The sequence below is a fragment of the Lethenteron reissneri genome, chromosome 48 (genome assembly GCF_015708825.2).
Source record: "Lethenteron reissneri isolate LAM-NWPU_2019-01 chromosome 48, ASM1570882v1, whole genome shotgun sequence".
Classification (NCBI taxonomy): Eukaryota; Metazoa; Chordata; class Hyperoartia; order Petromyzontiformes; family Petromyzontidae; genus Lethenteron; species Lethenteron reissneri.
The window spans coordinates 1,178,139-1,230,273 of record NC_083826.1 but is presented as its reverse complement, the minus strand read 5'-3'; the positions used below and the strand labels follow the sequence as shown (position 1 = coordinate 1,230,273).

The following is a 52,135-nucleotide window of genomic DNA, read 5'->3' as shown; positions in this document are numbered from 1 at the left end:
CCACGTGACCACGGGGAGAGAGCGAGAGACACGCAAACTGCAAATATACAGCAGCAGGATCAAACACACCCGGGGGGAAATCCACGCGACCACAGGGAGAGAGACACGTAAACTCCAGATATACAGCAGCAGGCGTCAGGGTCGGGATCAAACACACGACCTCCTGCATACCAGGCGAGGGAGTTAACATCAAAGAAGACATAAAACACCCAGGCAGGTGCTTTATTTATTGCGGGGCTGATGGTAAGGCCCCATTTAGTAGCATGCTCCAGGTTCAGCAGTCGAGTCTCCAACTAGTTCTCAGTGAGAAGCAATTAGCAGATCATCAACATACATGATTGGCCAGTATAGATGCATCTTTTGACAGCACCCGGGCATCGATCAACCTTCCATTGCATTTGTACCAGATGGAAATTCCCTCAGGACAGTGATGAAAGGCGTCCCAAGCTGTGCAGTCAAATAATATTTTAAAAAGCACATACATAAAGACACACACACACACAAAGACAAATATCCCCCGTATAGCCTTAACAGACTGTTGGGGCAAGTGCTGTTAGCGAGCACCTATTAAGGCCGGTAAGGCGCACGAAGGGGTGGGATAACTACCAATCACGCCCGACCGCCTTAGTCTCCCCAGTGCCGATGTTTACACACGGCACCAGCTACCCATTTGAGGCCGAGTCAGCTCAGAATTATGTCACATTCCACTCGCCACTGATGTTAGCCATGGCCAAGATTCAAACTCAGGTGGTTAAGTTCAAAGTTCAGAAAGCTTACCGCCGTACCAAGACTCCCTGCACACACACACGTGCACTTTACACACACACAGGCACTCGCTCACAAAATAACGAAGACAAAGATCCCCCGTATATTCTGTTAGCAATTCATTATTAAACTAAACTTTGTTTTATTTTACCGAGTAAGGCCCCACTGAGTTCTCTTTCAGAAGCGGCCTGGCCATCACAAACGAAGTGGCTTGTCACGTGGACATTCGTGGCAGTCAAAGACTCTAAACGCGTGACGTTGGTTCTAAACGTGGAGGGGAAAACCGCAGGATCCTGAGAAAAATCAACGCGCACACGGGGAGAGCGAGGCTTGCAAACTCCAAATATACAGCACACATCGTCAGGGTCGGGATCGAACCCACACACTCCTGTATGCCAGGCGAGGTAGTTAACATTTTGCCACGCGCACTCTTAACCTTTTGAGGCCAGCAAGCCAAAGGCTGCCTTTGTCTCCCAGTGCTGATATTTACACGGTCAAATTCTGGCAGGACTCATCTCCCATTTACAAGCCCTGAGCCATTGGTGAACTTTGACACGCTTGTGATTTTCCATTGGACAACCGCTGTTAACGCGGGCTGGTGACGTGGTGGGTCGCAGGAGCCCGATGTTTCTACCTCTGAGCACCACTCACGACGTCCGGTGTTACCCTTGGCCAGGAGTCCAACTCAGGTGGGCCAGGTGCGTGGTCGCGCACCGTGTCGTGGGACGGCTTCCCGAGAGCGCTGCAGCCCAAGGCGCGACGCCGACTCTCACCTGCAGCAGGCGATTGCCTGGCCACCGAATCTCTCACTTGGCGCTGCCCGAGGCTGGCGCGGCGCGAACGAGGGCACAGTGCCTGGCGCTGTATTTAACATCGGCGACAACAACAACAACAAGAAATGGAGACAAAGGCGGCCCTTAGTGGGTGCCTGGCGCCGCCACTCGGGAGTGGCTCCGTCTAGAGGTGCTCGCTAACGACGCTTGCTCCAGCGGTCGTCTGAAAGGGAGGCTCTGTGAGCGAGCGAGCGCGTTCCGTGTTGGCAGTAAGCAATGAGGTGTCTCACGTGACTCCGTGTGGACGTAGCCCCCCCCTGGCCCCCCAAGGCCCACAGGTGCCGCGTAATCCATTGTTTAGCCACGACACGAGTGGCCGTGTGGGTGAGAGAAGTAACACCCCCCGCCCCCCACCCCCCCACCCCCCGGCACCCCCCACCCCCCGCCCCCCCCCCCGCGGCGTAGCGTCACCGCACGAGGCACTGGGATGCTGCTGGATACTTCTTGATGCTACCCACGTGACCTGCGTACGCATCCCGCGCGCTATCGCCGATTGTGCTTTAGCATATTCCATTTATTACAACGCGATCTCTCCATCATGCGATGTTCTTCAGGAATGCAACTACCGCGTTAACTACCACGCTGTAGGGTAAAAAGAGTTACGTTGAACTTCTTTCGCGCCGTACGTAGCCGACCAGGGTGCGGGGCATGGACAACAAGCCAAACACAAAAAGCGGTTGTCAAGAAATGAGTTTTGAATCTCCAGCGGCTTCCTAATATCGGAAGGGAAGAGCGTTCCAGACGGCCGCAGAAACGGCGCATCTGAAAGCGCCGCGCGACGCGGCGAGCGCGAATTGGGAGCGGTGGCGCAGCGGTGGCGCAGTGGTGTTTGTGCGCCGCGCTAAGAACCCGCGCCAGCCCAGTTCGATTGCCGCTCACGGTCACCAGCCAACACCACCGCGCACAGCGAGAAGACGCCACCGCTCCTGCTCCGGTGAATCTCGTCACCGCTCGTCACGTCAAACATTCTCCCGCACGGAGGACAATCGCGAGAGAGTTGAACGGGAACTGTGAGCGGCGTGGATGTTTTTTTTCTTTGAAAGGCGACTTATGTAAGAGCTGGCCCGCTTTGCCAGCGACTTGCTTGGCCAGACGCGCGCGACCCTCTCGAGCGGCGGAGAGCTGCTCCAACACAACAACTCCGTGTGCGTGACGCCGACGGCTCACGCCAACTTCGTTGGAGCGCGCGCGTGTGTGAGTGTGTGAGTGTGCGTGTGTGAGTGTGCGTGTGTGAGTGTGTGTGTGAGTGTATGTGTGTGTGTATGTGTGAGTATGTGAGTGTGTGTGAGTGTGTGTGTATGTGTGTGAGTGTGTGAGTGCATGTGTGTGTGTGAGTGAGTGTGTGAGTGTGTGTGTGAGTGAGCGTGTGAGTGTGTGTGTGAGTGAGCGTGTGAGTGAGCGTGTGAGTGTGTGTGTGCGCGTGAGTGCATGTGTGTGTGAGTGAGTGTGTAAGTGAGCGTGTGAGTGCGTGTGTGAGTGCGTGAGTGAGTGTGTGAGTGAGTGTGTGAGTGCGTGTGTGAGTGAGCGTGTGAGTGAGTGAGTGAGCGTGTGAGTGAGTGTGTGAGTGAGCGTGTGAGTGTGTGTGTGAGTGATTGAGTGTGTGAGCAAGAGTGGCAGTGGCGTGCAAGAAATTTGATGATTCTACTCTCTCACTCCCTGCAATCTCAACTGTGGGGGGAGCGGTGGCGTAGCGGTTAGCGCGTTGCACTACGAACCCGGCCACCCGAGTTCAATTCCCTCTCACGGCCAACACCGGCGACGATTCACTGAACCGGCCCCGGCTGTGTAAACATCGCTGCTTAGGGAGACAAAGACGTCCGCGCGTGCTGATGCAGCCACCCGGCCCTCTGTGTGCCGCCGCGGTCTTCAGAGGTGCTGCTCACTGACAGCGCTTCCCCCCAACAACCTGTGAAGGCTGTACGGGGGATCTTTGTCTTTGTACTTTGTTTTACTCCCCCCCCCCCTCTCTCCTCTCTCTCTCCACCCCTCCTCGAAGCTGAACTTCACCCCCCCCCCGCCCGCTCTTCCACGTGACGCACGCCGCTGATCAGCTGCCGTGCGGCGTCGTCACTGGGCACGCTGCGCCGACACGAGGCACACGCGCGGCTCAGCGGCGGCGCTCGCTGAGGCTGCGTGGAGCCGCTGCTGCTGGTGCTGCTGGTGATGCTGCATGGAGCTGCTGCTGCCGCTGCTGCCGCTGTCGGCGTCGTCTTGTTCATAACCCCAGTGAGCCGCTGGTGGTGGTGGTGGTGGTGCTGGTGGTGCTGGTGGTGCTCCTGGTGGTGCTGCTGCTGCTGGTAGTAGTGGTGCTGCTGGTGGTGCTGCTGCTGGTGGTGGTGGTGCTGGTGGTGCTGCTGGTGGTACTGGTGGTGGTGCTGGTGGTGGTGGTGGTGCTGGTGGTGCTGCTGCTGCTGGTAGTGGTGGTGGTGCTGCTGGTGGTGCTACTGGTGGTGGTGGTGGTGCTACTGGTGGTGGTGGTGGTGCTACTGGTGGTGGTGGTGCTGCTGGTGGTTGCTGGTGGTGCTACTGGTGGTGGTGGTGGTGCTACTTACTGCTGCAGCTGGTCCCATCCCGTAACTGGGGGATAACCCACCCACCCGTCTCTGTCGTAAGTTTGAAATGTTTACCAATTGTTTATTGTAGTATTATTATTAATGTCCCGCTTGTCACTGCGCGTCCGTGTGTTGTTGTTAGTCTGTTGTTGTTGTTAGTGTGTTGTTGTTAGTGTGATGTTGTTGTTAGTCTGTTGTTGTTAGTGTGTTTGACGGAGTAGGTAGGTTCCTCGCTAGCAGAATTTGCCCCAACAGCCTCTTAAGGGCTCTACGGGGTAGCTTTGTCTTTTGGCAGATTCCCCCCCCCCACTCACCCCTCCCACTCACCATCCCCCCCCCCACTCACCATCACTTTGTGTCTTTGTGTGTGCGTTCCAATGTGTCAGTTTACATATATGGTTGTGTCTTTGTGTGTGTGTGTTCTACATACACACAAAGACACCTCTCCCAATCGGTGGTGGGGCAGTTGTGGAGAGAGTGGAGAGTTTCCCATACCTGGGCAGTGTGCTCATGAACGGCTCCGGTTTAACAGCAGAGGTCTCACTCCGAATCAGTCGACCGGCAATATCTTTTCATCGGTTGCGTGACGCTGTGTGGAAGCTACCTGGTCTGTCGCTCCGCACGAAGCTTCAGGTCTTCTCGGCCACAGTCATTCCCTCCCTTCTCTACGCTTGCGAAACGTGAACCGGTCCTGGGGTCTCCCCTTGGTCGACTCGGCCATAAATAAGTACCTGGTGCGGTGTGTCAACGTCGGCGTTGACAGACACCACGGGTGACCCGGCACGGTGCTGGCCACCTACCCCCGTTGTGTGCCGCGCCGGGTTGAATTGGCGAGTGTGTGACGCTAACGGCACTTGCCCCCGCAGTCTGCTCAAGGCTACACGGTGGATCTTTGTCTATTTCTTTGGTCCTCGCCGAACGGATTCGTTGTGATGAGGTCGCGCTCGTTACGCACACGAAGTGCTCGCCGCAGATGAACCGCGACACGTCGCAGATCCCGTCAAGGAGCACGAACCATCATCACGCGAACTCTTCCTGCGGACATCCTCGCAAAAGGGGCTCTTTGGCTGCTGCCATCGCACAAAGACGGCGGTCACTGCATCGCGCGGCGCTTTCAGATGCGCTTGTGCGGCCGTCTGGAAAGCTCTTCCCTTCCGATATTAGGCAGCCACTGGAGCTGTGCATGTTTAAATCGTCATCATCTAGGTTGACAAACTCATTTCTTTAGATTCTTGTATTCAGTCTGTTGACCGTCCCCCGGACCTGCGATTAGCACGTACGGTGCGATAGAAGTTCAACGTACGTGCCGTGTGATGTGCCACATGGAGGCTTCATGAGGAACGTTTGTCCCTTTTGCTGCTGCTGCTGCTAGAATCCGGCATGGGGCTTCTCACCGGCTCCGGAGTCCTCCTCCTCCTCCTGGGCCTCCTGCTGCACGGGGCTCACGCCGACGGGCTCGGAGGACACAAACTGCCGGTCGGTGCCTCATCGCGACCACCATTCACCATAACGACGAAATGTGTTATCGTGTTCCACATTGACGGTGAGCGTCGATTCGTTCTTGGTGGCGCCCGCCCGTTCACTCCGCCTGGACGACTCTGGGCGCTGTCGCCCGCGACGGTCCACAGCGCCGCTCGTAGGGGCACCCCCAGTGGCAGCTGTCCCTGGGTGGCGCAGGGTGACCGAGAGCCTCGCCAGCAAAGTGGGGATTAGTCTGCCAGTAGGTGGGGGGATAGTTGCCGCGTGTCGTAATTTACAGTGTTATTTTTTTTCAAATTTGGTACATTTTTGGGATCTACAAGTCCACTTTGTGGAGCAGGCGCGTGTTTTATTAATAACCAGGGTTCTCCACCAGATTCAGAACGCGATCCTCTGCAACAGGCGGCGATCACACCACCACTGTGCCACGTCACTGCCGCTGATTATGATGATGACGACGAAGTTAGAAATGCCTCTGCTGTGTCTGCTCCCACGGGTTACTGCTGATGATGACGACATTGATGATGATGATGATGACGACGGTGATGGCGAAATGAAAATGTTGCTGCTGTTGCTGTTGATGATGATGATGGGTCACTTGAATGGATCTCAGAGGTAGCTCTGTGATATCAACTTCCCTGCTATTTACGGAAAATAACAAAAGTTCGTCTGTGCTGCTGCTAATTTTGATGACGGTGATTCTGATGACAGTGATCATTATTAATTATGGCACAATTTTGCAAATACAGCAGTGGTCCGGTTATCTGTGGTCCGGTTATCCGTTGTCCGGTTATCCGGTGTTGGCAAAGCATGGATCACTCTTCGGCTATTCGGCCGCTGCCCAATTCCAGTACGTACGCGTGTGTGTGCGTGTGTGTACGTTGAACTTGTTTTTCGCACCGTCCGTAGCCAAGCGCTCTAACCGGAGGTGCGTCCTCGTTCCGGCAGGAGGGAGACGACAGCTCTCCGTCGAGGACACAGCTGGAGGCGATGGCGCAGTGGTGGGGCGAGTGGAGCACGTGGGTGGGCTGCTCGCGCACCTGCGGAGGAGGCGTCATGTCCCAGGAGCGCCACTGCCTGCAGCAGCGACTTGGCGGAGGGTAAATAACTACAACTATCGAACGAAAACATGATTTTTTGACCACGTAAGGCCCAGATTGAGCTGTTCAGTTATTTTTTTAAGAAGCTACCTGGGCTAACACAAATGATAGCTCAACGAAGCGGCTTTTCATCACGTGGACATTGATGTTGTTTCTAAATGTGGTAGAGAGACACCGCAAACTCCAAATATACCTGCATCAAGGTCGGGATCGAACCCACGACTCCCTGTATAGCAGGCAAGGTAATACACATCTCGCCACCGTGGCGAGATGTGATGTGTATCCAGTAGTGCGAATGGAAATAAAACATTGCGGATGTTTTATTTTTAAACACCGCCAATGTTGGCAAGCTTGAGTAATTAGTTTGCACTTGCACAGAACACTGCCGTTGTATACGACCAGGCCATCGTGTGCCACTGCCCCAGCCAAATGTCCTCGGCTCTAAATAACCGACACACACACACTCGCCTGCTTTTTAAAAGTCGTGCAGAAAGTTCCATAAATGATTGCCGGTTGAGTCTTTGGTGGACCCAGTTCTGCCCAGCACAACAATAAACAACGCACTTACACGCACACGGGCAGGTCTTGCCAAAGCACACACTTGCTTATTGAGGCTGATAAATACACACAAGACAAAGATCCCCCGTGTAGACTTAGCAGGCTCTTGGGGCAAGTGCTGTTCTCAAGCAGCACCTATTAAGGCCGGTACGGCACGCGGAGAATCGGGGTGGGGGGGTAGTCAGCACCACGCCTGGCCGCCTTTGTCTCCCCAGTGCCGATGATTACACACAGCACCAGGTGCTCATTTGACGCCCAGGATCATTTCAGACAATCATCACGTGCGTGTTGGCCGTGAGTGGGAATCGAACTCCAGTTGCCGAGTTCGTAGCGCGGCACGTTAACCGCTACACTGCCGCTCCCACACAGCAATGAACACTCACGTACACACTTACACATTTACACACGTACACATTTACACACTTACACACACACACGTACACACTTACACACACACATGTACACACACACACGTACACACGTACACACACACTTACACACACACACGTACACACTTACACACACACAGTACACACACACACTTGCACACACACACGTACACAATTACACATTTACACATTTACACACGTACACATTTACACACTTACACACACGTACACACGTACACACTTACACACACACGTACACTTACACACACACACGTACACACACACGTACACACTTACACACTTACACGCACGCACGTACACACTTACACCCACACACACACACTTACACACACACACTTACACACTTACACACACACTTACACACACACGTACACACTTACACACACACACGTACACACTTACACACACACACGTACGTGCCTGAAGTATGGAAGAAAAATAACTTCTTGAGGGAATTCAACAGCCAATACTTAATGACCAGTTCCTGCATATTTGGTGGACAGACTAATAAAATAGCAAGGGCTCTAACTACATTTTATTTCAATGTTTGAATGTTACATTACAGTCTGTGAGCGGTACCGCGCGAGCACAACGCTTTAAAGGTGTCGGCTGGGCTAAGATAGAGATGCCTTCGTGTGCTTTGAGTCCTTTACTAGGACGGGCTGCTTATTTATACACGTGTGTGAGCAACATCGATTTTCGGAACGAGATTTTCAGACACCGATGCTGTGCGTTCGTACGTATTTCTCTCCCTCCTCCATCCTCTTGATGCACGTTTCTTGTCCTCCCCCCGCACCACCGATTCGCACGGTTGGCTCCGTAACGGCGCTAAAGAAGTGTATACGTACAGACAGACCTTGAACTTCTTTCGCACCGTACGTAGCCAACCGCGCTAATCGGAGGTGCGGGGGGAAGGACAACAAACTAAACACTGAAAGCAGTTCTAAAGAAATGAGATTTTAATCTAGATTTAAAAGTGCATGTGAGGTTCATGGAGGAATACAAAGGCAAAGTGGTGTTTTTCTTCGTCAGATTCATTGTTGATTCCATTCAAGGACCAGTGCAGAGTCTATTGAAACCTTCTTTGTAGAGAAGTTCTGTCGGGCTTGAATATCACTCCGCCAACTTACGTCTCGCACTTGCTTGTGATCAGCTTCACGCAGTGTATTTTATAATCATTGCATTCGTTTATTGCCATCATCAACACAAAAAAGACAAAAAATCCCCCGTACGGCGTTAACAGGCTGTGGGGGCAAGTGCTGCTAGCGAGCACCTATGAAGGCCGGCACGGCACACGAGGGGGTGGGTGGCCAGCACCACGCCCGACCGCCTTTGTCTCCCGAGTGGCGATGTTTACACACCACGCCGGGTACTCATTTGAGGCTGAGTCGACCTACGGTTGGCTCCGTAACGGCGCTAAAGAAGTGTATACGTACAGACAGACCTTGAACTTCTTTCGCACCGTACGTAGCCAACCGCGCTAATCGGAGGTGCGGGGGGAAGGACAACAAACTAAACACTGAAAGCAGTTCTAAAGAAATGAGATTTTAATCTAGATTTAAAAGTGCATGTGAGGTTCATGGAGGAATACAAAGGCAAAGTGGTGTTTTTCTTCGTCAGATTCATTGTTGATTCCATTCAAGGACCAGTGCAGAGTCTATTGAAACCTTCTTTGTAGAGAAGTTCTGTCGGGCTTGAATATCACTCCGCCAACTTACGTCTCGCACTTGCTTGTGATCAGCTTCACGCAGTGTATTTTATAATCATTGCATTCGTTTATTGCCATCATCAACACAAAAAAGACAAAAAATCCCCCGTACGGCGTTAACAGGCTGTGGGGGCAAGTGCTGCTAGCGAGCACCTATGAAGGCCGGCACGGCACACGAGGGGGTGGGTGGCCAGCACCACGCCCGACCGCCTTTGTCTCCCGAGTGGCGATGTTTACACACCACGCCGGGTACTCATTTGAGGCTGAGTCGACCTACGGGAGGCCCAGGACCGGTTCAGACAATCGTCACCGGTGTTGGCCGTGAGCGGGAATCGAACTCGGGTGGCCGGGCTCGTCGCGCAGCGTAGCGCTAACCACTGCGCCACCGCTCCGGGTGCTTCCTCCCACATATAAACACTCACTGATTGGCTGAGAACATCTCAATACGTAGAGGACCGTGGAGCTTGGTGGTGCCGGCTCACTGCCTGGCGACTGCCTTTCCTGCTTGTCCGTGGTTCCTCCTCGCACCTCCGAGTTGTTCTGCCTCTGGAGCGACGACTGCGCACTCGCAGTTGAAATGACTGCGGTCGTGGTGATGGGTGTTCGATTCCTGCCCATGGATAACGTCAGTGGCACGTGGCATCTGAACCCATCCTGCTCCTCAGTTGGGCTGAGTGCCTGGTGAACCCGCGACTGCCTGCTCTAAAGTACGTGAACACCGGCAACGGGGAGGGCCGGTGGTGTGCTCCTGGCCACACCGTTTCCCCACGTGCTCTATTGCTGAGCCTAATAGGTGCTCGCCAACTGCCCTTTGGGGTCGTCACCTTTCCGTGCTTGAGCCCCGGTACAGCCCAGAAAATTGGCGTCGGCGCGCCGGGCGGCAGGCATTTGGTTTCGTGCCGAGGTCTGGCCACCCCTGTGGCTCTGTTGAACTCCGCGGTCGTAAGCCGCTCGGCTTTGGCTCGGCAGGCAAAGTGCCGACCGCGAAACGCGTCTGGGTCTCGTCCCCTCGGGGTGGGAAAGGTGGCAGCCCTGACTGCGCTCGCTTCAACCGCGTAAATGAGGCTACGACATCGGGGATCTTTTTTTACCTTTTGCGCGCGCGCCGTGCGATTTTGGGCATTCCTCCTCGTGAAACGTGCACGCTCTCGGGCGCGCAATCCAGGGGACGCAATCGAGCGATCGAAGCCTCGCAATCAAAACTCTGCACTGAGATCACGAGGAGCGGCGGCGGCGGCGGCGAGGGGGGTTTCGTGTTTCATCGACATCGCGACTCGCATCTCCCCGACAAACAACCGCGGGCCGATGTTCGTGACAGTCAAAACATCGCCTTGTCAGATTTGGGCGTAGTCTACACATTGCCCCCGTGCGGTAACACAACGACGACTGCTGTGTGACGAACTCGGCCTCTTGGCGTGTCTGTAATAACGCGCTCCCCGTTCAAGGTCACCAGGCGGGGATGTGAAGCGTTACCTGTGTCCTTCACGATAGTAAGCACGACGTCGCGTGCATGGACGTTGAACTTCTGTTGCAACGTACGGAGCCAACTGCGCTAAACTAAAAAACGTAACTAAATTCTATTTCACCAGGTAAGGTCCACCGAACCATGTAGCTCTTTACCAGAAGCCACCTGGCCATCACAAATGGTAGCTTGATTAAGTGGTTTATCACGTGGTAACGAAGTGGCTTGTCACGTGGTAATGTATAGCGGCCAAATGCTCTAAACACGTGACGTTTGATTTAAAATTTGAAGGGAAAACCGGAGGATCCAAAGAAAAATCTACGTGGCCACGGGGAGAGAGGAGACACGCAAACTCCAAATATACAGCAGCAGCAGGCGACAGGGTCGGGATCGTAACTCACGACCTCCTGTAGACCAGGCGAAGGAGTTAACATCTCGAGTTAACCAGGCCAGGTTGCTGGGTCCAGAGCGCAGTGCGCTAACCACTGCACCACCGCTCCATGCAGTTGCGTCACTCTGTGCGCACCGACACAAAAAAACCGTGACGCTGCACGAAGATGTTTCGTTGTCATCCCCTCAATACGCATCGGGCGCAATGTCACGCGGTCAGCGCGCGTGACGTCACGCGGCCAACGCGCGTGCGTCTGCACGTGCTCACGACCAGCTCACTCGTCAGCCGCCGCAGTGAACGCGGCTGTGCGCTCACGGGGACGCGCGTCCCAACTGCGTGCGTACGCACCCACCAGCTCGAGTCGCTGTGCGTGCCGTGGGGTTACGGAAACCCCTGCAGCCCTGGGGGGGGGCGGGGGGCGGGGGGCGGGGGGCTTGGCTAACGAGACCCCAAACAAAGACAAAGATCCTCCCGTATGTAATACACGTGCCGATGGTGAACTTCTTTCGCACCTTACGTTGCCAACCGTGCTCATCGGAGTTGTGGGGAACGACACAAAGAAGCCTCAACAGACTGTTGGGGCGAGTGGGTTGGCCACCACTACGCCCGGCCGCCTTTGTCTCCCCAGTGGCGATGTTTACACACCGCACCAGGTACTCGTTTGAGGCTGAGTCGACCTAGGGGAGGCCCAGAAACCGGTTCAGATAATCGTCACTTAGTGTTGGTGGCCGTGAGCGGGTAATCGAACTCGGGCCGCCGGGTCACCGCAGGGCAGCGTAGCGCGCTAACCGTTGCGCCACCGCTCCCCCGCTCGGGACGCTCTTGAGCGGCACTTTCAGCGTCGCTGCCCTCCACGATATTCTTAGGTTTTTTCGGTAAAGTCACGTAGGTAAAAAATTAAATTAATAAAAGTAAAATAAAATAAAAATCACGACGTTTCGGAGGCAACACAAGCTTCCGTCTTCAGGTGGAACCGTCACAGCACGACAGCTGTATTACTTGATACAGCTATCGTGCTGTGACGGTTCCACCTGAAGACGGAAGCTTGTGTTGCCTCCGAATCGTCGTGATTTTTTATTTTATTTTTATTTTACTTTTATTAATTAAAAACATTTATCTACGTAACTTTACCGAAAAAAACCTACGAATATGAATCCTTGCAGTCACGAAAGCTTCAAATCTGGATTGTGAGTCCAATGTGCTCACCATCACAGCACAACAGCATAGCCCATAGGTTGACTCAGACTAAAATGATAACTTATTTCAATGGCGTCATGAGCATCAGCAGAATCATAGAATATATATTTATATACTGGAGGAATCCGATGAGCTGTAAAGCCCTTTTTCACAGATGTCCAGTGGGGGCAGGTCAGAACGTTACAACAACAAACAGTACAACAACACGATCGGAGTTGGAAAGTGTAGGAAAGGTAAACACATCACTAAAGAACACAAAGGAAACTTGAACAACATTTGCTTTCATCAGGTAAGGCCCACTGAGCTATCAGAAGACACCTGGACACGAATGACAGCTCAACGAAGTGGCTCATCACGCAGACGAATACTCAAAAACACTCTAAACGCACCTTCCTCAGCCCAGCGTGCTAACCGTTACAGCACAGCAGCATCACCCCTAGGTTAACTCAGCCTAAAACGATCACCTATTCCCATGGCATCACGAGCATCGCCACTGGCTAGGTAACGATGGGCACGGTGCTGGACGCAGCAGCCACTGGTCCGCGTGCCTGCCCAGCCCTCAGAGATCCTCGCTGAACAAAGCTGCGCGGAGCGAGCAGTCGGGTCGTCGTCTGTGCGTCGCGCGCTTCGATTCGTCTCGACTGTGTTCCCGTCCTGTCGTTCGGCTAGGGTTGCCACCCGCACAAGTTCGACCCGCTCACACTCTGGGGAATTGGGCTCGCGTTGTGTTCGCGTGACCTGTACCCACATCTGCTACCTGTATTGTGTTGCCAGAAAAAGGGGAAAACCTTATTATCATATATTGGTACTGGCAAAGGTCCCATGATGTAGCTGCTCACCCCGAGCCCTCGTTACTCTAATAATGTTTGTCTTTGAGCTGTACGCCTTTTGGCGTCCTCTGGTCTAACACCGTTTTGACACTAGGCTCAAAAGAAAGCTGTCTCTGGTGTGGGTCAATCAGTTTCAAAGACATTGCATATATTATCCGAGTTCGTTTTTTTTGCATTCTGAAGTATTGTGGTTAATGCAGACATGATTCCTTGTAAAAGGTTTCAGTTTGGCGTTTTAACATCTCAACACCTGTTTTTGTTGCCAGAAAAAAGGGGAAAACCTATTCTCATACCTGTGCAACAGCTTACATACTGCAGGAGACGAGTTGACGGAGGCAGCACGTATTTATTTATAACACCCTACAGAACAGTCATCTATACAGCCTAGGAACACAGCCTACGGCTACGCGAGCCTGACACCAGCTACGCTCTCAGGTCCTCCGGCTATGTCCTTCCTAGAGGAGGCTATCTGACCCGACCTAGCCAGGGGACGGGTCCCAACCACTGGCTCATCACACCCGGCTCTGATCAGGGCGTCGGGCCGTGAGTACCCAGGGTCTCACCACTGAGCCACACAGAGTCCCGGCCCTGATAAGGACAGCGGGGCTAGGGGTCCCAGGGTCCTATCTGGCTTGCTCCGTCTTCATTCTTCACTGGCTTCAACGACTCCCCGAGCGCTCACGCGCATCGCCTTATATAGCCCTCAGCCCCCCGAGGGGCGGGGCTAGCGCGGACGTCGGTGTAGCCACCCATGTGCGGACCGTGATGTAGACACCGGCTACGCGATGGCTCGCTACATCCCGGTACGTAACACCTCTACACCTGTATTGTGTTGAGCTTTGTGAACAATAATTCACAGTTTCTTTTTAATGGGGGGGGGGGGGGGGGGTTAGGCCACGTAATGATCTTGCCAAATGTACTCACGGGACAATTGCACAGTTTCGATTGTAGACCTCAGAGGTCGCTGGGAAACGTGTTCAGGTTTGCTCCACAGCGGAGAAGGTGGCAGCCCCGGCCCCCTGGGTGTGTGGCGTGCCCGCGTTCCCATCCGACGTGCTTTTTTGTTTTTTTGCTTTTTGTTTTGCTGCCTGTGCTGGGTCAAAGTTTAAAGTGATCCCCTGTTTCCTGGCAGGCGTCTGCTCGCGTTGGGAGCCAATAACTTATGCACGGGACCGTCGCGCCGATACCAACTGTGCAATCCGCAGGTAGTTGTCAACGACGCACGCACGCGCACTCACACGCGCACTCACTCACACGCGCACTCACTCACACGCGCGCGTGAACGCGCACTCACTCACACGCGCGCGTGAACGCACACTCACATGAACACGCACACTCACGTGAACACGCACACTCACGTCCACCAACCTTACACGTCTCGGTAAATTGGTGAAAGGCGCAGCCCTGCAATTTCCTGCTCACGCCACTGCTGGCGGGAGGTTCTCAACCAATGGACTCAAGGTTGCCCCTCCTGCTTCTCATTGGTTCTCAACCGGGGGTAGTGGAGACCCTGGGTGGGGGGGGGGGGGTACGTGGAGACCCTGGGGGGTACCGTGACCCGCTCGTCACCCGTGACCCGCTCGTCACCGCATGCTCCGGGCCGTGAGGCCCTCTGCGTTGGGACCGGCTCCCATGGGCTCTGGACCTGCCTCTGTGTGGCGTTTTGTTGTTGCGGGTTTTGTGAGAGGCTTAACTTTTATTTGGTTTGATTTTAAACAACAGCCCACGGCTGGAGACGCCGACTGTTTAAAGGCTGGTTTTTAAAATATTGTGTTTTTTAACGGTCAGATCGTGCGATAACTTTTGAAGTTGAAAATTGTGCGCCTATTGACGTGTTTGTGCATTCGAATGCGTACAGCTTGTTTACAGTGAGGCCCTTTTATCAAAATAATAACAAAATGCCCCTTTGCGTTGAGGCCGCCGCGGGTTGTTTACACCCCGCCGCCACCGCCGCGTGGAGTGTGCACGAGGAACTCCTCCTGCTGGTGGAATCACCGTGGCTCTGGCCACGAGGGCAAGGCCACTGACCCCTGCACCTCTCAAATTTCCCGGGTTTAATCCCCAGGTCACCTGGCGAGATTTTGTTAAAAAAAGGAAAGATGCTGACAAAAATGCGAACCAAAAAACCCACAAATCCATCCGCGTCGTCATCTCGCATCGGCGAGCAACGTCACGGCGGTGTAGGGGTCAGCGACGCGACCCAGAGGTCACCGCCAGGTTCGATTCGATGTCCCGGCGCGGCGGTCGAAACAACGCACGCGAGTTTCTCAAATCGTCCCCCTGGCCTGTGCCCATCCAGCGGTGTAAATGATGTCACCGCAATTCACTGAGTGTCAGGTTGCCCGTGGTGGGGTGAAGTGTGGGTACTCCAGCGTGGAAGAGTAGCAAGGGAAATGTTCTCCAGATAGAGAGCAGAGGTCTCCACGAGAGCTGCCCTCTAGTGGAGACCTTTACACGAGCAAGCACTCTCAGGGCGGCACCTTGACCTTATTATTAATATTAATTCGCCATTTGCACTCGATAAGTGCAATCGTTTATGTGCATGGGGCTTTCTCGGGGCGTTCACACGCAAAAATAAAGAGGTGAGTGATACAACTTTACGTGAGACATTGACCAAGCATCTCAGATTTGACTCTCCCCGCGTCAATAATGGCGTTCACGCCTGGGGCGTCGTGTACATCGGCGGGGCGAGGGGAGAGAGAGGTGAAGGGAGAGCGATTACGATTCAGGTTTTGTTAAGTACGTTTGTTTTTCGGAAGCGTTAAATGAGTCCCGAATGGCACCACCACTTTGTACGAAAGTTTTGTTCACATTGGATGGTGAAATATATCGTGCCCCCCGCCCCCCTCGCCCCCCCCCTCGCCCCAGACGGACAGAGCTGATTGCAATGAATACTTTGAAAAACGTGAGCGGTGGAATTATGCCGAATGGAGTGAGACCAGTGACACACCGCGTGGGTCGATGCAGCGTCTCGATGCGACTGCGTGCGACGACGCTGGGCGCAAGTGGGCACGGTCATCCTGCCGAGAGAAGCCGTGCTGTGGAATATACCAGCAGCCACCGCCGATTGCTACTAAGCGGTGGTGAAGTCACCACAGCGCTTGTTGCAGGCTAGGTGCACCTTGAGACCACGTGAAGTCTCACTGCTGCCAGGAAGTCATGGGGCAGACCCAGGTGCTACATGGGTTGACCGACTGAGATGACTGGCAGATGTGCCAACTCGCTGCACTTTAGGTGCCCGGCAACTCCGCTCGTTGTTGTGAGCGTCGCTCCTCTGCCCTAAGTTGTTGTTGTTGTTGTTGCTGGAGGGCGACTGCCTCCAACTGCCCAGTAGCGTCTTTCACGAGCCTCCTCCACAGAGGCCGATCTTGACACCGCTGTTGCCAACCATCATGAAGTCAAATCAGCTCCACTCACATGTACACAAACACAATTGTACCATTTAGATCTATTCTGTTCTTGTGAACATGTTCAGAAGGTCAGTGTCAAGGTCTGCTGGCCACAACGAGAGGGCTTTCTGTTAGTACAATGTTTTAGTACGGATTATTAGTGGTTTACTGCAGTGGTTTACTCCATCATAGCTGTCAACCCATACGGTTTACCGTATACTTGTACAGGGAAGTTGAGTTTCCAGGTCCATACGACGTACAGCCGTTTCAATACGGGCAAAACTTTGTTTGTCTTTGTGTTTGTGTTTCTCCCTTGTGGTGATGGGACTTTGTAGGATGAACGTTGTGATTTGTAAGGGCACGGGGTGACCAATACGGTCTGAATTGGTCTGTAATGAGGTAGGGCACTGGAAAGGGGTTGACAGTGGTTTAGTACGGTTTAGTAAAGTGGTTTACTAGTTCACTAACAGTGGTTTAACTCCACGGTGGAGAGTGTTGTCACCATGGCCAGAAAGGAGATGTTGCACAGCGGCCTGTTGACGTTCTGTTGCGGTGAACGGGTGACACCACCGGTGTCTCCGAGGAGGAAGGATGCCGGAGCCAGGAGGCGCGGCCATGTTTGGTTTCTGGGATGAGTTGGTGTCCCTTGTTGGAAGTCCGCGTTGTTGTGTTGCGCTCGGTCCGCCCGCAGCCTCCTTCCAGGACCTGGGCGAGATGCTAGAACGGTGACAGCACCGGGGGGTGAGGGGGGGGGGGGACTTAAGTGGGCTGCGAGTTGACGTTGCTGAGATTCTTGGTTGACGATCGATTTGGTGAAGGTGGCGGCCGTGAGCGAGATGGCGGCGTCAACTCCCTCGCCGCGTGCGCTCCTCTCGTTCTCGTTGCAGCCCTGCCCGCCCAACAGCCGCGGGTTCCGCGTCGAGCAGTGCTCCGTCTTCAACTCCAAGCCTTACGACGGCAAATATTTACAGTGGATTCCATTTTACCCAGGTGACTGCCCGTGCGTGTGTGTGTGGTGTGTGTGATGTGTGTGGTGTTTGATGTGTGTGTGTGTGGTGTGTGTGTGTGGTGTGTGTGTGGTGTGTGTGTGTGGTGTGTGTGTGTGTGATGTGTGTGTGGTGTGTGGTGTGTGTGTGTGGTGTGTATGGTGTGTGTGTGTGGTGTGTGTGGTGTGTGTGTGTGTGGTGTGTGTGGGGAGTGGGACGCGGTGGTGTAGCGCTGAGCGCTACGCTACGAACCCGGCGACCCGAGTTTAATTCCCGCTCATGGCCAACACCGGTGACAATTATCTGAACTGGCCCTGGGCCTCCCCTAGGTCGACTCGGCCTGAAATGTTTATCCGGTGTGATGTGTAGTAAACATCGCCACTGGGGAGACAAAAGCGGCCGGGCGTGGTGCTGGCCACCCACCCCCTCGTGTGCCGTGCCGACCATCATAGGTTCCACTCGCTAACAGCACTTGACCCTACAGTCTGATGAATGCTACACGGGGGAATCTTTGTCTTTGTGTGACGCGTCTGTGAGCGAGCACTCGCCCGCGTGCGACTCGCTCGCTCACAGCGCTTGACCCCAACAGCAGTTCTGCTCAGGCGACACGCCGGTGGGATGGGATGTTTCAAAGTCTCACCGCGCCCTCCCGCCCGCGTCCACTTGATCGATCCCTGTGCCGCCGTCTCCCGCGCGCAGACGACTACATCAACATCTCGAACAAGCCGTGCGACCTGCAGTGCACCACGGCCAACGGGGAGAGGCAGCTCATCACGAGGGCGCGGGACGGCACCTCGTGCAAGGACAGGAACTTCCGCGGCGTCTGCATCGCCGGGAAGTGCGAGGTGGGGGCCGCCAGCCGGCAGCACGAACACCACTCACACCTCCAAGTTGATTTCACGAGCGAGGCCTCACCGGCGGCCAAGTTTTCAAAACCCAACGCGTATTTTGCGTGTTCATTTTACCCAGGCAAGGCCCGCCTGAGCTACAGTAGGCCCTGTTTTTATCGGAAGCGACCTGGCCACCACAGACGCTTAGCTCAACCAAGTGGCTTATCAACGTCACGTGGACATGTCACAGCCGCAGCAAAGTGCTCTAAACCGCGTCGATGTCCCGGAGACGAAATCCACGCGACCGCATCGGGTCACGTGACCCTCACCGCGAACCCCGCACGGCGCGAGGAGTCCCGCCACCAGCAGTGGATTGACGACGCGGAAGGTCGCGGGAAGGTCGCAGGAAGTCTCACGCGGCATAGCCTCGGCGGGCACGCGCCTCTTCTGCCGAGCTTGAGGTTGTCGTTGATCGGGTGGCACACGCGGTGTGCCCACAAGCGTGCGGCAGTCGACCGACCGGCTTCAGATTTTCCTACGGCCGTTCGCGGAGTGGAGTATCGCTGCGTGGACGACGACGACGCCTCCTGTTATATCCAATTCGCTGTATCAAAACAACGTGTGGCGTTATGGGAGAACATACTGTGCTGTATGTCCCATGCACAGATGGAAAATCCAAAGCACTCCGTTGTGTTTTGGATTTGGGACACCCAATAAATGTTCCGTGGGCTTTTATGGATGACCGCAGTCACCGCACACTGCGGGAGTGTTTTAGATTTTCCATTTGTGAATCATCGTCGAGTATAACCGCGTCTGACCCTGCCGCGGTTAGTGTGGTGGATGTGCTTGAGGCCACCATGAGCTTCACGGAAGATCTGCCTCGTCGGCTCTCTCACGAGGGGGTGGTTGTTGGTGACTTGCGGCGAACTCCATTGCCGAGCGTCGTCGTCGTTGTCACCGTCAGGGTCCAAGTCGCAGTGTTGAAGGTTCAGCGATAACAGGACTTGGTGCAGATTCATTCCTGCCGCCACACACACAGACATCGACTACCAGACTGGGGCAACCCTATATAGTGCAAACCTATATACGTGCAACCCTATGTAGGTGCAATCCTATATACGTGCCGTGGTGGCGAGATGTTAACTAACTCGCCTGGTATACAGGAGGTCGTGGGTTCAATCTCAACCCTGACGCCTGCTGTATATTTGGAGTTTGCATGTCTCTCTCTTCCCGTGGTCGTGTGCATTTTTTTCTGAGTCCTCCACGTTTTTCCCTCCACATTTAAAATCAGCGTACGCTTAGGGTATTGAATAATGAGCCTCTTCGTTGACCTATCACTTGTGGCCAGGTCACTTTTATAAAAGAACTAAGCTGTACAGCTCAGTGGGCTGGTAAGATAAATCATAGTTTAAACAGTCCTCGTAGCCAATCCGCTGTTGGATGAGGGGCCTCCCCACGCCACGCGGTCCGTGTGGTTACTTGACCAAACTTCACGCCGGTAAGGCGGAGGTCAGCGTAGAATCGCGCCACAGCGCTCGATTTTGCTGCTGTGACGACGAAATGGAACGCGTTGCACTCCCACCTCCTCCAAGACATTTGACCAACGGGGCTACTGAGAGCTCCCTCTCTAAGTGGGGCCCTTCCACCAGCAGCGTCGTCAGGGCTGCGCCCTCGCCGTGAAGATTCCGATGACGACGATTCTGAGAGCGACGACGACGATGCTGAGCGACGCTCCTGTGGTTTTGTGCCTCCTGCAGGTCGTGGGATGCGACGGAGTTCTCTACTCCTCCAAGCGGGTCGACAAGTGCGGCGTTTGCGGGGGCGACAGCAGCAGCTGCTTGCGAGTGACCGGGAACTACCGCAAAATCAGTAACGACGTCGGTGCGTGTGACGGCGAGTGTGGGATCAGTAGCGATGTCGGTGCGTGTGACGGCGAGTGTGGAGTCACTGACGATGTCGGTGCGTGTGACGGCGAGTGTGGAGTCAGTAGCGATGTCGGTGCGTGTGACGGCGAGTGTGGAGTCACTGACGATGTCGGTGCGTGTGACGGCGAGTGTGGAGTCAGTGACGACGTCGGTGCGTGTGACGGCGAGTGTGGGATCAGTAGCGATGTCGGTGCTTGTCACGGCGAGTGTGGAGTCAGTAGCGACGTCGGTGCGTGTGACGGCGAGTGTGGGATCAGTAGCGACGTCGGTGCGTGTGACAGTTTGTGTGCGAGCCGTTGCACCGATGCCATATTGTTCGAACATCAATTTGTTGAAAGAAGCCCCTTGCTGTGGGTGTAGTCGTGCGATCTGTGCATTCTCTCACAGTCGCCTCGTGCTTAAATGTCGGCGCGAACCGCTACGATTTGTCAACGCTGGATGTGAGTAGGATGCGTATCTTGGTGGAGTGTATCTTTTTGAGGCCTTCATCCAGCAGTGGATTGAGCACTGTGCCGCCCGGCGGAGTTCACACCCCGGGTCGCGGTTGACGCGACCCATCGCCGATTCCGTGCTCGATCAGTCGAGTGCCACTTCGCTGGGAAGTGAAGTGGCAGGTCACAGATAATACACTTGCTCCTGCCATGGGAATGTGGAACTTCCACCACTGGCTCTGCAGGGCTGTAGACGGGAGGGGAGCGCCAATGCTTGGTTGCGTATTTGGAGCAGGATCATGGCTGACATTATGGGTCCCCCCTTGTCGCCAGTCATAGCCAATGTTTTCATGGAGAAATTTGAAACAGATGCCATCCAGACATCCACCCTGCGTCTTTCCCTGTGGAAGAGATATGTGGATGACACTTTCTTCATTTGGCCACATGGCCTCCCAGCAATGAACCCATTCCTAGACCACATCAATTCCAGACACCCATTCATAAAATTTACCATGGAAGTGAAGAAGGATGGCAAGCTACCATTCCTGGATGTTCTGTTTAAGAGGAGGCCCAATGGCTCTTTGGGACATTCTGTTTACAGGAAGGCCACCCACACAGATTCCTACTTGAAGCCTGATTCCCACCACCATCCGGCACAAAATAATTCCCTCATCAAAACACTATACCATAGGGCCCACTGCATCTCTGACCAACACCACCTGACCAGTGAATTGGAACATGTACATCTGGCCCTCAAGATGTACGGATACTCGGACCGTGCTATCCGCCAAGCTGTTTTTCCCACCATGCAGAAACAACCCCCTGAGACTCCAATCAAAATCATCACGTTGCCATACATAGCAGGCGTTATCAAAAATATTTCCAAAATTCTAAACAAACACAAGATCCAGCTCCGATTCAATATAGTACACAACATCCGTGATCTGATCCCATCCGTAAAGGATGTCATTCCTGACTTACAGTACCCCGGTGTTTACAAACTGAGTTGTACCTGTGGTGACTGCTATATCGGGGAGACGAAACGACACATTTCTGACCGAATTCGCGAGCACAAGTCAGATTTGAAACACGGCAGAACGAATTCTTCGGCCGTAGCTGATCATTGTTTCAACACAGCGGGTTCTCATGATATTGTTTTCTCGATACCAAAGTACTCTGCAAACCTCCTGGATACTACCAAATATTTGTCCATGAAGCCATCCAGATATACAAACATAGACACAACTTCAACCGAGAGGATGGTTTTAAATTAAGCAATCATTGGAAAGATGTCATCAACCAAGTCTAACTTTAGCTGCCTTATAATTTTACAGCCATATCCATTTCTTCCAGTTTGTTACTCCCAGCCTGATACACCACCATCACTCATGCACAAACTCCCCTCCCCTGACATCACAAAATAATACAGATGGTTATCTGTCGGCTTAACTCATGCTAATCTCGTGCCCGACCGTCCACACGGCCTGCCACATACCCCCCCCCTCACCCCTTGACCCCTCCCCCCCCCTAGCACCCAATATAAACCCGTTGTCTCGTAATAACTCTCTTCATACGCCTCAGTAATTTTGCTGGAGCAGTCTACACCTGATGACGGTTGCTTGTGTTGCTTCCGAAAGTTCGTGATTTAATTTATTTGTTTTCATTTTTATTTATTTTATATTTTTTACCTACGTGACTTTACCGAAAAAAAACTAAGAGTATTAATTGTATCGTTCGTATTGTGTGTGTGGGAGGGATGGGGTTTTATTTTCTGTTCTTGAAGGATTTACAAGTGGGGATAAAGTGGCAGCTATTTGAACGAAACGACGTGGATTGGAAACCGGGCAGTGAGTTTTTGTCGTTCCAAACGGGGGGGGGGGAGGGGGGTGAGGGGCTTGGCAAAATCCTCTTGATCCTCCAGTTACCCCTCCCTCCCTCCCTTGTAAATGAGAAAACACTGGCGTTTTGTCAGCAGTCGTTATATTGATTTTAATGTTCATTTTATTTCGGTTGTCATTTTTCTTTCTTCAGCTTGCGAAAGTATGCGAATTATAAACTCGAAGGCACTTTGTGTTTGAGTGTGCCAGCCAGCCAGCTGACAGGTCAGCCACGCCAAGGAGAGAGAAGGAGAGGAGAGAGAGGAGAGAGAAAGAGCCAAAAAAAATTGGGCAGTTTAACAAAAGCAGCTGTTGCCTAAGTGGGTCACCCTTCTCTTGCATGCGATTTGCACTTTGTGTGTGCGTGTGTGTATGGTGGGGAGCGGCAGTGTAGCGGTTAGCGCGCTGCGCTATGAACCTGGCGACACGGGTTCGATTCCCGCTCACGGCCAACACCAGTGACGATGATCTGAACCGGTCCCGGGCCTCCCCTAGGTAGACTCAGCCTCAAATGAGTACCTGGTGCGATGTGTAAACATCGCCACTAGGGAGACAAAGGCGGCTGGGCGTGGTGTTGGCCACCCACCCCCTCGTGTACTGTTCCGGCCTTCATAAGTGCTCGCTAACAGCACTTGCCCCTACAGTCTGTTAAGGCTATACGGGGGATATTTGTCTTTATCTTTGTGTATGTATGTGTGTATGTGTGTTTATGTGTGTGTGCTCTTACCGCAGCCTTCGCTCGGAGGTTCGGAGAGCCGTGAGGCGCTGCAAGGATGGGTGGTGGTCGCAGGTTGCTGAGGAGATGCCTCAGTGGCCCGCGATCACAAATCCCTATTTAACTCCATCAAAAAAGTAACCTGCAGCGCCACACTTATTACCATCATTAGGGGAAAGAACGGTGATCCAATCTCCGACCCCCAGGAACAGGTTTGCAGATTTGCTGAGCATTTCTGTGAGGTCCTGGGGGAGGGGAAATCCCTCAGCCAGGAAAACATCGTGGCACTAAGTGGGGATGACCCTACTGAGGCTGCGGTGCCTCAAATGTTGGAGGAGGAAGCCACCCCCTGTGAGTGGCTGGCTGAGGTGCCATCCGTTGAGGAAGTACTGAAGGAAATCCAGAGTCTGAGACCAGGAAAGGCACCGGGCAGAGATGATCTCCCAAGCGAAATGCTGAGGGAGGGTGGCGTTTGTGCACAGACTGCCCTACATGACATCATAACAACAGTCTGGACCACTGGATGGGTTCCGCAGGACTGGAAGGACTGCCCTGGTGGTCCCCCTCTTTAAGAAGGGGGACCGCACATACTGTAACAACTACAGGGGCATCTCACTCCTCAGTGTGCCGGGAAGGGTCCTGGCAAGGATTATTCAACATCGCATTGCTAGGCATGCTGAGGAGAGGCTTGTGGATCCCCAATGCGGTTACAGGAGAGGGCGGTCCTGCACAGATGCCATATTTTCTGTCCATCTGCTACAGCAGAGGTGTAGGGAATTCCAACAAGACCTACATCTCTGCTTCATTGACCTGGTCAATGTCAATGATACCATCAGTAGGCCTGGGCTCTGGGTTGTTCTTCGTTCTTTCGGAGTCCCTGACCCTCTGCTCACGATCATTAAGGACCTTCATGATGGTGAGCGGGCCCGGATAAAACTACGTGGCCGGGAGTCAGAGCCATTCCCTGTATACCTTGGGGTGTGACAGGGATGTCCTCTGGCTCCCACATTATTTAACATCTATTTTGACCACGTTGTTCGTGAAGCCTTCAATAGTTGTACCAAGGGAATTTCCATTTGGTACAGATATGATGGGAGGCTGATCGATGCCTGGGTGCGATCAAGGGATGGTTCCCTATTGGTCAACCACGTTATGTATGCCAATGATTTGGTAATAGCTGCTCATTCAGAGGAGGAGTTGGAGACGCTGCTGCTGAGACTGGAGCGTGCCAATAAGAGGTGGGGCCTTACCATCAGCCCCACCAAAACTAAGCACCTGCTTGCGTATTTTGTACCATCGGACACTCCACCCCCACAACTCCCAATCAGTGATGGGGCAGTTGTGGAGAGAGTGGAGAGTTTCCCATACCTGGGCAGTGTGCTTATGACCGGCTCCGGTTTAACAGCAGAGGTCTCACTCCGAATCAGTCGAGCGGCAATATATTTTCATCGGTTGCGTAACGCTGTGTGGAAGCTACCTGGTCTGTCACTCCGCACGAAGCTTCAGGTCTTCTCGGCCACGGTCATTCCCTCCCTTCTCTACGCTTGCGAAACGTGGACCCCCCTAATGGAGCATCTTTGCAGGTTAGAAACATTTAGGCTGGCCTGCCTGCGATCCATCCTGGGTTTAACCAGGCTGGATTGTGTGAGGAGCTCACGAATCCTTGAAAGATCTGGGCAAAGTCCCATCGGTGAGCTCCTCCGGCAGGCAAGGCTGCGTTGGCTGGATCATGTAGCCCGCATGCCCAGCCACCGCATGCCTAAACAGCTTTTGTTCGGCCGGATCGAGGGGGCTAAACGGGCGCGGCACGGGCTAGAGAAGAGATGGAGTGATGTGGTACAGGAGGACGTGGAGCTGAGTGGACTTGCCGATGACTGGTACCAGCAGTGTCAATATCGGCATCTGTGGAGGAGGCTCGTGAAGGACGCTACTAGGCAGTTGGAGGCAGTCACCCTCCAACAACAACGGAGGGCGGAGGAGCGACGCTCACAACAACGAGCGGAACGCCGGGTGGCTAAAGCACAGCAAGTTGGTACAGTAGGGGGCACAGGTGGTGCATCAGCCAGTCATCTCGGTCATCTCTGTCAGTCGACCCGAGACATCTGCTGGGTCTGCCCCATGACCTCCTGCCAGCGGGCGTTCGACACTTCATGTGGCCTCAAGGTGCACATGGCCTGGCACAAGCGTCGTAGTGACATCACCGCCACTTAGTGGCGAATGGCAGTTGTTGTGTGCGTGTGTGCAGACTATGTCTATGTGTGCGTGTATGTGTGTATGTGTATGTGTGTATGTATGTGTGTGCGTATATCTATGTGTATGTGTGTGTGCGTGTGTGCAGGCTATGTCTATGTGACCAACGTCCCGATCGGCGCCACCGACATCCAGGTCATCGAAAAGAAACGCTCGGACAATGTCCTTGGTAACTCGTCTCCATCGCCATCATCTTCGTCATCGTCACCATCTTCATCGTCTTCATCATCGTCATCCTCTTCTTTGCCGTCTTCATCATCGTCGTCATCATCGTCGTCTTCATCGCCGGCTTATCGTTGTTTCTTTCGTCAACAGCAGCCATCAGCATTAACAGACACAGCAGCAGTGGAAGCTTCATAATTGTTATCACCATCATTGTCATCATTAGCGGCAGATATTGCTTCATCATCATCGTTAGTAGCTGTAGCAGCAGCATAACACTCATCAGCAGTGGCACACGTCAGCATTACCAGAAGCAGCAGCATAATTGTCGTCATCAACATTGTCGTCATTAGCAACAGCATTATTATTATTATCAGCAGCAGTATCATCACGATCACCATCATCATCACCACCAGCAGCAGCATAACGTATTATCACGTGTGTGGATGTGGGTGGGGAGCGGTGGTGCAGTGGTTAACACGCTGCACTACGAGCCCAACGACCCGGGTTCGATTGCCCCTCATGGCCAACGTGCTGGGCCGAAGCCTAGGCCAACTCAGCCTTAAGAATGAGTACCTGCTATGGTGTGCAAACATCGCCACTGGGAAGACAAAGGCAGCCAGGCACGGTGCTGACCACCCACCATCTCGTGCGCTGTGCCGGCTTTCATAGGTGCTACTCGCGAACAGCACTTTCCCCTACAGTCTGTTAAGGCTACACAGGGGATCTTTGTAAAAAAGACGAAACTATTTTAACTTTGCCAGGTAAGGCCCGCTGAGCGATATAACTCTCTTTCTTCAGAAGTGAGCTGACCACAAATGGTAGTTCAACGAAGTGGCTTATTGCGTGGACAGTTATGGCTGACAAACACTCCATACGTGTGACGTTGATTCTAAATGTGGAGGGAAAAAACGGAGAACCCGGAGAAAAATCCACGCGACCACGGGGAGACACGAAAACTCCAAATATACAGTTGACGTCAGGGTCGGTATTGAACCCACAACCTCCTTCATACCAGGCGAGGTGGTTAACATCTCGCCACCGTGGTGCCCCCGTTGTATGTTGTACGTGTGTGGAACTTTATTTATTAGCGCTTGCAGACGACTCTGGGAATTTCTTTATCAACGGAAACTTCATCCTGGACAACCCGAGGAATTTCCGCATGGCCGGGACCGTCTTCAAGTACCGGAGGCCCTCCAACGTGCTCTCGGACGGCTTTGAGTACATCGTGGCTGCGGGGCCCACCACGCAGTCCATCAACGTCATGGTAAACACGTGCCCAGCAGCGTCACGGTAAACACGTGCCCAGCAGCGTCACGGTAAACAGGTGACCATCAGTGCCACTTTAAACACGTGACCTTCAGCGTCACGATAAACAGGTGACCATGAGTGTCACAGTAAACAGGTGACCATCAGTGTCACAGTAAACACGTGACCTTCAGTGTCACAGTAAACACGTGACCTTCAGCGTCACGGTAAACAGGTGATCATCAGTGTCACTTTAAACACGTGACCATCAGTGTCACGCTTAAACACGTGACCACCAGCGTCACAGTAAACACGTAACCACCAGCGTCACGCGAAACACGTGACCACCAGCCTTCTTTTATGGCCTCGTCTCTTCACCAGTGTTAGACCAGAGAACGCCGAACGGCGCAACAGGCGGACAGTACAAAGGCGATGCAACTACCAGAGCACGTTCGTTTGCACGATTTTCCCACAAGTGCGTGTGGCTAATGCAGACGTGATGCCTTGCAATAGCTATCATCTGTTTGGTGTTTGAGCATCTTATCGCACAGCTGCCGTGTTATTGCCAGAATGGGTGAAGCCGATCCTTCTGTCGTCAATCCCCTGCGTTCGACGCGGTCCAGCCGGCAGCTTAAACGCGTCCAGCCGCTCCGGCATCGATCGGCGGGCCGCGTGCGGTGGGGTAAAGTGTGGGTTTCTCCTACATCTTCCAAACATCGTGTGATCAGCGTGGAAGAGTAGGCCAAATACCCTCTGGAGGGTGTTTTGTTTTACTACTACTACTGCTCTCGAGCAATTCACTTTCCACGAGCAGCGGCATAAGCACGACCGCCGCCAAAAGGCTTTGGCTGTCACCTTCACCAGGTGACTTTTTGAAAGACTTTCATCTTTGCGTCAGAGGGGTACTGCTCCTGGTACGTACCGACGGTGTGGGTGGACTTCCTTTGCTCCGCTACGTAGCCAACCGTGATCATAATGATCGTGACAGTGGCGGTCTGATCGTTGGTCGATGCTTTGCGATGAAGCCACGCAGGGCCGTGACTCGAGGTGAGCAATGACTACCATCGTGCTCCCATTCTTCTTCATTGGAGAATTGAAGAGAGAGAAAATAAAACACGAAACCCCTTTGGTGTTTAGGAATTATTCAAGCGGTGGGGCGGGGGGGTGGGAGGCACTAGGGTTGGGGGTGGGGGGGCTGCCCTTATTAAATCCGTGCGGAGTGAGAGTTGTGCGTTTCGCGATTGGAGTTGACGTGTCGGGACCATTGGGGTTGCTGGATGGTTTGCAGGCGGCGGGGGAAGAGGGTGGAAAAAAGGGTACATTTAAAAATACATTGGAAACGATGTGTAGAATGTTTTTGTTGTTGTTATAAAGGTTACAAAAAATATATATATAAAATGTCTCGCCGTCTGGCACAACCGCCAAATTCTGCGCTCATTTGCGGAGTCCGTCTTGCGAACGCGACGGCCTCCGGCTTGTGAGAGCGCGGGGTCGGGGGCTGATTGGCATTAATCATGATGGCCATTTATTATTTGGACATGGATAAAACAAAGTCCCAGCAGCCCTTCAAAGCGCTCGACGGGTTCGTTGCTGTTGTCACGTGACTCTTTTGCTCAAAGTCGTTTTGCCAATAATTTTTTTTTGTCTTCACCTTCTCCTTGCTCGGCGCTTGGAAGGAAGTGTTTGTGGCCAATCCTTTGGGCACGAGCAGAAAAAAATGCGATTTGCTCGCTCACGCCAAGCGGGTAGCGGAAGGTCTTCCACTAGAGCCAGAGGGCCCCCTCCAGAAGGAGGTACTTTGGCCTAATCTTCCACTCACAGGGAGCTTCACCTGCCGTACGGGCAGATCAAATCTATCAGGCGACCTCCGATCATGCTAACTGTAGAATTCTACGTAAAATGTCGTCCGTCTACGCTGCAACGCGCACCGGTGGCGCTAGCAGCAGGTAACCACTTGGCACGTTCTGTTGGCGTGACAAGCCTCACCGATGGGGTGGTGTTGGGTGAACGACAACATTCATGTTCACGCGATCTAACACAACAACAACCTTCATTGCGAATAGCAAAGGTCGCAGTTGCCGAGGACGTGCTGAGCTTCAACGTCGAGGTCTCCAGCTCGATTCGGTCTCCCAGTCAGGCCCAGCGATGATCCGGGACTCACCGAGCAAATAAGTCCATCAAGCGAGCGAGCGAGTGAGGAGGCGGCGATGTCGGGCAGCGTCGAGGTGGAGCGCGTCGCCGTCGTCATCGCCGCCGTCATCGTCATCTTCATCGTCGTCTTCGTCATCGTCGTCATCGTCATCTTCATCGTCGCCATCGTCATCGTCGTCATCTTCGCCGTCGTCGTCGTCATCACCGTCGTCATCGTCGTCGTCATCGTCTTCGTCATCGCCGTCGTCATCATCTTCGTCATCGTCATCACCGTCGTCATCGCAGTCGTCATCACCGTCATCATCATCGTCGTCGTCGTCATCACCGTCGTCATCGTCGTCTTCGTCATCGCCGCCTCTGTCTCTCCCTCCCGCAGCTGCTGAACGAGAACGGGCGCATGCAGTACGTGACGTACGAGTTCACGGTGCCGCGCGTGCCCATCACCAAGGCGACGCCGTCGCTGCCCGAGCGGCCGCAGTTCCTGCAGCTGCGCGACGCCGACAACGACGTGGACGACTCCCACGTGCCGGAGGTGGGTGCTGGTGGGGGGTGCTGATGGGGGGTGGTGGTGGGGGGGTGGTGGTGGGGTGGTGGTGGTGGTGCTGATGGGGTGGTGGTGGTGGGGTGGTGGTGGTGGTGGTGGTGGTGGTGGTGGTGGTGGTGGTGGTGGTGGTGGTGGTGGTGGTGGTGGTGGTGGTGGTGGTGGTGGTGGTGGTGGTGGGGTGGTGGTGGTGGGGTGGTGGTGGTGGTGGTGGTGGTGGTGGTGGTGGTGGTGGTGGGGTGGTGGTGGTGGTGGTGGGGTGGTGGTGGTGGTGGGGTGGTGGTGGTGGTGGTGGGGTGGTGGTGGTGGGGTGGTGGTGGTGGTGGTGGGGTGGTGGTGGTGGTGGGGTGGTGGTGGTGGGGTGGTGGTGGTGGTGGTGGTGGTGGTGGTGGTGGTGGTGGGGTGGTGGTGGTGGTGGGTGGTGGTGGTGGTGGTGGTGGGGTGGTGGTGGTGGTGGGGTGGTGGTGGTGGTGGTGGGGTGGTGGTGGTGGTGGTGGTGGTGGGGTGGTGGTGGTGGGGTGGTGGTGGTGGTGGGGTGGTGGTGGTGGGGTGGTGGTGGTGGTGGTGGTGGGGTGGTGGTGGTGGTGGGGTGGTGGTGGTGGGGTGGTGGTGGTGGTGGTGGGGTGGTGGTGGTGGTGGTGGTGGTGGTGGTGGTGGTGGTGGTGGTGGTGGTGGGGTGGTGGTGGTGGTGGGGTGGTGGTGATGGGGTGCTGATGGGGTGGTGGGGTGCTGATGGGGTGCGGTGGCGAGGTCGTGGGTCCCATCCCCACGGTGACGCCTGCCGCTCTGTGTGTGTGGAGTCTGCGTGCCTCTCTCTCTCTCCTCGTGGTCGAGAGGAGTTTTCTCCGGGGCCTCCGGTTTTTCCCTCCACAATTATAAACACGCGTTCAGAGTATGTGGCTGCTATACATTACCACGTGACAAGCCACTTCGTTGAGCTGTCATTTGTGGCCAGGTCGCTTCTGAAAAAGAGCTACGGAGCTCAGCAGCGCTAAACCTGGTAAAATAAAAGAGACCAGCTGGCAGCAGCAGCAGCAGCAGCGGCTCACCACCGGGCTCCTACTGCTGCTGCTGCTCCTGCTGCTGCTGCTGTTGCTCCTGCTGCTGCTGCTCCTGCTGCTGCTGTTGCTCCTGCTGCTGCTCCTGCTGCTGCTCCTGCTGATGCTCCTGCTGCTCCTGCTGCTGCTCCTGCTGCTGCTGCTGCTCCTGCTGCTGCCTGTCTGGTGCCTCCTGCTGGTGCCTCTCGCCCCGCCTCTCTATTTCTGTCTGTCTCTGTCTCTGAGAGCGAACGGCACTGCTCGACGGCGGCGGTGCCATTCCAAGTTGATACCATCATCACCATCATCACCACCATCACCACCACCATCATCATCATCACCATCATCATCACCGTCATCACCACCATCACCACCACCACCATCATCACCACCATCATCATCATCATCACCGTCATCACCACCATCACCACCACCACCATCATCACCACCATCATCATCACCATCACCACCATCACCACCATCACCGTCGTTGTCATTGTCCCGCATGCCCGCCGCCCAGGAGGTGTCCCTGGAGCGAGGAGCGGGCGGCGCTGTGCACCTCCTGGTGGACAACTTCGTGGTGGCGCGCGAGCGACCCCCGCCCAGCGGCAACGACATCGGCGAGCGCCGCGCCGCCGCTGCCGCCGCCGCCACGGCCGCCCACTCCGTGGGGGGGGGCACCGCGGCGGCGTCCCGGGGGGGGCCGGCGGCGCGCGCCTCGGCCGCCCCCCTCCCCGAGCCGCTCACGGCCAACGCGTCGCTGGCCTTCGCCTCGCGGGGGGCGGGGGGGGGCGGCTCCAACGTCGTGGCCAACGGCTCGGTGCTCGGGGCCGCCAGGGCACTCTTCGTATCCGGTGAGTTGGGTGAGCGAGTGGGTGAGCGAGTGAGTGGGTGGGTGACTGAGTGAGTGAGTGGGTGGGTGGGTGAGTGAGTGAGTGAGTGGGTGAGTGGGTGAGTGAGTGGGTAAGTGAGTGGGTGAGTGAGTTGGTGAATGAGTGGGTGAGTGAGTTGGTGAATGAGTGGGTGAGTGGGTGAGTGAGTTGGTGAGTGGGTGGGTGAGTGAGTAGGTGAGCGAGTGGTTAGCAAGCTGCGCTATAGAGCCCGCCGACCCGAGTTTGATTCCCGCTCAAGACAAATTTCTGAACTGGTCCTGGACCTCCTCTAGGTCGACTCAACCTCAAACGAATACCTGGTACGATGTGTAAACATTGCCACCAGGGAGACAAAGGCGGCCGGGCGTGGTGCTGGCCACCCACCCGCTAATGTGCTGTTTCCCGGCCGTCATCGGTGCTCGCTGACAGCACTTGCCTCAGCGGTGTGTTCAGGCTACACAGGGGGTCTTTGTCTTGTTGTCATGGCATAGTGCGGAGTAGTGCGGAGCGCAGGTGGTCCATCTGCCAGTCGTCTCACTCATTTAGCCAACAGCACCTGGAGCTGTCCCGTGACCTCCTGCCAGTGAGCCTTCAGCACCTGTCGTGGCCTCAACGCGTGCCCAGGCTGGCAACACGTCCCCCGGTGACTTCACCGCCGCGGAGTGGCGCGAGCGGTGGGTGTGTAGATTTGTACGCGCCGGCGTCGTGCCGCCCTCCTGGCGCAGTGGGGGAGCGCAGCTGCGCCCCGTGACCTGCCAAAGGTCACGGTGCGCCCGACGTGGCCTGGCAACGGCACCGCCAGTTGGCGCCGCGACGCCGCTGATGTTGTCGGACTCACGTGGCCACCCGCTGCGTAGTTGTCCTTCCCCCCCCCTCCTGCAACCCCCATGAGCACGGGTGGCCACATACGGTGCAAAAGAAGTCCCACATAGACGCATGCGAGCGGCTTCCCTCGGGCCGCGTGGGAGAGTCCGGCACACGCGCTCACGTCTCCGTCACAGCGGCTCGCCCCCCAACAAGCCGCCTACTTCGTGGGGAGGTCTTCAACGTGAGCCCGAAGCTCCTCTCTCCCATCCCTGACGTCTTCTCACAACCCCCCCCACCCCGACCCACCTCCTTCAGACGTTGCGACGTGGAACCGAACCCCTGCCATAATCCCCATTGAATCCCCCCAGCCAACCCGGCGCTTGCCGCTCGAACGCACCATCAAGTGGCTGTCCCACCTGGCCAACGGGGATAGTCCCGGGGACAGCGATGATTAGCCAGTGGCTAGCGACCGGGCGATTGAGTTGACGACGGATCGTCATCGATGTCCTTCACGTGCGAATGCTGAACTTCTTTTTCACCGTACGTATACAGCCGTGCTCACCTGTGTGGCTGGGCCAAACGGGCACAGCGTGGTGGTCTAGAAAAGTGGGCCCCACGCCTTAAAATAAACTAATAACAATGTTTATTTTAATGTTTATGTTACCAGGTACGACCCACTGAGCTATACAGCTCTTTATTCGGAAACGACATGGCCACAAATGCTCGCCCAACGAACTGGCTTATCATCACGTGGGAACTTATAGCAGCCAAAATACTCTCAACGCGTGAACGTTGATTTTAAATGTGGAGGGAAAAACCGGAGGACCCGGAGAAAATCCACACCGGCAAGGGGGGGGAGACACGCAAACTCCAAATATAGAGCAGCAGGCGTCAGGGTCGGGATCGAACCCACGACCTCCTGCCTCCCAGGCGAGGTAGTCAACATCTCGGCAGCGCTCGCAGCGCTCGCCCCAGCAGCGTGCGACAAGGCCCCGCGTGGCCCGCGTGTCTCCGTGCAGTGCGCAGGAGTCGGCCTCTCTCCTCGCTCGCCGCTGGGGGCCGCGGCTCGGAGCTGAGGAACGGGACGAGGGCGCTGGGCCTCGAGCGGGCCGACGGAGGAGGATGGGGCCCCAACGCCCTCACGCTGATGTCCTCCGGCAACGCCAACCGCAGCCTCGACAGAGCAGGGGGTCGCCCGTCACGACCCCAGCGGCCTCCCCAGCGGCCAGCCGAGGCCTCCGAGTCCGAAGTGTGAGAAGTGATCTGATGCCCGCTCGCTCGCCCGCTCGCCCGCTCGCCCGCCCGCTCGCCCGCTCGCCCGCCCGCCCGCTCGCCCGCTCGCCCCGCTCGCTCGCTCGCCCGCCCGCTCGCCCATTCACTCAGAATCATAATCTTTATTTAGACTGGAGGAGGAATCCGATGAGCTGTAAAGCTTTTTTTCACAGATGTCCAGTCGGGGCGCGTCAGAACGGTACAACAACAAACAACACAACAACACGATAGGAGTGCTAAGTAAAGGAGAGGTAAACAAGTCACTTTAAAATTTACACATAAAACGAAGCTATGTTTTATCTTTCCACTCAGTCGCCTGTTTAGGAAATTCAGTCATGCCTTCACCTGTTTAGTCGTTCACTCGTTCCATCACCTGTTGAGTCATTGCAATCATTCACCCGTTTCGTCATTCACCAATTCAATAACTCATTCATTAACTAACTCATCTGTTTAATTATTCACTCATGTATTTCTCCGTTTCACTTTTCATTCACCTATATAATCATTCACATACACACTCACTTGTTTAATTATTCACTCATTCATTCACACGTTTGTTTCATTCACTCACTCATTCATTTCTTGACTAACTCACCCGTTTGACTCTTCACCAATTCACACAATGGGGAGACCAAGGTAGCCGGGCGTGGTGTTGACCATCCACCATCCCCCATCGTGTGCCGTGCCAGCCTTCATCGGTGCTACTCGCAAACAGCGCTTGCCCCGACAGTCGATAGAAGGCTACACAGGAAGTAATATTTGTTGGTAATGTACAATGTTGATTAACAATGTTGATTAACTATGAATAACCCAACTAATAACGGACAACCACTGTAATTATTTATATGGCTACATTACCCCCTCCCAACCCCCTCTGGTCTTCGCTCCTGATTGGCTCACAGGTGATGACGTCCCGTGCACCCCTCTATTTAAGACCAAAACAGGAGGGGGATTTCTCCACAATTCTGGCTGTTGCCTGATGATGCTGGTTGCAATGACATGTAGAACGTCACGGCAACTTGCATTGCAAATTTTGTGGTGGGTTCACTTTCCAAAACGCAACCGGTGTTGTCAACGAGTAACCATATTCTTGGTTCTTTCAGTAAAGTCACGTAGAAGGGAAATAATAAAAGAAAAGTTTTGTATTTATTTATTGTTATTCCCCGTCTACGTGACTTTACCGAAAGAACCAATAATATGAATCCCTGCAGTCACGAAAGCTTTAAATCGAAAAATAAAAACTCGTAACCACTTGGCACGTTTTATTTACAGGACACAACCTTTACTTGATAGGCCGTGTCGGGTGGTGGTGGCGGGTTTAACGACGCACACATTTACATTCACGCGATCTCACCCAAAACCTAAACCCTCCGCTTTTGTTATTGTGCGGCTATCTTTGTCTTTGTGCGACAGCAACGAGTACGAGCTGGGCGCGGTGGAGCACGACATCAGCCTGGCTGACATGTACCGCTGGAAAGTCTCGGCCTACGCTCCCTGCAGCTCCACGTGCACCACAGGTGACGCCCGGTGGCCCCGTGAGATCCTCGCTCACGACTCTCTGTTCTCGGGGGTGCCGGCAAGGTTTTCGCAGTCGGGGGTGGCGCGACGGGGGAGGGGGCACGTTGCTGGCCGCTGCGTGCGGTCCCAATTGAGTAATTTGCGGTGTAGTTTTTTGTCCGCATTGGGATGTTGTTTTTCACCAATACCGGTTACATTGTATGTGGGGGGGGGGGGGGGGTTATCTGCTAGCTGTGGGAGGAAACCAGAGCACCCGGAGGTAGCACACACGCAGAACGATGGGGAGAGTGTACAGACTACGCGCAGAAAGAAGCCCAACTCCGGAATCGAACCCGGGCGCTTTCTTGCTGTGAGGCACGAGCATTACCGCGGTGCCTCCGTGCAGCCTAATGGCTGAAGCGCTGGCTGGACACGCGGTTGATATCTGGCAGGCCGCTCTGGTCATTGCTGCGGGCGGATTGTCCGTAAGATTCGCGCCGTCCGCTTCACGGTGGAGGTTCAAGATTTCGTCATGTCATAGAAAAGAGAAGTCTTTGTGCATATGCGTGTGTGTGTGTTTGTCTGTGTGTCTGTGTGTGTGTATTTGTCTGTGTGTCTGTGTGTGTGTGAGTGGGGAGCGGTAGTGTAGAGGTGAGCCCGATCCGAGATCGATTCCCGCTCTCGGCCACCACCGGTGACGATTATCTGAATCGGTCCTGGGCCTCCCCTAGGTCGACTCAGCCTCCAATAAGTACCTGGTTGGGTGTGTAAATATCGCCACTGGGGAGACAAAGGCGGTCCGGCGTGGTGCTGGCCACCCACCCCCTCGTGTGCCGTTCCGGCCTTCATAGGTGCTCACTAACAGCACTTTCCCCCACAGTCTGTTAAGGCTACAGGGGGGATCTTTGTCTTGTGTGCGCGTGCTCCTTCAGGCATCTCGACGTCGTACGCCGTCTGCATCCGCTACGACGGCGCGGAGGTGGACGAGTCGTACTGCGACGCGGTCACGCGGCCCGAGCCCACGCGCGAGTTCTGCGCCGGACGTGAGTGTCAACCAAGGCAAGCAGAGCTCCCCCCCTCTCCCTCCCCCTCCCTTCCCCCCCCCCCCTTTCCCTCCCCCTCCCTCCCTCCTTCCTCCCTCCTCCTCCTTCCCCCCCTCTCCCTCCCCCCTCTTCCTCCTACCCCCTCCCTCCCGTCCTCCCTCCCCCCTCTTCCTCCTACCCCCTCCCTCCCGTCCTCCCTCCCCCCTCTTCCTCCTACCCCCTCCCTCCCCCTTCCTCCCTCGTCTCCCTCCCCCCTCTATCCTCTCCCTTCCCTCCCTCCCCCCCTTCCCTCCTCCCCCGCGCTGCTTTATTTCCCCCGCGCTCCACCTGCGATCGCTTCCTTCGCCAAGAGGTCCCCCCCAGCCCGCCGCCTGAAACCCCCCCTCCCCTCCCTCCCCCTCCCCTCCCCCCCCTCCCCCTCCCCCACAGGTGGGAGCACAGCCGCTGGAGCGAGTGCTCGCGCTCGTGCGGCGAGGGGGTGCAGTTCCGCTCGGTGCGCTGCTGGCGCATGCTGGCGCCGGGCTTCGACAGCTCCGCTTACGAGGAGCTGTGCGAGGCGGCCGAACTGCCGCGGCCCGCGGAGCGCAAGGCCTGCCGCTCCTCCGGCTGCGGCCCCCAGTGGGAGACGTCCGAGTGGTCCGAGGTGCGGGCGGCTCGGATGCGCGGACTCGGCGGGGTCGCCGTCGCACGGCTGTCAGCCCGTGCGCGGTTGTTCCCTGATTCTTGTGCGGGAGAATTGAGTTTTCGGGTCCATGCGGCGTACAGCCGTTTGAATACGGGTCGAATGTTTTTGTCTGTTTTTGTTTCTCCCTTGTGACGGGACTTTGTAGGATGAACGTTGAGATTTATAATGGGCACGGGGTGACCAATGCGGTCTGAGTTGGTCTGTAATAAGGTAGGGCACTGATAAGGGGTTGACAGGTATGGGATCGAACCGCCGACCTCCTGTGTACCGAGCGAGGTAGTTAACATCTCACCACCGTGACGCCAGCGGCAGCGCTCTTGCCGCTCGTTTGCAGAGGTTTTCGCGCGGTTCGAATCCCGCAGGCCGTCCCGGTTATTGCCGCGTGGCGTCTCGAAAGTGAACGCAACATCGCCGTTGGCTTGGCGGTAGCTTCGCGATAGAAGCGTCATATTCTTTGGTTCTTTCGGTAAAGTCACGTAGATAGAAAATAATAAAATAAAAGTTAAAAAAATAGTACATTAATTTTTTTTTAGAAAAATCAAAAACTCACGCGTGCCAGCAACATGGTCCAAACTTGCCAGGTAAAGAAAACATTTACACTGCAAAGTCCTGAGTTGGGGAAACGCACAGCAGGAAACGTCAACCCCCCCCTCTCCCCCTGGCTGGGAGACGAACGGCAGCTTGCGGACCACGTGCTGCGCCACACAGGGACAGCCGCCGCTGCAGGGCGGCCCTTTCAAAAGACGTTGATATGGGATGCTATGTAATTCGCTTATCCTGTGTGTGCCGTGTGTACTGTGCGTGCCACGTGTACCATGTGTGCTGTGCCGTGCGTGCGATCAGTGCTCGGCGCGCTGCGGTGACGAGGGGGAGATGCGCCGGGAGGTTCGCTGCTCGGCGGACGAGCGGCTGTGCGACGCGGCGTCGCGCCCCGCGGCGGCGCGCGACTGCACGGGGACTCCGTGCGACCGCCGCTGGAGCACGTCCGAGTGGGCTCCGGTGAGCCGCTCCACCGCACTACACCACGCACCCGCCACACCACGCACCACACCTACGTACCGCCACACCACCACACCACGCACCACACCACTACCACACCAATACACCACGCACTGCCACACCACCACACCACGCACCACACCACCACCACCACACCACTACACCACGCACTGCCACACCACCACACCACCACACCACGCACCACCACACCACTACACCACGCACTGCCACACCACCACCCCACCACACCACGCACCACCACACCACCACACCGCCACACCGCTACACCACACCACGCACCACACCACGCACCACCACACCACCACACCACCACACCACCACGCCACCACACCACGTACCGCCACCACATCACGTACCACTACACCACGCACCACCACATCGCACCGTGCCCGGTTGGCTACGCGGAGGAAGTAATCAACCCACGCACGTGCAAATTGAGCGGGGGGGCGGGTGTCGTGGCTGACCCTGCGCTCACCCCCCCCCCCCCCCTCAGTGCTCGGGGCCGTGCGGGGAGGGCACCGTGCGCCGCTACGTGACGTGTCGCAGCGCGGAAGGCAGCGTGCTGGGGGACTCGCAGTGCGACGCCTGCCTCCAAGCCGCTCGCCGTGCACCCGTGCGGCACCAACTGCCCTCCCAGCTGGCTGGCGCAGGACTGGGAGGAGGTCGGTCCGCACCCCCTCCCTCCTCCTGTCGTGCGTCTGTCCGTCTGTCTGTATGTCCGTTCATCCATCAACTGTCTGTCCGCATGCCGATCCATCCGGCTCTTCCACGGCATCAGCACAATTATGAACCCGGCTGTCTGTCTGTTTGTCCATCACATCCGCCCGTCCGTCCATCCTTCTGCGTGTCAATACATTTATCTGGCCCGTCTGTTTCAGTTAGTTCATCCGTTCGTCTGTCCGTCTATCCGGCTACCTGTCCTCGTAGCCTGCTCATGATGACCGTACAAGCAACCAATCACCCTGTCCTGGGACCCCGAAAATCGGTATATTACGAATATTTAACGGAGAAAATTTCACCCACTGTTTCTTTCATTAATGCTTTGTGCCAGTTGGTTGATTGCGCTCTGTGGGAGCCACACCTCTCAGGATATTCCCACTTGGTTCACCGACCCCCAATACGACCCGCCAATTGAAGAACCACCGATGTTATAACATTTACAGATTTCATCGTCGTCGTCGTTGTTTTCATCGTTACTATCATTCTCGCCGTGACCGTCACCATTGTCATCACCGTTGTCGTCGCCAGTGCAACGCGACGTGCGGGCGGGGCAAGAAGACGCGCCGCGTGATCTGTGCCGGCACCGTGAACTCGGCGCTGCGCGAGTTCCCGCCGCCCGAGTGCGACGCCGGCACTCGGCCCCAGGAGGAGGCCTCCTGCTTCCAGCGGCCGTGCTCCAAGTGGTTCACTACTGCCTGGTCACAGGTCAGAGGCGCGCGAGCGAGCGAGAGAGAGAGCGACCGGTCATCGCCACAGCGGCAGCAGCAGCGGCTTTGTGGCTACGCCGTCGAACGGAGACGGTCGCCGCATCGCACGGCGCTTTCAGATGCGCTTCTGCGGCCGTCTGGAACGCTCTTCCTTCCGATATGAGGAAACCGCTGGAGCTACGCACTTTTAAATCTCGATTGAAAACTAATTTCTTTAGAACTGCTTTTTGTGTTTAGTTTGTTGTCCTTCCTCTGCACGTTTGGCTATGTACTGTGCGAAAGAAGTTCACCGCGCTGTCCATAGAGAGCGAGGGGACGTGCACTGCACCTCCAGTCAGGCTTTGTGTACCGCAGGGCCCACCGCTGCCCGGGTACGCGGCGTGCGGCGTGCTTGTTGTGTTGTAGAGGTTGCACGCTGTAGTGGGCGGCGTGGTGAGTGGGATTATTTGCATCGTAGAGGTTTTGGTGGAGGCAAATGTGAGACATGGCACACCAGGGGGTAGGTGGTGAGCACCACGCCCAGCCGCCTTTGTCTCCCCAGTGCTAATGTTTACACACTGCACGGGTACTTATTTAAGGCTGAGCCTACCTAGTGGAGGCCCAAGACCCGTTCAAATATTCGTCAATCATGTTGGCCGTGAGCAGGAATTAAATTTGGGTCACTGGGTTTGTCGTGCAGTGTGCTGACCGCTGCACGGTGACACGCGGGGAGTGTGGCAGACGGGTGCGAGTGTGTGTGTGTGGGTGTTCGCGTGGCTTCCACGTTGCGTGGAAGCTACCTGGCCTGTCGCTCCACGCAAAGCTCCATGTCATCTAAGCCACAATTATTCCCTGCCTTCTCTTCGCTTGTGAAACGAGGACCCCTCTAAAGGAACATCTGCCCTGGTTTGATACATTCACAGGCTGGCCTGCCTCCGATCCATCCTGGGTTTAACCAGGCTGGATTGTGTTAGCTCGCAGATTCTTGACAGATCTGGACACAATTTATCGGTGAGGTTCATTGCCAGGCGAGGCCGCATTGCCTGGATCACGTAGGCCGTATGCCCAGCCACTGCATGTCCATGGAGCACTTGTTTTGCTGGATAGAGGGGGTTAAGCGGGCACGACACGAGTTAGAGAAGAAATGGAGCTGATGCGGTACAGGTGGATGTGGACTGAGTAGATTTGCTGATGATGGGTACCAGCGGTGCCAAGATAGACCTTTTTTGGAGGAGGCTCGTGAAGGATGCTCCTAGGCTATTGGAGGCAGTCGCCCTCCAGCAACAGCGGAGAGCAGAGGGGCGACGCTCACAACAATGAGCGGAGCACCGGGCGGCTAAAACGCAGCAAGTTCGCACACTAGGGGGCTCAGCTGGTGCATCTGCCGGTCATCTCAGTCAACCCATGGTATCTGGATCTATCTCCTGACCGCCTGCCAGCGAGCCTTTGACACTTTTCCTGTTTTAAAGGCGCACCTAGCCTGGCCCAAGCGCCGCGGCGATGTCACCGACACTTAATGCTGAATGGCGGCCATTGTCGTTGGCGTGGAGTGCGGCGTGCGGCGCCGCGGTGGCGTGGAGATGTTAACTACCTCGCCTGGTCTACAGGAGGTCGTGGGTTCGATCCCGACCCTGACACCTGCTGTGTATTTGGAGTTTACGTGTCTCCCCCGTGGTCACGTGGATTTTGTTCCCGGGTCCTCCGTTTTTTTTCTCTTTACACATTTATAATCAACATCTTCCGGCGTTTAGAGCATTTGGCCGCCAGACATTCCCGCCGCGATGAAGCCCGCTTCGCCACGCTGTCATTCGCGATGGCCACGTTCGATAAAAAGAGCTGCCGCACAGCTCAGCGGACCTTACCCGGCTACAAGAATACACGCCTTATAATAGTAGCGGTGATCGTTGATAGCGGCGTGTGTGCGTGTGTGTGCAGTGCAGCAAGACGTGTGGCACGGGCATCCGCGTGCGTGAGGCCAAGTGCTACCAGGGCGACGAGCTGGGCCAGGGCTGCGACGCGCTGAGCCGCCCCAGCACCAAGCAGAACTGCGAGCTGCAGGCCTGCCCCACCGAGGCCCCGGGTGAGCACCGCTGACCCTTCCCCTCTATTCCCTCGGTTGTTGTGTTTAGTTCTCCCTGCCCCCCCCCCCCACCGTCTTCACAATAACGACGATGATGTCGTCACGACAATGTCACCCCGTAAACGCGACGTCGCCTGGTATTATTCGCTCGCTCTCACGGAGAGAGAACGGCTGAAACTTTTTGGCTTAGATCGCGTGAATATAAATGTGTCGTTAATTCACCACCACCACACGGCACAGCCAATTAGTAAGGTTCGTCACGTAAACAAAACACGCCATGTAGCTTACTACTTCAGCCCACCGGCGTGTTGGACGTTTCGCCAGTAAGTACATCAGCCGGTATCATCGGGAGATTTTTCCAGAACCATGGCAAGTTTCTAGCACCTCGACGGCCACGAGAAGCGGTTGACACAACATTTTCGCGGTGACCCTCCAACCCTCCCCACCTCCAACGCGCTGCATCGCAGGCCACGTGCAGACCCACCACCGCCTGGCGAGGTGGATAACGTCTTCCAGCCGTTCCTCACAGAGGCTGCTCGGGCCGTGGGCCACACATTCGGTGTTTCCAGCTGTTCCGTTTTCCCACCCGACGAAAAGATTCTCGCGACCAAACGTAGCGATTTGGATCCGTCTTCGGAATTAGACATGCCAAGTCGGGACGACGTGACGTCTACCACCGCGTGACGCTTGTTTATTTTGATGTCGTTTTCGTCGTCATCACCGCCTGTGCACGGTCGCCGAGGAAGCACAGACAATGCGTGAAGGTCGCGGCCACGCGGGACGCCGCCGCTACTAACCATCGCTCAAGCGCTGCGGTCGTCTAATAAATATGAACCCTTTCCCATTCTCGAGACACCTGCAAGTCGCACGGTGGGGTGTCCCGTTCACCCCCGAATCTCGAAGTGCGAAAGTTGCTCAGCGTTAATATGATTTAGAGAGGCGTAGTAGCGCCGTTGTTTTTAAAGACGTTGTTACTCACCGCAGAGAACTGTAGCGACACGACCGCACTCTACGATAGCTGGCGCCAGACTGCGCCGCACGCCGTCCCACACGGCATTGTGGGAGCCTCGGCACGTCTCCAGGCCGATAGAGTTATTCGACGTACACGTATGTCATCGGAACAGAATCAGAAGAAAAACTGATGACGTGCAGGTACGTCCTTTCCCATCGGAATGGGAAATATTAAAGGGTTTTCAACCAAAGAATGGGTGTGTATGCGTGTGGGAGGAAGCTCATGCACGTGAGGGTTGCAGTATTATCCCACAGAGAAGGGGCAGATGACGAGTCCACACTTTTGCTGCGCCGCGTAAAGATAACGCGATTGCATATTGTCCTCACGTCGACGAATGGGGTAACCCTCGTGCGTGCGCGCGCGTGTGTTTATTTGCGGACAGACGACCGGTGTCAAGACAAGCCGACGGCGAACTGTGTCCTCGTGATCAAAGTGAAGCTGTGCGGCCACTGGTACTACCGAACAGCCTGCTGCCGGTCGTGCAAAAACAAGAACGTGTAAGCGCGCGCAGTGCGCCGGGTGGCGCCGCGTAGGCGCATCGCCCTCGGTGTCGGCCTCGGACGGATGCCAGCGCTCCTTTCCAAACAAACCACACCTCCTCCACCTCCTCCTCCCCCTCCCGTCAAAAGCAAACGGAATCGTTTGCCCCAAATGTTGTCTTCGCCACCATTCCAATAGCGCGCGAGGCGATCGTTGCGAAGGGAGGCGCCACCATCCCCGCCGTCGCTGCTGCTGCTGCTGTGATTGGCGCACACTCAGCCCGCGGTGGTGTCCAGTCGTGGGGGCGGTTTGAGTACCGTCCCTCCCTCTACATCGGTCTGCCAGTAGGAGGCAGACGCTGCTATGGGGGTCGAGCCGAGGTCACTCCCAGTGGCAGCTGTCGCTCTACATCAGTCTGCCAGTAGGAGGGAGATGCTGCTATGTGTAATCCCAATTGGGCAATCTGCTGGTACATTTTCAAATTGTCACATTTCCTGAGCACGTCGCGGGCACGCAATGTGCTACTCTGTTCGGAGAGCGTAACGGGATCTTGAACTCCACTGCAGCGCAGCAGGCGGCGCGAATATTACGGTCAATGCGCCTGCATTGTTAACCAGGGCGGCCTGCAACAAGCGGTGAAGGCGGCACCACTGAGCCATTTCACCAGCCAATGTCCCGTGCATACAGTAGTATCTGCAGACCACGTGATAACACAACGTGCACGCGCTATATGATGAACATGTATTTACTCTCTGCAGTCGGTACAGAATCATCGATAGTGGGATTGATAGAACATTGTCCCCATAGGTGAATGAGTACATTGGTGGTGCTAATATAATTGTGGTCTTTCGACTTTAGTGGTGAATTCCACATTACTATAGCAACGGCCGGTATTTCAGAGGTAACGAACCACTCGTGGCTAACCAACGACTGGTACAAACACTGCGCATTTACCACTTGCACACATAGCCACGGAGCAGTGGTGGTTTGCACACCTCAGCGACCGGCATTCCATTCCCGGCCACGGCTAACATCAGTGGCGAGCAATTTTAAAACTGGTCCTGGGTCAACCCCTTCAAACAACGCGCATTGACCAGCGTGGGGAAGTATGGTCAAACAACTCCCATGGCCGTTACAGGCATGGGGGTAAGGCCTGCATCTAGCAGTGGATCGACAAAGCGCCGTACATTATAATTATTGTTTTGTACAGATAATTACACACACGCGATGATGATGATGATGATAATGATGATGACTCCAGTTTCTGCCCTGCAACAGAGAGGGTGGATCTTAATGGGCATTCTCTTGGATAAATATTATTATAACACGTTGACATATATTCTGCTAAACACATCATTTAAAAACCATCGTTTGATATTATACATTTAAACGTGAATTATTTACGTGAAAATTAGTCATTGGCCATTGCTATACATACATTTGAAAATTTTAAACTGGTTGATGTGAGAATTACGCAAAGCCTCACACAGACCTGAGTTTGTGATTTCATTGCGTTCTCAAGAGTAGCGAGTTGATGTCTCAGCCCACTCACCAGTCACATAGAGACTCATAAACTCACATAGAGACTCATAGACTCGCATAGAGACCCATAGGCTCGCATAGAGAACCATAGCCTCACATAGAGACCCATAGACTCGATTAGAGACCCATAGACTTACATGGAGACCCATAGACTCACATAGAGACCCATAGACTTGATTAGAGACCCATAGACTCGATTAGAGACCCATAGACTCACATAGAGACCCATAGACTTGCATGGAGACCCATAGCCTAACATAGACCTGACTTTGTGATTAAACCGGGTTCTCGAGCGTAGCGAGTTGATGCGTAGGGATTTGCAGCGTGTGGAAAGGTCGCGTCTGGTGCTTTAAGAGCGCGGTCACTTGAAGGCAAGAGGCACCTCGTGAGACGTCTTCACGGGTGACTCGGAGCAGAACTGTGCCACGGTGAACCCGTAATCCCGTTCCGGTGGCGTTCCCACGAAATCACGAGACCCCAACGACGCCGTTGCTCGTCACATTGCTCGGCCAATGATATCGGTTCAAAGGTCAGCGTGACGTCTGGGCTCGGATGACCACTGATGGGCGGTGCTTATCTCCCGCCCAAGGCACCTGGGTCCGTGGGTGACAATTCCACATTTCTACGAGGCTACGATTAGGACAACCGCTGCCAGCTTCTCCGATTTTTGTTGTTGAACGACGCCGCCACGGAGCAATTCTGCTTGCCCCGTGAGGCACGAGGCGGCATGCCGGGAAGGTGTCCACGAACCCCCTCGTCGCTGGGGCCACCCACCCACCCCCTCCATCCCCCCTAAAAATTTTAGTTTAGAATAATTTTCATTTCTGTGCACATCGACAAAAAAAACCGTTCCCTTTTTTTGTCTTCTCTCTCTAAAGCCCTTGGAAAGTTGTCGGATATCGTCCGGAGCCAGCATCGTCATGCTCGTTGGCGCTCGACAACTGGTGCTGTGAAACTGACGAATGATGCACTGTAGGCGGATGTGTGCTGCATTGGTCGACACGATGGGAGTACCCACAATTCCAGGTGCAATAACCGAAGCCCCCCCCCCCTCCACCCCTTATCCACTGGCTCTCGGATAATGGTTTACATTGGGGGGGGGGGGGTTAACAGCGGCGTCATTCGTGCAAAGTGCCAGATCAAAGCTCTGCGCCAGGAATCCACAGACGAGCGGCAGGACGGCCAGGACCGGCGCCAACAATTTCCCGAGCTCTGCCGTCCTACATTGGGATATTTGGCCAGCCTCCTTTCACGAGCGTTCTGAAAGATGCCTCGGTTTCCGTGACCAGTGGGTGAGCAGGCCAATATCGATGGCGGCGCTGGGCCCACGTGGCATGGCCACAGGCTCAGTGACTCCCCCCCCCCCCAGCAGCTCACGGGGAAAAATTCGTAAATTTTGTCATCGATTCAAAATGTTCCAGTTTCATACTCAGCTCATGGGAGGGGCTGCCGGAGTAGTGGGAGGGGCTACCTGAGTAGAGGGCGGAGCTTCACGAGTCGTGGGTGGGGCTAGCATCGTGGTTGTGGGGGCGTATTCAGCGAGTGGAGGTGAACATGAGAGACCATTCGCCCTGTGGGAGGAGATGGTGCTTGAGTGGCCAGAAATGTTGTAACTTTAGATCGCTAAACTTGATTTGAAGCTTTCGTGACTGCAGGAATCCATACTCTTTGGTTCTTTAAGTAAATATTTTTTTTCTTGCTGTGGTGTTCCCACCTGATTACGATTGCTTGTGTTGCGATCGAAACGTCGTGATTTGTTTTATTGTATCTTATATTATTTTATTTCTACCTACGTGACTTTACCTAAAGAACCAAAGAGTTTAGATCGCTACGCAGCAAGAATTGTGCCTCCATCAATCAGTCCATCACTGGAGCGCAGTCGGCAAGGAGGAGAGAGCCCGGGTCACGTGTGGCTCTGCCAAGGGATACACAAACAGGGTCTCCTTCACCAAGTCAAATTACGTATCCGTCCATCAGCCTTACGGGGCCTCCCGAACCGATATTTTTCAGCAGAATTTGCTTGCGCGGGCATTCAACGAGCCCATGCCATGCTGACTGATGAGAATAAGAAAGCCGATCCAGGCGAGGGTTTAGGCTGCTTCAACAAAACGCTACTGCAAAACGTGGGTAGAGAAATGCCCCATGGAGACCGATGGACTGCAATGTGCCTTGATTCATTGAGGTGGTGAAACATACCTTCGCGTAAGTCATTTGCATGAGAAATCGCTCGGAATCCACCACACCGGCGCGTAACTAAATGCTGTAACGTCCCCCCCCTCCCTCCCCCCTGTAACAAACTTTTCTTTATAAATGCAAAAGGTGACTTGCACGCACTCCTCCACACTGCGCTGCGGTGCCAATATTCTCACTTTAATCAAATGTTTGTAAGATGGGAGGGGGGGGGTAGGTGGGTTTGGGGGGGTACAAAAGGGTACAAACAAAACTCCCAGGCCTCGCACAAGAGAGGGCCCTGCGTGTAGTTGTGAATGAATCAATGAGAGGGCCCTTCCAGGAGCCTCCGGGGGGGGGGGGGGGGGGCCTTGGATGGGCACTGCACAGGCGCTGCTTGACCTCTGCTGTGCTGAACGCCTGGCTTCTGTGAATTGTGGGATTCCTTAGGATAGATAAATTTAAGTTAATGGCAGAATAGTGAATTTCGATGTATATTACATTATGAGCCATTAACAGTGTTGTAAGTTGTAACAAATATATAAATATATTTACGTGTTTGTTTTCCTTTCTTGCGTTCTTTTACCATAACGCAGTCAAATTAGGGCGTGCAATTAATGCAATGCAACAATGGTGACGGTTCAAAAAAATGTGCTCATCTTATATCTCTCGGTGACGTTCGTCCAATTGCATTAATGAATCCGACGCCACGTGTTATAGTTGGAAAAAATTCTCACTGCTATGCGCATTGGTGCAGCGTGGAAGCTAAGCTAATAACGCAGCAGCAATTTGAACGCGGTTACCCTGTCGAGAATTACAACTCAACAGCAGCCGTGAACGATTGCACACAATGTGGGTGCTATAAGTGGCAACAATACATGGCAACGTATTGCTCCATACAAACTTGACTTTAATTGACAACTTGAATCTGATATCTTGAAATTCAACACTTGCTTATAAGGGACAACCCAAAGCATATATGTGTTTCTGTGACGGGGAAAAGCTAATGACGTTCCATATGACGGTATACTGCTTGTGGTTTGAATGTTTGACGACCTGCGACAGTTTCCAGACAGAGCCGTTTACAAAGTGTTCAGATCGCTCTTGAAATCGTGCAACTTAAATCATCGCCTCTGTAGCTGCTTTGTCCACATCTTGAGCGAGTAGTTGCGCAAACACAGGGCGTGGCCGGGCGTGGCTAATGTGTCTGGCCAGGACCCTTGTGAGCATCGCCCTTACCCTCTCCTGGTGACCTTCATCCCCCCCCACCCCACCCATCGGGATTATAAGAGCCAATCATAGTTAGCAAATGTGCCCCACGGTGATGAAATGCGCCGCTGCAAATCGCTTGACAGATCGTTGCTTGAGAAGCGTCTGCGTCTCTACGGTGAGCAGCACCAGCTCGTGCAACCGGTTGCGGAGGCATCCACGTGCAAGCGAATCGGTTGCATGCGCCCGATTTGCGCAGCTGATTATTTGCTCAGTTGCGGACCCGGCTTTTACAGAGATCCACATTGCACGACCCATCGTGACGTTTAGTTCCATCGCTCAAGACGTTCTACTTGAAGGTGCATGAAAAGCAGAGACGCTTTGAACGTTTTTGGCTTTCGTTAAGCACCAGCTTTGTCAATGTGTTCAAAACACTGCGGTGTCATTGTGTTGGTGGTGCTACGATATTTCCCACGGTAAAATATTGTTTTTTTACCGCGGTGATATCACGAACTAAAATGTTGCGATACCCACATATCCTGCGATTGCATTCCACAACAGTAAATTTGTTCTCACTGAAAACACTTGTATCGGCCAGGTGACCCAGGCATGTCTCTGCAACACATTGTGTGATTGTATTTGGGTTGTCCTTTTAACTAATCGATGCGCCGGCATGCATTGGGTCGTGGGCAACTGCATTCTTCAATACGAACCGTGTCCTCGTTTCAATAAATTGCCTCGCGTCCGCAACTGGTGCAGTTTAAACAAGCGGCCTGTAGCAAGCGAGAACCCGATATAATGTCGCTGACAATTTGCTGTATGGCATTGACAGGCCTAATCGGAACTCAAGCCATAGCATGAATGCTTGGGTGCACACGCAAATATTTAATTCCACGTTCACCGATTCAAACACATTTCCCGATTTATCGGTGATTTGTTAACTGCTGGTGCTCACGATGTTTTATTTCTGTCGATGGAACTGTCTTGACAAATGTACAGACCCATCAGATTTTTTCACACACAGTGGAAACATGCTTACAAGCTGTAAACTTGAACTAGAAACTGCATACTTTGAAGAACTGTGTCACGTGTGAATTTTTAAAATGTGTTGAAGCTATGCGAGCCCACTATGGGTTGCCGGATGGAAAATGTCATGCACAATACAAGATTTTTGTTTTTTCGAACACCTCTTTTTTCCACTGCACAACCGATCCGTGCCGGGGCGGTGCCGAAGCTAGCCCGGTGCGGCTTCGGGGGGAGCGCCCCGGTTGTTTTTCCACCGCAGAACCCGAGCTGCGCAGCTGACATCGCATGTTCGTTGCAGCCTGACAGTCGGCATCGACTCGTTCATGTGTACCGACTCTGGTGCAGAGTAAAGATGAAAATGATGATAACCCCAAGGTCATGGACCTGTCTGGCCAACAGCCTCATTCCGGTGTCTTGCGAGGCGAGAGTTTCATACCGTGAGGGTTCCACGCCCGCTCGGCTCGGCTGTGCCAGTGCAAGAAGGGGGCGTTCTGCGAGCATGCGACTTGTACTTTACCAACAGAATTTGAAATATTGACGCGCATGACTGTGCCGTTTAAACAAAAAATGCCATCAGCAGTGGAATACAATCGATCGCAACCGGTTTAACTAAAGCTGAACGGGTTGGTACTGTGAACGATGCCTGGTCCCGAAATGTAGCCTGTAGAAATGTACCCATGTCGTTTGAAAACACTGATTCTGACTGTTGACGAAAATTCGAAAGCGAAGGCTCCAGCATCCTGTGCATAAGGCAGTTCGACCTGAATGTTGGCACATCTATTCGCGTGCAAAACAAACAAAAAACCACATCGCTCAAAGTCGAACATATCAGAGGCGGCTGACAGAACTTGGCAACGGCGGTAGGCGCAGCCACGCGTGGTCCCCAGCGTGGCCTTACGAGTTGGGCCACCTCAAGCTCGTCGCGATGCCCCCCGCAGTGGTGCTCGGCACGTGGCCCAGCCCACCAGGTCACACGTGGACGATGCGTCATGAGGTTTTTATGTTATTTGTTACGCTTCCCGATTGATAATGTTTGTGCAATGTGGATACCATGTTTGTGTAGAGTATACCAATTTTTTTCTTTTTTACAAAATGTTACGGGAAAAAAATATTTGTGCTGTATCAAGAGATTTAGATGAAAAATATTAAAATATACCAACTCGGTTGCCTATGCTAACAATCATATGTAAGGTTTATGACAGTATTTGCTGATGTCATAGCAGTCTGTTCCAATGTGGTTTTAAATAAAAAGGAAATGTCTTATATTTAAAACTTGTGCAGAGGATGACGGGAGCACCTCGTTCCCCACGGGCTGTTTATTGTCGCCAAGAACACAGCAACACGTGCGGAGTGAAGTCCGGAGTGAGCCCGATGTGCTGCATCACATTCCCTACAACCTCATCCTCAGCCTCCTTGAACCTTCCTCGCTGATCCTGTCCCCTGAGCCAACTATAACCCTCCATCTGTAAACGGGTAAACGAAACTAGAAACTAGTTTTATTTGACCATGTTAATACCTCACTGAGCTGTGGAGCTCTTCGTCAGCAGCGACCTGACCACAAATAACAGCGAGATCAAGTGGCTTGTCATGCGGAAATGTATAGCGGCCAAATACTCGAAATGCACGTTGATTTTAAATGTGGAAGGAAAAACCGGAGGACCCGGATACCAATCCTCGCGAGAGAGTGGGAGACACGCAAATGGGGATGTCGAGCAGCGTCCAACGGTCGACACGAGACGGGAACTCTCCTGGACATGGGCCACAAACGAGATTCGCAGTTCATCGGATTTCGATAGTCGGGAAGGGGTGGGGGGGTTCTGTGGTAACTGTCGCAATTTAACAGGCGAAACACAACTTGAGCGGACGTTGTTTTTGTGTGAGAGGCAGGGGAAAGATTGAACAAAAACGCAAAAAATCCCACTGCGGTTGTCACGGCTTGCGGTTGAATTTCCACTCGGCAGCGGGTTCCCCTTTTTGAGCGGCACGTGTCTCGTGAGGCTAGGCGCTCATTGGTGTCAGTCGTCAGCTGCCGTGCCCCTTCAAACACGAGAAGCGCAACATTGCCCTGACGTGTGCATGGTTTTGGCTTCCGCAATACGTTTCAACACTATGAGCCACTTCGCTTCTGAAAACGAGCTACACTGCTCAGTGGGGTGAAATAAGAAAACAAAACTGGTTTCTTTTCAACTTGTTTCGCACCGTATGTCGCCAACCGCGCAAATCGGATGTGTGACTGTGGGCGCATACGGCGTGTGGGGAGCGGTGGTGCAGCGGTTAGCGCTACGCTGCGCTACGAACCCGGTGACCTGAGTTCGATTCCCGCTCACGGCCAACACCAGTGACGATTATCTGAACCGGTCCTGGGCCTCCCTTAGGTTGACTCAGCCTCAAATTAGTACCTGGTGCGGTATGTAAACATCACCACTGGAGAGACAAAGGCGGCCGGGCGTGGTGTTGGCCACCCACCCCCTCGTGTGCAGTGCCAGCCTTCATAGGTGCTCGCTAACAGCACTTGCCCCAACAGTCTGTTAAGGCTACACGGGGGATCTTTGTCTTTGCATCGGGTTTGGGAAGCGTTGGCGCAGTGTGATTGGAAAGCTGCGTTCCATACATACAAAGATAAAGTTCCCCCGTATAGCCTTGACTTTCTGGATCGTCTTAAAATCCAGAAAATAAGATTTAATACACTTATTATTATAATTATTAATATTATCAACCACAGGCCGTGGGCAGTCACGTTGGGAGTACAGGAGGCAGGAATTCCAATAAACTCCACTCAAAACTTCTAGATTTTAAGCTTTCGTGACTGCAAGGATTCATATTCTTAGGTTTTTTCGGTAAAGTCACGTAGGTAAAACATTTGAAATTCGTGTTATTGTCGAATGTGCTGATGTTTGTGTCGTTACTTGTGCACCACTACCCACGCACGAGCACACGTCGACGGGACATCTGTTTAAAAAGAGGAACTTTTATCGCTTATCGGGTTCTTCGCAGTATCAATAAATATTCTGATTCTCACACCACCAGTTTGCTGGAACGCTGCAATGCAGAACAACACGTGCGTGGGCTTGCTTGCTGGGTCCGTTGCAACGTGAATGTGTGGACTGTATGTTGAGCTTCTTACGCACCGTACGTAGCCATCCACGCTTCGTCCTCTTGCCTGCCAAAGGTGTCACACAGCACACAGA

The 52,135-nt window shown here is 54.3% G+C and overlaps 1 protein-coding gene across 1 annotated transcript; it reads left to right on the top strand.

The window, feature by feature from the left end:
• The first annotated feature begins 4,053 nt into the window (after positions 1–4,053).
• Positions 4,054–49,235, top strand: ADAMTSL2 (ADAMTS like 2). Its single transcript, XM_061571742.1, is given in 21 exon segments — positions 4,054–4,206; positions 5,523–5,626; positions 6,578–6,729; positions 14,418–14,490; positions 17,562–17,664; positions 18,360–18,505; positions 20,248–20,371; positions 25,777–25,857; positions 26,942–27,117; positions 29,626–29,781; positions 31,348–31,681; positions 33,526–33,757; positions 35,192–35,295; positions 36,208–36,334; positions 36,748–36,961; positions 37,847–38,002; positions 38,517–38,609; positions 38,611–38,685; positions 39,272–39,448; positions 41,365–41,509; positions 42,904–49,235. Coding segments are annotated over 20 exon segments (2,883 nt in total). The 5' UTR covers positions 4,054–4,206; positions 5,523–5,530; the 3' UTR covers positions 43,023–49,235.
• Positions 49,236–52,135: the final 2,900 nt, after the last annotated feature.